The 72,089-nt window shown below is 46.7% G+C and overlaps 1 protein-coding gene across 1 annotated transcript; it reads right to left on the bottom strand.

The window, feature by feature from the left end:
* Window positions 1-25,745: 25,745 nt before the first annotated feature.
* LOC138491364 (transcription cofactor HES-6-like) lies at window positions 25,746-45,687 on the bottom strand. Its single transcript, XM_069617860.1, has 4 exons — window positions 45,557-45,687; window positions 34,202-34,297; window positions 33,786-33,864; window positions 25,746-26,481 (listed from the first exon to the last, which is right to left on the bottom strand). The coding sequence occupies exons 1-4, from the start codon at window positions 45,602-45,604 to the stop codon at window positions 26,084-26,086; spliced, it is 621 nt and encodes a 206-aa protein (XP_069473961.1). The 5' UTR covers window positions 45,605-45,687; the 3' UTR covers window positions 25,746-26,083.
* Between the last annotated feature and the right edge of the window lie 26,402 nt (window positions 45,688-72,089).

Here is a 72,089-nt window from a genome sequence, read left to right as displayed (position 1 = left end):
TGGATAGGACGCCTTTCAGTCGTAAGTGCGGGAAGACCCGAATTGGGTGCAGTTGGAGAGCTTCTTCTAGTTCTGTAATTGGTTTGAATTTGTACTCTCTCCACAATAGGCCGGCACTTTCAAGTCCGGCATCGAACCAAGCTTGGTATCTGGAGTGTTCGGGGATTTCCTCTCTGATCCCAGGGGACCAGAGATGGCTCAGGGGGGAAGGCCATGGGATGACACCGGTCATCCCCTTCCCTTCCTTCCATATGTTCCATATTGTTCCCAATATTGAGTGATTGCATAGTCTTCTCGTAAGCTTTGGTCTGGGGACCCATAGCCATTCTGCAAGAGTTGCAGGGGTTAGATTGTCGTTGTCCAATTGGACCCATTGCAGGTCCTTTCTGTCTCGTAGATGTGGAATGAGGACTCTTAGCTGGATGGCCTGGTAGCATCGCTCAATGTCGGGAAGGCTGACTCCTCCATGCTCTTTGGGTAGTACAGAGTTTCATACGGTATCCTTGGTTTCTTTCCATGCCATAGGAATTTGGTTATTGCCCTTTTCACTTGTTTGAAGAAGTGTTCTGGGAATGTCACAGAAAGTACTTGGAAGGGATACAAGAAGCGTGGGAGGCTCACCATCTTGATGGCGTTCAGGCGTCCCATCCAGGAGATCGTTAGGGGTCTCCATTTCATGATGTCTGCTTTGAGGGCGGCAAGGAGTTGGGGAAAGTTTGCCTCGTACAGATCTGCGATATCCCTCGTTAGGTTGACCCCTAGGTATCGTAGTGTTGGGCCTCCGATGATAAGTCCCAGGTGCTCGAGGTCTATTCATTGTTCCGGGGTGGGTTCGTGGAGCGGGAAGAGGATGGATTTGGTTTGGTTCATTTTGAGGCCCGACAGTGTGCCGTATTCTTCGATGAGACGGATCGCTTGGGGGATCTTTGTCATCGGATTCTGCATGTGGAGCAGGATGTCATCTGCATATAAGGCTAGCTTGCATTATCTGCCTTTCACCTGCATCCCCTCAACGCCGTTGTTTGTTCTAAATGTTTGTGCCAGCGGTTCCAGCAACAGTGTAAATAGTATTGCTGAGATGGTGCAGCCCTGTCTTGTCCCTCTACTCAGGGGGAACCAGCGTGAGTACTGGGAGTTCACTACAACAGAGGCTCGGTGCGTCGTGTAGACAGGCTTGATTCCTCGTCAGAGTGCAGTGCCCAAGCCTGTAACGTGGCTTCCAGGAAGTGCCATTCGACTCTATCGAACACCTTCTCTGCGTCGATTGAAAATAGTGCAGGTGTGTCCGGCATTTTTTTGGCTTCATGTATGAGGTGAAGGGTCTTCCGGGTGGAGTCCGCTCCTTGTCTGCCGAGGATGAATCCCACCTGGTCGCTGTGGATTATGGCGGGCATGTGTGACTCCAGCCTTGCTGTGAGGACTCTCGTGTAGATTTTGTTATCGGTATTAAGAAGGGAAATCGGGTGATATGATGCACATAATTTGGGGTCCTTGCCTTCCTTGGGGATAACCGTTATGAGCGCCTCAGAGAATGATTCTGGGGCAGAGCCCGATTGAAGGATGTTGTTGAAGAGCTCGACCAAGAATGGAAGGAGGGTGTCCTTGAAGGTCTTGTAGAACCCTACTGTATGGCTGTCGTTTCCCAGGACTTTCCCTGTTGGGAGTCTTTTAATCGCTTCTTCTATCTCCTCTCCTGTGATGGGGGCATTGATGGCTTGTGCTATGTCCGAGGGTAAGCTTGGGAGGGATACCTTGTTCATATATTCTGCAATCGCCTCTGAGTGTGGGGTGGCATCTGAGGTGTATAGTTTATCATAGAAGCTGGTGAAGGTCTCTGGGATATTGGAAGGGTGGTTTCTGAGGGACACTTCATCACTTTGTATTGTTGATACCCATCTTTCCCTACGTTGCCCTCGGAGTCTCACGGCGAGTAGAGCGTCTGCCTTATTCCCTTTTTCGTATTGTTTCTGTTTTAGGTATTGAAGCTTGCGCACAATGCAGTCAGTTTCTAATTGCCGCAGTTCCTCCCTCTTGTCGTTGGCTTCCTCAATTTTTCGAATTCTATCAGGGCCACCTGATTGGGCACTGAGATCCAGTTGAGTTATTTCGTTTCAGAGCTTGTTTTCTATGAGTTGGCGTTCTCTTTTCTTTGCTGCTCCTTCTTTGATGAGTATCACTCTCCACGTTGCTTTGCCCGCTTCCCATACTGTATTCACTGGAGTTTCGCCTGTATTGTTCTTTTCAAAGTACTGATCGATGCCCTGCCTAAGTTGGTCTCAAAATATCGGATCCTTCCAGAGTGTCTTGTTGCAATGCCATTTTGAGCTTCTGTGGGGGAGCGCCATTCGATTGATGGAGGCCATGACCATATCGTGGTCTGACCATGTCACTGAGGATATACTGGATGTGGACATCGCCTTAGTGAGGTCTGGGGTGAGATATATATAGTCTATTCTGGTGTACATGGCATGCGGTGCAGAGTAGAACGTGAAGCCTGACTGCCATGGGTTTATGTGTCGCCATGCGTCTGTGAGTATGTAGGCGGTCATCATGTCTGCAATCTGGGAGGGGTCCTGATTCCGGTTGGGTGGCCGCTACAGGGTTACCAGCTTGTCTGTCCCATTCTGGGTCTATCCACGAGTTAAGATCACTTCTTCTTCTGCTTCGGTCATGACTTTGGGGACTGTGTGTTGTAAGAACCTGGACTGTCCGGAGTTGGGGGCATATATGGATGCAAGCGTAATGGTGGTTTCCTGTATTTTACCGACCAGTACGAGTGCTCTGCCGCTTACATCAGTCCAGGTTTTCAAGATTTCGAACCGGAGCTCTTTGCTGATTAGCATGCCGACGCCGGCCTTCATGAGTGGGCCAGAGCCCCAATGTTCGGTACCTGTTTTAGCGTACAGGACCTTCCTCTCTTCTCCCCTGCTGTATCTGGTTTCCTGTAAGAAAAGTATATTGAGCTTCGCTCTCTTGAACTCTCTGGATACCAGTGACCTTTTGGTGGGGGAATTGAGTCCCTTGACGTTTAACATGCCAATTTTGATTACGGCAAGCCTGTCACTTGTCATATCATGTCTGTCGATCATTTGTATGCCTTCTTGGTTTGCGCTTCGAGTCCCGTCTTCCATCACCGGGTGCCGCCGTGGTGGAAGCGGCCTGACATGTGCTCATGGCTGCCTGGAGCTGTGCTGTTTTTGTTTACTCTCCCCCTCCCTCTCCCTAGAGGTATTCAACGTGATACCCCTTGCCCTCTGTTCACTTTCTTCGTCTTTCACCTTTTCAACGAGGGCCTGCATCTTGGTTTGGTGGCGTCCGGATTGGACTGAGTGAATGCTGCCAGTCCAATGTCAGACCACCGATGGGGACCGTTACCTCACGGTCCTTGTTAGCAGCTACTATCAATATAACATATTGAGCCCCCTTCCGCCCCCCCCAAACACTTCAATACTCAACAATAACTGTTATATGTGACAAATGTATTGATACATGCGGTTCCAGGATTCTTCATCGGCCGACTTGTCTGTCCCACCTTCAAGGAGGAGGCCCTTCTACGAGTCAGGTCCCGTATCGGAGGTGTGTGATTCGCCAGGGTCTTAACAAGTATCCATGCAGTGTCGACCGGATGACCATTTTCGACATGCGGAACCCTGGGATGGGCTGTCATTTGTCGCTGTCTTGTGTGTCGTTGGGCCGCCTGTACTTCCTTGACCCCTTGACTCTTTTCCTCCTCAGGCCCTGAAGCTCCCATCGTGTTCTATTCTGCTCAGGTTCTTCTTGGTCTCCTTCTTTACAATCTCGGATCTCTTCCTCAGATTGCAGCTGTATTCGTCTGCTTCTGTGCTCGAAAGTGAGGGAGAAGGGGTATCCCCACCTGTATCTCGTGCCTTGCTCTTTGAGCCATTTCATTAAGGGACTGCAGAGGCGCCTCAGGGCTAGGGTAAGCGAAGATAGGTCTTGGAATATGGTGATCTGCGCCCCTCCCATTGTGAGGGGGCCCCCGGACCTAGCTTTCATAAGTATCCTCGTTCTGTCCTGATATCGGTGAAATCTTGCGAGGACTGACCTCGGGCCGCCTGGTGGGCCTCTGGCTCTATGTATTCTCTCGGTTTTGGGCTCATTGATGTCCTCATCTGCTATTAAGATTTTGATGATGTTGTGTATTGTTTTTTGAGGTCTTCTTCGGTTTCCCCCTCTTGCTCCAGTATCCCAAAACATCTTAGGTTGTTCCTCCTTTCTCTATATTCTAAATTGTCCATCTTCAGGTGAATTTCTTCTTCCCTCTTCTCTATATTATGTATCCTGAGTTCCATTTGGGTTTCAAGTGTATCTATTGAGGCTTGGTTGGTCTCGACCCCTTCTAGCCTCTCTTCGATGTTGTCCATTCTCTGTGTAATCGTATCAATTTTGCCACTGAGGCTGGCACCCATGTTTTAAATTTTTCTCAGAAGGGCAGCGATGTCGCCCTTGGTGGCTGCCGCTCCCGTCTCCAAGGCTTCCGTCGACATCGTGGTTCTGGGGCCGAAGCTCGGGGGGGGGGTGAGGTGTATGCATATTTGGCTATCCTGCTTTTAGTGTTCATGGAGCGGTTGTTGTGTCGGAGGAGGCACACGCCCCTAAGGTGGGGGCCTTACCCTCTGTGCTGCCGTGTGGTCGGGTGTCTTTAGGATGATTCCAGGTCAGTGGGCCGTAACGTTTGGGCTTGCTGCGTCCACGGGACAGGAGGAGGCACTCGCCCTAGGTCCAGGGGCCCTACCCTCAGTTTGATTAGTCATCTGTTGGTGGGTCCAGTGTGATTCCGGGAGTGCACCAATGTTTGGAGTGTCTTGTGTGGGGCAACAGGTGGGTTCACGTGGGACCAATATCCTTTTTTTGGTGTACAGCATAGTGTCAATTTTGCGGGGGGCACGTGGTTGCTCTAGTGCTCTATCTTACTGCGGGCCACCGGTGCCTGTCCTGGTCTAGCCGGGGGTTAATGGACTACCTTTCTACCACGGGGGAACCCGACACTGTCGTTCATTCAGAGGAGGGCACACACCCGTGTTTGGGGGCTCAACCCTCTAAACTGCCTTCAGTGCCGCACTGGTCTCCCTGCCTGGTTCTCCGTGGGCCTCGGTAGCGTGCTTTGTGGGGGCTATATTGGTAGTCCACTGGTTGTATGTGCTGGGGTCAGGGCTGTCAGTTATAGTGTTTAGGCTGGGTGGGCGAGGACTGACATCGCTGTGGAGTGTTCCGGTGGCAAGGCGTCCTCCCCAATGGGTAGGGACGGAGTGTCTGTGAGCTTGAGTGTTCTGGTGCCCTTAAAAATTTTGAGGGTGTCGATCCACTGCTGGTGCTTTATGCCGAGGCCTGGGGGGGTCGGCGACTTTATTAGAGGTACCTGGTGTGTAAGTGGCACCAGATAACGTTTCCTTTTGTGGCTTTTGGGGGTTTGTGGCGCGTAGTGTTCCTTTGCCTTTGTGCGGTCTACGCAGGCTTGTTTACTTCCGGTGGGCCTCTCGGGTTCTAAGGCCTCCCAGGAAAGTATGGAGACCTATAGGTTTCCATTGATGCACTGAATGTTAGTCTGGGGGCCGTAGGTCGTGAGATTGCAGGCTGGGGTGGGGGGGCTCCTCAGTGGTGTTGATTCGCCTCCTTGATCTCCAAGTGTGCCGTGTGCATGTTTTGCCGGGGAGCTAAGGCAGGGCCTCGAACGCAGCTGCCCTGCTCCAGGGCCCCATGTGTCTCGCTCTGACAGTGGGTGAGGCATGCAGAGGGACCTTCTCGCGGGCCTGTGCGCACCTGTGCAATAAGGGGGCGAGGCGTTTATTGGATGGGAGAGGGGGCACTCTCCATTCACAACTCCTGAGTTGCACACCCGACTCTCGGATCGGGGCGCGTCGAGGGTTGATGGGGTCCCTTTGTGGAGCTCAGCGCCACCAAGTGCTCCCGGGAGGGGGGCCCGCAGACCCACCTTAGTTTCTATGACTATCCCGTCTGTGCGGGATGCAGGGTCTCACTTCTGCGGGGCCTCCCGCGGGCTCTGTCCTCCTCTCTCGTGGGAGCTGCGGGGAGAAGTGTGGCGGATAACCCTCTTGCGGAACTGGTGGAGAGCCAGTACCTCTTGCGAGGGCTGGTGGAAGGACAGGAACCAGGCTCCTCAGTGTTCCCTCGGTACGCAACTCATGTCCCATTCCTCCATGTGTCTCGGAGGAGGGAGGCACAGCTAGGCAGTCCCTTCACGGTGATAACTTCTCTGTTTTTGCTCGCATTTTCGCTCAGTATGGGGGGGTCCCTTCGTACAGCGGTCCATCAGTAGATATGTGTGGGGGGTCAGAAGTGGGGACTCAGCTCACTTCTTGGACCCGGGGGACGAGAGCTCAAACGGAGGTGTTCCTCATCCGTGCGCCCCCTGGTGGCCGTCTCGCTATTTGATTATTGACACTAAGGGCCTCATTACACGGATGGCGGTAGGGATTTACCGGTACCGGTAAAATACCGGTACCGGTAAATCCCTACCGCCTTACTACGAGGTCCCTTTGCGGGTTGGGGGATTTAACTCAAGCTTTTTGCAGGCGTTAAAATCCAACCCGCTAAGGGACCTCGGAGCTAATTACGGCACCGCAAAATTGCGGTGCCGTACTTAGCGCCTTCCCCATTGCCATAGAGTCCTATGGGGCAGAAATGGGAATGGGGAAGGGCAATGGCGGAAGGGGGATTTACCGCCCCTCCAACCTTGGAATGGGGCGGTAAATCCCCTTTCCGCCAAGGCGGTGCCGGTATTTTACCGGCATGAGCCATGGCGCTAATAGCGCCATGGCTCACCGCCTACCGGGTAATGAGGCCCTAAGAATCTTATTTTACTTACTATTTTTACTCCACTTTTATCCTACTCTGATTGATATCAATTGTTTGATTTTAGAGTCTGAAAACCAGCTAGATTATTACTATCATTGTATGTATCTTATTTTAAACAATTTGCACGTTTTACGCTGACATATTTATAACCCCAAACAAATGTGCACTTTAATTTTCTATATCGTCTTATCCTACTTTCTCTAGTAAAGGTACCTCATCTCAAGTTTACCAATTTTTGGAGTGTGACACGCATTATTCATCTCGCCCTTGCCTCAGGTCTCTCTAAAAAATACCCCCTCTGGGAGTTTAATGCATGTCCTTCGGTCCCCTTGGGATGAGGGATTGAGGTGTCTCTATCTTTCTCTTAACATATATCCTGTTACTATATATATTTACACTTACAATACAATCCCTCCCCTTTATTTGCCACTTTTGATGCTCTACTTGCACCTGTTGCTCAGCTCGAGTCCCTCTGTATTGACTCTTCCCCAGACGACCATTTGGCCTACAGTCCGTGGGGCACCTGCAGGGACCGGAGAGGAATTTCTTCAAAGGGGCACCTGCTGACCGTCTCGTTTTTAAACGTGTGTTTTTCTCCTTTCTCCAAAGGAAAGTCTGCGATTTTCTGGCTTATGGCAGAAGACGTAAAACATCTGAGAGTCTTGCTCTGAGCCCGGGAGACTGGACCAAAACCATCTACACAGCTATCAAAATGTGCAATATCAAGTGGAGCATTTTGGGTGTTATACTAAAAATGAAAATGCAAAGCCCGAATGATATGAATAGTATGTTTGCCAGAAGCGAATCGCATCATGTGACAAACATTGCAAACCATGAAACCTGAATGTGACCATTGGGAGTCCATTTCGTAAATTCCGGCCAGTTTCGTTTTTGTAACGCTTTGCAAATATATTCTATGCTTCAAATCCACACACGGTGCGAGGCCACAGCTTGAACTCTGAAATTCTAACGTAGACAGGAATGTAGAGCCGTACAGGAATGCATTGTTTTCCTCTCATTGAGGTCTTGAAGCTGTGCAAAGAGCCGCGGCTAATCAGTAGCCCAGGTGCCGGTTTGTCTTGCAAGCCCTGTTGTAAAAGGCAGTTAAATATGAATTATATGCAACTAACGGTGCTCCTTCCGAAGGATGGTATTTTTCTCTGCCTCAGAACTGTCTGACCCTTAGCTCATGAGTCGCAGCAACCAGATAACGTTGGTTGGAATGTCTCCTGGCTAGAACATGATATCCTCCCCTGCGCTAATGTCTGTGTTCTCCATAACATAAAACTGTCTCTGCAGCCTTTGCTAGAATGCTAATGTTTATACTGACTGAAGTTACATGTATAGCTGTCAATTACCGAACCCTAGCTTGTTCGTCATGTATAAGGGCGGGCCGAATGAAATTGTAAAGGATGATGTATTATGTATATATATGACTGCTTTGGCGCTGCTCCCTCTCTCTCATCTCACAGTGTCTGGGAACACACGTTGTGAGGCATTGAGACCCGGTCGGCCGACTGAGATACTTTATGAATAAACCAGACTTGTTTGGAATTCGAACCTCACGATTGGCGTGTCATTTAGTATATGGTTATTATGCCTGTATTCCATATATGCTCTAACACAAGTACCAGATGAAATGACCAATAAACGATCTCAGACCCAAATAAACGGACAGACTCAAAGAACATGTCAAAATACTATTTTATTATAATCTCAGTAAAGTAGGGAAACCTGATGAACAAACAGATTGCAGCTCACTCACTCTCAAATAGATTTAAATTACACAAAAGCTTTATAACTCAATGTACGTCAGCTATGACATCATCCTGCGTGGCAAACAATAAAAACCTATCAAAACCTATCATCTCCTAGTCACATCAAATGTGGGGTGCCCCAGGGTTCCTGCATAGCACCCACCCTCTACAACCTGTTCACACGTCCTCTCTTCAATCTCCTTGATTCTATGGGCATCTCATACACGAATTATGCGGATGACACCCAAGTACTCATCCCGCTTACAGGTGACTATGAGCTGGACAAAAACACCCTCAACTCCATCTACGCCACCATCCAAGCCTGGATGGCTGACAATTGGCTTTGTCTCAATAGCGAGAAGACCGAGCTTTTACTTATTGGGTCACCAACCATTCTAGGCAACCTTGACAAACAATACACCTCTTTTACCATCGACAACATACCGATTGCGGTATCCCAATCAGTCAAGACTCTTGGAGTCTACCTCGACTCTAATCTCACCATGGATAAGCATGTCAATGCCATAGCCTCCTCTTCAGCATACTACTCCAAACTCATCTACGCAGCAAGACCCTTCCTATCCTCACAAAATGGCCTCACTATTGCTAGGGCCATCATAGGATCTAGGTTGGACTACTGCAACACACTCCTTGGTGGGACCTCCGGAAAAAACATCGCCAAACTCCAGCTTGCCCAGAACAACGCCCTCAGGGCCGCTACAGGTTTTTCCAGGAAAGATCACATTTCTGACCTTAGGAGGCAGGTCCACTGGCTGCCCATTAGGCAGAGGATCATCTTTAAAATCCTCTCCCTCACCCATAAATGCCTCCATGACCTTGCTCCCCCCTACCTTGCCCAGAGAATTTCACGACCCTCCTCGGCCAGGCCCACCAGATCTGCCTACACCAACCTGATTTCTACTCCCAAAACCTGTAGAGTACGTGCGGGCGGTTCGAGCTTCTCAGCCCTAGCAGCCTCACATTGGAACGCCCTACCTTCGCTCCTCAGGGGGATTGACTCTTACCTAGCCTTCCGAAAAGCCTTAAAAACCAGGCTGTTTGTCTAAACCTTCCTGCCTTTATATCTACAGGCTCACGAACATCATTTGTAACTAAGATCCGCTCCTCTCTCTGTAACTAAGTACCTTTGTTTCCTATGTTTACACAATCTTGCTGCTTACGCCTTCATGTAATAGCGCCTCGATGTCTATGGGCTGCAGTGCGCTCTATAAATGTAAATAAATAAAAATAAATAAAAGGAGGGATTGTTAAAGGAACATATATACCAATGCTTCGTTTAGCTGTCAGTAACACAAGTGGCCGCCCATTATCTGGTAGGCATGCCTTGAACTACCTCTGACTATGTATAATACAGATTAATCCCTTAACTGCCATGGGTTTCTCCACCAGTGCCAAGGCCTTTTTTGGTGATTTCGGGATGTCGCCATTCAATGCCTTGTAACTTTTTTGTTACATGAGATATTTCCCCACATGTAGGCGGTCGTAAAGCCACCAATCCCAGTCTGCTGTAGAGGGTTGAGAGAAAATAACCAAAAAGGGAGACATGTTTGTGTTTTTTCAGAAAATGCCAATGAAATGGTGTGCAAAGAAGCCGGTGTTTTTGTTCTTGTAAGTGATAGGAATAAATGGTTTGCTGTGCTCAATTCCCCGTTTTTCAGGCTTTCAGGAACAGGTTGAGTGGAAACCAGAAAAACCTATTTTCTTGTGGTTACCAACCGTTTAGTGAGAAGTAGGCGATTTTGGCCTTTTTTTCCAATAGGACATGCATTGACGGAATGGAAGAAAAGGGTAGGAAAGGTGAATGGGAGGACACAAAGGCATACAACTCTGAAAAGTAGACAAAATTCCAAGTTTGGAAAGGGGTGATTTTCGCAGATCAGGCAACAACTATGTAGGGAAAAATTCCATAGTTTGGGGAACATTTTTTGAAAGAGCACAGGCAGACCTTTTGAAGGGTAGGTGACTTGTGCAGGTTACAAAAGTGTATAGTGTCTAAAGCAGCGACTAAATGTAGGTTACATTTGGGAAATGAAAGGGTTGTGTGACAAAGGGCAGCAGCAAATGGGTCGAAACATTATTGAAACACGCAAACACAACAAATGTCCTACATTCCCGCATTCCCACATGTGTCCCAACATAAACGGTACCTCACATGTGTGAGTGCACCTAAATGGGCACAAAGGGCAAAGGCTAAAACACGGGTAACCCCAAGTCTTTCGGCAGAGCAGATTTTCAGGAATTTTGCTCATGTGGACAACCTACAGATTTGGGCCTAGGGTGTCAAAGCCACCCAAGGAAAACAAGGAACCCCATGCATTTCTGAAAAGAGGACACCAGTGTGAATCCACAGAGGTCTGACTTGCACGAATTGGCCCAGAATGTATTATCCACAACCCCCGGCAAAGACCGAAATGTGGCTAAAAAATGCAATTTTCGCACATTTCACTCTGCTCACCCACCGAAACATGCCGCCAACAACACATGGCCTACCTTCCCGCATTCCCATAGGTGTCCCAACAAAAACGGTACCTCACATGTGTGGATGCACCTAACTGGGTGCAAAGGGAAAAGGCAAAAACACGGGTAACCCCAAGTCTTTCGGCAGAGCAGATTTTCATGAATTTTACTCATGTGGACAATCTACAGATTTGGGCCTAGGGTGTCGAAGCCACCAAGGAAAACAGGGAACCCCATGCATTTCTGAAAAGAGGACACACGTGGGAATTCACAGAGGTCTGACTTGCGCGAATCACCCCAGAATGTATTACCCACAACCCCCAGCAAAGTCTGCAATTTGGCGAAGAAAACACAATTTTCAGACATATTCCCCGCCCACCCAGCAAAACGCGTCACCAACAACACATGTCCTACCATCCCACGTTCACACAGGTGTCCCGATGAAAATGGTACCTCACATGTGTGGGTGCACCTACCTGGGCACAAAGGGAGAAGGCTAAACCACTGGTAACCCCCAAAGAGTTTGGGGTGACAACCTGCAGATTTGGGCCTAGGGTGTCGAAGCCACCAACGAAAACAGGGAACCCCATGCATTTCAGAAAAGAAGACACGAGTGGGAATCCACAGATGTCTGAAATGCACAAATCACGCTGAATTCATTACCCACAAACCCCAAAAAAAAAACACATGGGAGATGGGTGCCCAAGGCCAGGCATTACCCCCGACTTTCCTGAAGCTCTGGCTGGCCTGCGTTACAGCTTCTCCCTCCAGGAAAGGATGGGGAATGTCCTGGGCCTCCCTGGAACCAACGCGGAGCTTGGGGACGTTCAATCCACATGGGAGTCAGCTGCCCAAGGCCAGGGATATGACCCCCTACAACCCTGGAGCTCTGGCTCGGTTGCGTCACAGCTTCTCCCCTCTGGGAAAGGACGGGGACCATGCTGAGGCTCCCTCGGACTGCCGCTGCATTTGGGGATGGTCAACCTACATGGGAGACAGCCGCCCAAGGCCAGGGCCATTTTCCCTGACTTTCCTGGAGCTGTGGCTGGCCTGCGTTACAGCTTCTCTCTCCGGGAAAGGTCGGGGACCTTGCCGGAGCTCCCTGAAACCGTTGCTGGGCTTGGGGACGGTGAAACCACATGGAGACAGCCGCCCAAGGCCAGGGATATCAGCCTGACCATCCTGGAGCACGGGCTGGGCTGCAATTCAGAATTTCCCTTGGGGGGGACGAAAGGGGACCCTGTCAGGGCTCCCTGGAGCTGCCGCTGTGCTTGGGGATGGTACACCCACATGGTAAACGGATGTCCAAGGTGGGGTCATCACCTCCAACCGTCCTGGAGTTCTGGCTGGGCTGCGTTACAGCTTTTCCCTTCGGGGAGGTATTGGCACACTGCAGGGACTGCCTGGTGGGGAAAAGCTGTAACACAGGCCAGCAAGAATTCCAGGATGGTTGGAGGTGATGTCCCCAGCATTGCAAATCCATTTACCATGTGGGTGTACCGTCCCCAAGCACAGCGGCAGCTCCAGGGAGCTCCGGTAGGGTCCCCTTCCCTCCCCAAAGGGAAATTCTGTATCACAGCACAGCCCCCACTCCAGGATGGTCAGGGCTGATGTCCCTGGCCTTGGGCGGCTGTCTCCCATGTGGTTTGACCGTTCCCAAGCCCAGCAACGGTGTCAGGGAGCTCCGGCAGGATCCCCGACCTTTCCCATGGGGAGAAGCTGTAACGCAGGCCAGCCAGAGCTCCAGTAAAGTCAGGGGTAATGTGCCTGGCCTTGGACGGCTGTCTCCCATGTGCGTTGACCATCCCCAAATGCAGCAGCAGTCCCAGGGAGCCTCGGCAGGGCCCCCGCCCTTTCCCACAGGGGAGCAGCTGTAACGCAACCCAGCCCTGCACCAACTTTTCTGGTGGCCCTTTCCACCCCAAGCCAAATGGATGGGGGCATCTCATGTAGCCCTCGCTGAGCGCAGATAGGGGCAGAAATCTGTCCCCGGGGAGGGCTACGAGAGGTCCCCCCCATCCACTTAGGGTGGGGGGGGGAGGGCCACCCGCTTTAAGGGTAACAAAAAATCTTGGTGGCTAGTGGCCCCCCACCCAAATCTCCTTTTTATTTTTATTTTCATGTATCACCCATCTGCCTCCAGGGGTCTCAATATGTGTGGCCCCAAGCTTTGGGGGCAGAAGGGAGAGGGCTGCTTACTGTAAGCAGCTCCCTCTCCCCCATGTCACAAAAAGTTCCCTGGTTGTCTAGTGGCATTGCTGGGCGCGGAACGAGCGCTCTGCGCCTGATCCGCACACAGCAATGCTTCAAAGAAAGGTGTCGTTGGAAAGGGAAGAGTCTCCCCTTTCCAACGACACCTCCCTTGATCTCAATGGCAAAATAGCTGTTCAGATCGAGGGGGAGAAAGGTGGAGACTCACCTTTCATTTTCACTGTACCAATTACTTTCAGTTTAATGTCGGTGTGCATTACGCACGCCTACGTGAAACTGAAAGAAATCCAACCCCCGGGCCATGAGGAGGAACCTCCCCCTCACTTAGCCCGGGGGTTGGATTTAAGTTTTGTGCCAGAAAGGACGGGCTATCTCATCCTTGGTACTGTGAACGTCCTTGGCACTAAAGAGGTTAATAGTAAAATAACAACAGTGGATTGGCTTCTGCAACAATATATCGCCTATCACTACATAGGACCTCATGATTGGTTGGCATTCTCTCCCAACTGTGGATATTCAGCCTGTTAGCATCACGTAAACAAAACGAAACCAAGTGCGGGGAACAATGTCAGACCACTGCTCATTTGGCCAATTAGCCTTCCATCTCGCATCAGTTATGTCCTAAGCCAAGACTTATTCTTTGTAGTTGACCTTGCTGACTGTTCTCTTGCTCGGGCCTTTTAAGGGAGTGAAGGTACATTGCTATATTCGTCTGGAGCCTAATGAATAGGCCTTGTTTTCCACTCTTGCACTATGTATGAGAACACTATTTTGTCCATTATCACCTTTTCATTTTTTATTTATTTATGTATTTATTTATGTATTTATGTATTTATTTATTACATTTATATAGCGCACCTAACTCTTAGGCATCTGGGCGCTTGTGCTTAAGAATACCGTTACATTGTGAACTTAATTGTGTGGTTACATTGCTGAATACAACTTATAGTATTGATACATGAATATTTAGTTGCATTGTCATCAATAGATCCAGTTACATTTCAGGCTTAGTCCATATCATTGCATTCATACATTTACAGAATACTTTTTCCTAGTTCCCCTGAGCGTGCCTATTCTGCAGGAACTAGGAGGGTGCTTAGTGCTCAAAGGTAGACTAGGGTTGATTCTTGATGTCTTGGTTGAAGAGGCAAGTTTTGAGTTTTCTGCAGAAGGACCAAAGTGAGGGGTCTGTCCTTAGCTCCAAAGGCATGGCATTCCAGTAGTTGGCTGCGATAACAGGTAAGCTGGAGCCTCCATTTTTTTGCCTTTTGTATCTTTGTGTGGTCAGCTGCCCCAAATAGGCAGATCTAGTTGGTCTGGAGGGCTGAACTTTGGAGATTTGGTCTGAGAGGTAGCGTGGGGTGGTATTGGACAGACATTTGTGTGGGAGTGATAGTATTTTGAATTTAATACAGTCGCTAGCTGGGAGCCATTGAATATTTCTTCTGGTTGTGGTTATGTGGTCTGATTTAGGGATACTGAGTGCTGGTCTGATTTCCTTGTTTTGGACTATCTGAAGTTTCTTAATGCGTTTTGCTGAGGAGCCTGTGAAAATGGCGTTACAATAGTCGATTCTGGAGAGGATCAGTGCTCTGGCCAGTGTGACGCAGCTCTCCACAGTTAAGAAGGGTCTACATGCGTTGATAAGTTTACCAGTATATGCAGAGGCTGAGGTTATGGCATTAACTTGTCGGATGAGAGTTAGTGCTGAGTCTAGATATACCCCTAAAGTTCTGACTTCTTTGGGCTACCGTGATACTGTTACCATTGATGTCGAGGGATTCGTAGGTGGGTGGGAGGTTCTTGAGCCTTGAGGAGACTACCTACGAACAGAATCTCTGTTTTATCATCATTAAGACAGAGTTGTTGAGCCATCCAGGCCTGAATGGCAACGTAGATAGAATTCAGGGATTTGGAGAATGTGTCGTAATTGCCAGTGATTGACAGCAGTATTTGGGTGTCGTCCACATAATTTGTGTATGTGACACCCAATTGTCTAGCTCGTCAAAGAGCAGTTTTGTGAACGCATTGTACAAAGTAGGGGAGACACAAGATCCTTGTGGGACTCTGCATGTGACTGGGATAGGAGGCGCTGCCGCTGTGGGGGAGAAGACGCTCATGGATCGATTGTATAGGAATGATTCAATCCAGTTTATGGCGTTATTAGAGAAGTGGGCATCGCTACCTAGATGGCGGCACAAGATGTCAGAATCCTGATTGGCGTAGGCCAAGAAGGTTATGCGTTTTGAGATAGTTCTGGATTTGTACATAGGCCACTCTGTCTAATATGTTTAGTAGGAAGGGAACTGTTGTAATGGGTTGATAGTTGGTCTGCACATTAGGGTCAAGTGTAGCTTTCATCAGTAATGGGAGTACCCAAGCTTCCTTCAGATTTTCTGGTACTTTGTTGGAGGCAAAGGAGTTATTAATTAGTGATGTGATAAACGGGGCTAGGTGGTTTGCGCATTCTTTGATCAGCGTGGCAGGGCAGATGTCACCTTGGCATTTTGAAGCTTTTAGGCTGTTTATGATTTTGATGGTCTCATCTATAGTAATAGGTGTGAATTCAAACCTATGGTGTGTTTTTGGTGGGTTGTTTTCTGCGGTAGTAGGTTGGGCAGGTGAAGCAAGCTTCTGTTTTTTTAGATTAATCTTATGTTGTAGGAATGCAATTTTGTCCATGAGTGCCATTTGTATGCTTTCGCACCAGGTTTGGTCCTTAATACAATGGTCAGGGGTCTGAGAAGGTGATTCTATTTCCTGATGGACAGAGAAGAGCTCTTTGGTGCCAGAGTTGGCATTGTCGATACACGTATTGTACGCGCTGCTCTTAGCTTGGAAGGTGGCTTCTTTGTATTCTGTAGCTAAGGTGGTGAATTGAAGTTTGTTGTTGTGGTTCAGAGTTTTTTTCCAGTTACTTTCTGCATTTCTTTTTCTGTTGCGTAGGTCTTTAAGCTCTGAGGTAAACCAGTGATTGATGTGGGCTATGGATTTTGCTTTGCGGGTGCCAAGGGGGGCCTCTTCGTTAATAGCTGCCTCCATGGTCTGGTTATAGGTAGCTACCAGGGATGAAGGGTGTCATATATACTGGGGAACAGGCAGGGGCAAGATGGGTTAGGCCCTGGCAAACTAGACACACCTTGCAGACATCCACTGCTCCCATTCCACCCTCTCACAATAGGGCTCACTTTACAACTGGCCCCGGCCCCCTTAGATGAGCCTGATTGGTTCAGCCACACTTCCTGTACATCTAACATGGGCCCTGGCAGCCCCTTCATTGAACCTTACAGCACACTCTAGTCTCTGGGCGTGGTTGGCTTTATAAGCCACGCCCAAAGACGGATCCATGCTTCGTGTTGCATTTGTAGCTTCAAGCAACACGCTCACCGCGATCCTGCTCACTCCAATCCTTGAGTGAGAAACCTTGAAGAACTTCAGTCACCTCGATCCGCTTCCAGCTCCGGAACAACCGCACGCACCCACGCTCCTGGAACTCTGCATCTAAGAGGAAAGGAAAGACAAAAAGACAATACCTTTGAGTGCTCGCGCGTTGATCCTTCTCCTGGCTCGCCCTCGCAAGCGCACTTTCAAGCTGCAGCACAACTTACCCAAACTCCTTGGTGAACCGGGGCAGCACTGTGAGTCTTTGCGTACTTCCCTTCTCAGCGAACTCTTTTAAGAACCTGTGGGAAGAGGACAAGGGTTAGTCTTGCATCTGCAATGATTTTCTCTCACGCGTGCTTAGCATGCAAGCACTTAGCACACAGAACTCGCCATAACCCAAGGCTACACCACGGCCATTCAGCGCTGCTTCGAACACTTACCTTCAGATAGTAACGTACCTACAAACTGGGAACAGCGCCAGATCCAGTGAAGCAACTGGATATCCGAACTTACCAGCAACAGCATGCCTTAAATCCTGCTGGGTGAAGAAACTCAGTGGAATTGAACAACAGTGATACCAGACCCGGGATCAAGTGGAGTAACTGGTCCGTGGGCCCCAGAGACATTGCGCCCCTGCTTCGTTCAGGATGGAGAGTTTGCCTATTCAATCCTCAAGGTGAGCCAAACCCCTTGCCCAACACCACCACAGCACACTACAGGGGGAGAGAAAAGGGGGGATCAGGGTCCAGATCTTGACAGTCTAAGCATCTTTACCTTTCCATTGGCAGGTAGTTTGCGGTAAAACTCTTGGGGTCCCGAGGAAGCAGGGAAAGGTCTAGACGGCTTCATCGCTCCTGCAGAGATCCAGGTGAGTGTGACATAGGGTTAGTGGCATTTTCAGTGTGTGCCATGAACGTTGAGAGCAGGCGAAATATGTTAGCAGGTGTGATGTTGCAGTGATTGCGTGCCTGGGTTGCTGGTGCAAGGATGGTAGGAGTACTTGATTGTGTGGACGTGTTGATGGAGAACAGTATTGTGTTGTGGTCTGACTACGGGCAAGGGTCCTTGTTAGAAATATTAGTGATGTAATTGTGATCAGCAAGCCAGTCCAGAGTGCGGCCTTTGTCATATGTGGGGCCTGCAGTGCGAAGGGTGAAGCCTTGTGCTTCTATGGTATTGGCCAGAGCTGTTGCTTGGGTGTCAGTGCTGTCGTTGAGTCCTAGATTAAAGTGCCCTAGGATAAGAACTCTGGAGGAGGGCTTTAGGTCTGTAGTTTGTAGTGCGGCTTTGTCCTCTTCAAAGGACGAAGTGGGGCCCGGAGGCCTGTAGATGATGTGGATTTAGATAGATGCTGTAGCAGACAGAATTATTTTGGCCGTCAGCAATTCTCCTGATGGGAAGGCTTGGTTTAGTGTTTCTCTTATGCTTAGGTTCGTTTTGGAGATGAAGGCGACTCCGCCTCCCTTTGAGATGGATCTATCTTTTCTGATGATGGAATATTCATCCAGTAAGGCAAGTGCAAGGGACGGGCTGGCTGCCAGGTGTAACCAGGTTTCCGTTATGGCGATGAAGACTAGATGATTGGTGGTAATTAGATCTGAGATGTCCAGGGCATGCGCTGGGAGGGATCTGGCATTGATGAGGGCTCCCTTGATAAGGGAGGGCATATCTTTCTCTTTAGTCCTGCTAGACGGATTTCTCACTTTTGTTCTCACTTTTGGTATGATGGGTTTCCTAGCTGCTGTTGCCGATACATTTTCAGAGGTTAAGTACTGCTGAATGGTTGCACCCGATGCAGTGATGTTAGTCATGGTAGGTCTAGAGCCGGGGTGGCTGCGAAGGGGATTTGTTTCTTTAGACTGATGTGGGTTCCTGGAACACGGAAAGGCTTTTGTCCTGTCACTGAGTCTTTAATTTCTCTGCATGATAGTAGGGGTAGTGGTTGGTGAGGAGTCATGGTGCTGCACGGGGATGCAGTGGCAGGTTGAACTAGGTTATGCATTTCCAGATTGGGTAAGTTCTTAGTCACTGAACTTTTATGTTCCAAAGTGGAATCCGTGCAGTTGGCAGTGGAAGTGGGTTGGAGGGGTTGTGAAGTTGATAAGGATAGGTTTTCTCGCGTGAGGTTAGTTGAGACCAACTCCCTGTTACCGCCCACATTGTTCATCAGATGGGGGGTAGAAGAGACATGTTTTGATAGAGGGTTGGGCAGGTGCATCTGTGGAAGGAATGCAGATGGAGGGATGGTAAGTGAGTTAGGGAGTGTTTTGGCCAAATGTAAAGTACGTGGGTGATGCATGTAGGATGTGTGGAGGTTTTGGTGTGATGTGATGTTGGTGTGGATAGATTCAGCTTGCGAGTAGTCAGATTGTTCTTTGGTATAGAGGTTCTATAATTAAGTGTCACGGCTGCTTTGGACACCCGTTGGATGAGTGCCATAATGGCTGGGGAGGGGGCAGGCATGCGAGGGGTGCTTACATGTTAGTGAAGGTAAGCAATGGAGTCCTGCAGGGGTGAGCGTGCTGGTGGACAGTCGGCTGGAGATTTAGTAGCCGGGTACCGGGTTGATGGGATTTAGGGTATGTGGGCACTTCACTATGTGGAGGTGCACAGGCTGGTATGCTGCGCAGTGTTCTAGGTTAGGGCATAGTCGCGCCAGACTGGTCTAGGGGGTGTGCGTACATAGAGCTGCCCTGGGCAAAGTGACAAATCTCTCAGTCCATGCCTATAGCTATGAATTAGGAAAGTGACGCTAGCTGGGGAGAGCAGGCCAACATATGTTAAGTAACACCTAAAGAAGAAGATTTAGAAACAAGGCTAACCAATGATGCACAGGGAGCAGTTACTAACAATAGCGAGCGGGCCAACACATAATATGTAACAACTGAGGCAGTATATTTCAAACAGTGCTAATCGGCGTGCACAGGGAGCCATTGCGCACAAAGGTGAGCGGGCCAAAATAAAATATGTAACACCTACGGCAATATATTTCATACAGTGCTAATCATTGTGCGCAGGGAACTGTTGCACACAACAGTGAGTGGGCCAACATAAATATGAAAAATATGTCCTATGTACCTGGCTCTTCCTCTTAAACTCCTTTTGTACTTTGCAATTGCTTCTTGCTGCGACATCCTTGATTCTGAGCCAAATATTCTTTGTTCTTACATGAATCTGTATTTCTGTGCCTGTCAGCTCTACAGCCTTGGTCTCTCTCCTTGGGCTTTTTAGCTTACTATTATCCGAAACCGACATCCATCTTTTCATTATGGCTGCTTTACCCGTGTTATATTTTCTACTGTAGCAAGCTTCTTTATGTCTCATCTACCTTGTGTTTCCGTGTATGTACATCTACTGCATCTCTTCTCACTTATCTTCTTAGTGTATGTGATTTCTTCATATCTGCATAAATGTTTACTTCGTTACATCAGTCACATCTTTATTCTTTAAGTATTCACATATCGTTTCAGTGTCATTGTATCTTCTCCTTATGACATCGCTTTACTCTTGTCAAATTTCACGTATACCTCTCCTATGTTCAATGGCGTGTGCAGACATCCTTCTATCACATCAGTTTGAGGGTACATTCGATACGGTTGTCTGAGCGCATAACCTCTCTCATATCTTCGTTGCAGTATTGGGATAATACCTGGTGGCATGCACAGTGTTTTATTTTTGTTCTTCCAATATGGTGGAGGTGAGGGGCCGGGCACTAGAGATGACTTGTACATCTGCCTCTCTACAGAATCTAGACAGTGTTCTAGGTGCTATTTTTGTTTTGAATCTGGCCAGTTTCTAGGCGCTGTTCATGTATTGAATCTATAATCCAGGCACTATTCATGTGTTGAATCTGGACAGTTTAGACACTGGTCTAGACAGTTTCTGGGTGCTATTCATGTATTGATTATAGCCAGTTTATGGGCACTGTTCATGCTTTAATCATTCAATATCTAAAGTGAACTCTTAACTTTATCCAAGTACCTCCGCTCCATCTCCTCCCATCTCTACCCTTAGGCCACTTTTTCTCTCCATCATGCCTCACACTGCTCAGATTAGAGCAACAGAATGCCCATCCCAACCACTCTACCTCCCGTTCCTCCATCTCCCCCTCCCCTCCCTCTCTCATACTCACGCTCCCGCTCCCCCCTCACTCTACCCAATGCATCTCCCCTTCCACCTTTCACACTCCCCTTATCCCCTTATACTTCACAACCCCCTCCTGCCATGCGGACCTCACATATCCGAGAACAGAGCTGCACGCTGGCGCTCTACAAGCCAGGACACAAGAACTAACTGCCACAATCCCTCTCCTCATCTCATTTCCCATGGCCCGTACCCCACCAACACACCTACACATGCACCCCTCACCCCCTCCTCTCATCACCACCCGCCTCTCCACCCCCTTCTCCCTTGCAACCTCTCCTAGCATCCTTAAGTGTCACTTCCCTTCCCTGAGCGCAGCACGGGTCGGCCTGGCCAACCCACCGCATTCAGCAGCCGGTTCCAATGCTAGACTCACACCGCTTTGGTTCCCAGACACCTACCAAAATGCAATTGTCTCACCCACCGCACGACATGGCACCTTCAGTCCTCTCCCCAGCTCTGCCCAAGATCTCACCATACACCGCCCCTTACTCCACCCATCCCCCTCCTGGTGTCTTTGACTGATGTGTGTGCATGTAAGGTGAGCGTGGGTGAGCGTGTGGTGTGTATGTGTGTGTGCGTATGTGTATTGCTAGTTTTACATTCTAGACCAGTGAATAAATATAGTGTATGTGGTTTGCATGTCTGCCTAGTGTAAGTGTTCACGGTTTGTGATGGGTGCGTATTTGGTGTGTGTTTATAATGTGAATTCTAGTGTGTGTGTGTGTGTGTGTGTGTGTGTGTGTGTGTGTGTGTGTGGTGCAACCATCTAGTCAGAGTATGCATTGCCTGCAACTAGTGCATGTCTATAGCGTGGTGGACTGGTAGTTGTATATTGTACTTGTGTATAGTGAGTGTTCAGTGTGTAGTATGCATGTATGCAATGTTTGTGTGTGTGTGTGTGTGCTGCAATCATCTAGTCAGCTCATATATTGTTGGCAACTAGTGCATGTGTATAGTGGTGACCTGGTAGGAGCACCTTCTACCTGTGCATTGGGATTGTTCAATATGTGTAGTGTAGTTCTATGTGATTTTAACGAATGAAAAAATAGAGAATGACATTTTAACAAGACAAAAACAGTGACAAAATATCAGATTGTGTTTTTGTTTTTTGGGGTGATCCCCTAACCCCCCCCCGTTTTCCCATGTTAAAAACCCCACCCAACGCCCTTGCCAACCATTTAACCCCTTAACCCCAACCCCACATTTATTTTTAAAAACAATTCCGGTATGTATTTGTTGTTTTTTATTCATTTGAATTTAATTTTCTACTTTGTATTCGTTATAATCACTGGATCTTGTGTAGTGTGTGTGCGTTTGGTGTGGCCATCTAGTAAGTGTATGTATTGCTTGCGACACACTTTTTGTTGTGCTCATTTTTCGGTGTCACACTCCAAGTCCAGAGTAACTGCAACATTTGTATGTGCTGTGCATGCCATTCCCACCATTATTAAGACTGTCGCGAGTCGTATACAGCCATTTATTTATTTTACTTGTTTTATTGTTTGCTTGTTAGGTGCTTATACAATAGGAAAAACCTGTTTCAAAACACCCACATGGCAGGGGGGAGGCAAGGGTGGGAAATTCATTGAAAGCACACTATTAAAGAGCAAGCGGCTGGAAAAGGTAGAAGGGAGGAACCTACTATGCCCTGTGAGTATTCAGAACATGCAAGTGCAGCGAGAAGAGGGAAGAGGGGGGAAGTGCTGGGGACACCGAGCCCGTGGGTGAGCCACAGGTGAAGTGCTAGGAATGTTGAGTGCTACACGGACGGGGGCTGCGGGAGGTGTACGTGCAAACCTCCAGTGCGGAGGGTGTGCAGATGCAAGTGCTGTGGATAGACAGGAGCTAGGAAAATTGGTGTGGCAGGTCAGGGCCCTGAGGATGCACAAGGGCCCAGGACACCGATCACAGCAACTGTGGGATTAGCAGAGGAGAGAAGAAGGGAAGGAGGAGGAAAAGAGGAAAGTCTTAAAGAGCTTCTGGAATTTGAGAAGATCCTGCTCAAGGCGCAGAAGCAGGGGAGGCTATTCCATAGGTGGGAGCCCGCTGAGGAAAGTGAACAACCACCAATTAATTGATAGCGTGTCTGCATTAGCGGAGTAAGTAATGCCATTTTGGGACTGCATGATTTCTTGAAGCTGATGCTACCTGGTTCTTCTTTTTGTAACCTCTTCCCTAATCTCTGAAGCCGCAGTGAAATGTTTAGCATGTCATCGAATTACTCCAATCATAGGTAAAGGTCGACATGTTCCCCATTAAATTCGGACGAAATATGGTGATCCTGAACCATAGCATTTGTTTTACCCAAAACAGGTAGTTTATTCTGAGTCTAAACCACATTTCTATAGGAACCTAAGTTCCACTTTTGTGGATCCCAAATTAAATGGAAGCATAGGTTCCTTTGCAAGATCTTCGTTTATCGATTCTCCATAACTTAAAGAGGTATAAATAATCAAAGGTTATCTAGCACATAGATTCCAACGCAAGCTTTTGAGATTACTTTGATTGCATTATATCTTCTACTTTGTTCTTCCCCCTATGATTGTAAATCACTCATTTGATTCCCGAAGCTAAGTTTGCGCTAAATAAATACCTTAATAATAATCATAATAATAATAGTCTTTAAGTTTATCATGTATGATTGAGATATCTTGTTTTATATCTATGTTGACATCCCTTGAAAAACAAGATTGATCCTCCTGGCCTATCAAAATCTGTTTGATGCAGTTATTATTATTATTATTATCATATTTTTATTAGAGTATTTATTGAGCACAGTCCTAGCTTTGTGATGCAACAAAGTGCTTTACAATCATAGGGGGAATGGCACAGTGAGGGAAGCAGAGAAAAAGGGAGTGGGGAGCTAACAGGGGAGGTTGAGTGTGGGCACTTGGCAGCAAGGGATCTAGAAGCAACCAGCGGAGGAAACAGCGAGGATTAGATCACCAAGTGTCAGGTAGGGTGAGGAGTGGAAGTTGTGTAGACCTAGGTGTAAGAGAGGAGTCGGTTCTTGAGGAGGAGGGCCCTGAGCTTTTTCCTGAACTGTGGAAGTGATGGGGCAAGTTTAATGTTGATGGGGGGAGGTTTCAGAGTCTTTGGGCATAGACAGAAAAGCCTGTATGCTGGTTCTTTCCTTCCTGCACCAGTGGTGTTCAAATCTGCAGCTATCTTTATTTTGGGTTGATCACAGGCCTCTGGAGATACTGAGTTTCTCAGTGAGGTAGCTTGGGGACTTCAGGCTGACAGCCTTATAGAGATGATGCAACAGGATTTGAAGATGATACAGGCTTGCAGCGTGGGCTAGTGCAATTCAATGAGGGTGTGGGGGTGTGTGGTAACATTTTCAGAGTCTTTTAATGAGTCATGCTGCTGAATGCAGGACACATCTCAGGGGTTCCAGGGTAGTCGCTGGAATGGCTAAAACGGCATTGCCACCATCCAGGTGGGGGAGAACCGAGGCTTGGACAGTGAATCTGAAGTTGTTTTCTGGGATGAAGGGCTTGATTTTCCACAGGAGAGAAAGTTAATGCCAGTCCATTTGGGTCTTCCTTGCTATGTGCCGTTTGAAGGTGAGGTGTCTGTCAATGTTGAACCCAAGGGACGCAAGGGATGCAGGTGGCCAGCTGGGGTGTGAAGCCGAGAGCCATATCTGGAAGTCAGGGTGATTAGTGTTGTTGGTCAGCAATAGGAATTCATTCTTGGAGAGGTTGAGCTTCAGGTAAGCACTGGACATCAACAACTGAATTAATGTGAGGCGGTCCTTGAGCCTGTGAATGTCATTAATAGAGGATATCTTGAGGTAGGCCTGTGTGCCATCTGCGTATTGCTGGATGCGGATGTTGTGTGGAGCGAGGAGGGTTGGAACAACTCCATGTAAAGATTGAATATCACGGGGGACAGGATGGACCCTTGAGGAAATCCACAGGTGATTGATAGAGTTTATGATCTGGAGGAATCCACTTGTACAAGCTGTTGGTAATTAGTAAGGTAGGATTTGAACTAGTTGAGGACGACCTCACTGATCCCCATGCAACGATGTAGATTGTCGGTGAGTGTCTGGTGGAGTCCTGCTTCAAATGCTGCTGAGAGGTCAAGGAGAACCAGGATGCAAGGATGGCCACTATCAAGGATTTTAAGGGCATCGTCGATGCAGTGAAACAATTGTCAAAACCATATATATTTTTTCTATTCAGTGGGTGCACGCTATTTGAATGGACTTCAATTGAGTGTACGTGTAGCCGCCCCCCCCCCCCGCATTAATGGCACTGCATGTTACTGATGCCTGAAGAGACCGTAAGTAAACCTTTCAACATCTGATTCGAGGTAGTCCCTTAATTGACTAAAGGATGAAAATTGAAGATGAAGGCCATGAATTTTGAGTGTGATCCTGTAGGGCCCCGTAGATCGCTATCTTTAGTAATTACTCTGTATTTAAGATGCATTTTATGTTCAATAAGCCCAATGACTTGCTGCCAACTACGCACAACTACTGCGTGTGACCTGACAATTTGTATGTAGTTAATATTCACTCTTGCACCATAGATTCATACAGTGCATCTGTAATTCAAGCGATGATTTGTTTAGCTATCATGTAGCTGTTAAGCCCATCAATTCCTCATTGGTATTTACACATATATGCTTTAATGGCAATAAAATATATATATATTGTAAATAAATATAGACTGTTCTCAGGTTCAGTGTTGGTTTTCTCAGGCCAATTATTGAAATAAATGAATTCTGTTGCCACTCGAGAAGCCCTTTAAAGAAAATAGGCTCTTGATAAATAAATAAAATAAACCACCTAACTTGCATATCTATCCGTTTTTCCCCTTCACTTCATTAATGGCGAAAGGTGAACCCCAGAAACCAACGCTGCGTTACAAAAAAGACTCAGAAAGGCCTTTTTTTTAAATGAACACAGAAATCCAGTCACACAATCAGCACTTGACTTTTATTAATTAGATGTTAATTTATTAATTTAATAACATAAGTAGAAAAAGAGACATGTTTATATTACTGTACGCTAAAAAGCACAAGAAAAGTTATGTACAATAAATTAGAGGAATGCAATAAATAGAGCAAGAGTCAGCCTTCTACAATAGAGGCTACAAATGAGGCTTCCTTCGGCTTGAAGTACCCGGATCTTTCGTTCACCGGCAGGAGCAGGGATGCTCGGGGGTGTTTTAAAGAGGCATATCTATAAGATACATATGAGAAAGTGTCTACGTTTCAGGGGGACGTGTGGTTTGGATCCATTGACTTGGCAGGCCTCACCAGGGTCTCCACATATCTAGTGCTCCCATCCTGGCACCGCAATGGGAAGACATGGGGGGCTTGGGTGAGCCGGGGGCACAAGGGGGAGAGGGGTCTACAGCAGACTTTGAACCCTTAGGGGAGAAGGGCAGCCCCTGAGGGGGCCGTGCATCCACCGGGTCCCCTGGGGATGCGCTCCGGCAGTCTTGGGGTGCGGGTGGCACAAGGACAGGTGTGGGATCCTGGGCCGCCTCTTCGCTGGACTTGGGCAGGGACTTCAGCAGGTGGTTGAGCATGCGGGCGCCCAGGGTCTTGTCCATCCACTCGCAGGTGAGGAGAAGGTTGTGGACCTCGTGCACGCACTGAATGTAGCCCGTGCTGTACTTCTGCTGGTCTTCTGCCCCCTCCCTGGAGTCTGCAAAGAGAAATGGTATGCTAATGAGGGACAGCACATTGAACTCTTTCCTTCCTTCCAAGCACTGTCTTCCCTAAGGGATACGCAGCCATCAATACGCAAGAGCACTGAGCAAGAGGAGATTTCATTATCTTCCATTTCATTGGCATTTCCGGTCTTGCAGACATTTTGCATACAACATGGCGGCTCTCATATTCATCAGGAAGCTGGATATTGCATTCAGAGCACATATTCAGCCGAGTTCACGATTAGGTATGTTAGAAAAAATGAGAACAACTTTTGCACAATCACTATAAAAGTCAAGTTGCTACTAAGCGAGCAACTGAACACTAAAAGGTTTGAAGCGGGCTTTGAGAAAATCTGCTCTCTGTACATTTTTGCGTTCAATATTTTCCACATCAATCAGCCAAATTCTTTTTTGTGTGTCACGGCTCAACAGCACCTTACCAACAGCACGATCGTTTTTTTTTTTTTGTGTGGGTTTGTATCATAGTTCACTTTTTGTGATGTCATCTAAGTCCCAGTTGCTGCTGTTTTAAATCTAGCGCCACCGTGTGGCGCCAAGAAAGATATTTTGAGGCCATGTGGGAAATAGCACATCCCCGGCACCTTCCACTATTTTCCACTGATGGTGCGTGCGCCTGTTTCTTCCCTCCTCTCTAAGCCTCTTTCAGTCTAGTGTCCAGCGAGCAGGTGTTTTAGTTAAGCTCATAGCAACACAATGGCAGCAGCCGCAAGGACGCCAAATTGGGGAGAAATGTAGAAACGCTGTGACCAAGACCAGAGGTTTTAAAGCAGGGATATTATCATCACAAGCAATGTTATGCATTGGTGTATACCAGTGGTCTTCAAACTTTTTGGCCTGGGCCCCCCTGAGCAAAGTTTGGGCAGGCCGGACCCCCCCAAAAGTGCCAGATGGACAGTATGTAGAAATCGCTATGAACTTTTGCGTGCCGTCACCGCACCCTACTCCCAGTACAGACCCTGGGGCTCTCCCCACCCTACTCCCACCACTATCCCAGTGCTGCCACCCATCCTGCTCCCACCACAGTCCCATAACACAAGCATACACACATGCATACACATTTAAATAAAAAATAAATTGCTATAAACGTACCTCGCGTGGTTGCTAAAATTCCCCGCTCCAGGTCGCTCTGCACCTATCTGTGAGGAGGCGCAGGAGCACCCCCTCGCACATACATACATGCAGTGCCCCAGCCAGCATTTCCAATGAGCTATGCAAGGCTGGCGAAGCAAAACACCCCCAGCGTTGCATGGCTCAGTGATCATGTGCGGCTGGGGAAATGAACTGTCAAAGGCAAACAGTTTCCCTTTGACAGTTCAGCCAGCCCAGGAGCACTCCCTTAGCTGGAAAAAGCAGCTGAGAGAGTGCTCAGTGTTTCACTGGGCTGGCTCCTCGGCTCCTCCATAATGGGTGAGGTGGCCAGTGGGTGGACGCCCCCTCACCCATTATGGATGAGCTTGGACTGGCCTATAGGGCAATAGGGAGATGACCGTACCAAAAATGCTAGTGTAGGCGAGTAAAAATGGGCCACTTTTTTTGGCCAATGTGGGCCAGTTTGAGGAGTTACTTCACTATGCAGCTAGTAGTTTTGACCATTGTTGCTGAATAAATATTCTTTAAATATCACCATTCGTTTACATTTGAACAAAAAACAACCCCTTGGGTACTATTCAAACAGTCTGTGACTAAACACTGAATATACATTTGCAACTGCTGGCCATTTTTTCATTGGTGCCTAAGACTGTTTTATGGCCCAGTCTGACGATGTGAGCTGCCCCTTCCCATTTCCTCCAATCTAAAAAATAAAAATAAATTAAAATTTTTTTTTTTTTTTACATTTCATGCTGGGCTCTGGTGCCCCCCCTGGGATGCGAACGCACCCCCCCACCGGGGGCGCACCCAACAGTTTGAAGACCTCTGGTGTATACTGAGTCACATTAAGGAGCAGCATGGAATAGATACCCTTTAGTGTGCAACACGAGGGATGTCTTGCATAAAAATTAAAGTAGCAACTACACTCCATTCAATAGAGGATCCATGCAATAAATACAGTACAAAGAAACAGACATTTTGTATTCTAAATTCAGGTTTTCATGGTGAAAAATGGTTTAGATGCAAATCTCGGACATATGTATATGGACAATTTGAAATGAATGTATGGTGCCTGAAGAAGACCATGCCAAGTAAATAGCTTAGGCACAAACCGTCGAAACATGTGGGTTAATGGTGACATTATTTTGTTCTGAAATTGTATTTCAGAATCAAAGAGTGGAGTATTTATAAACCCACTGTAAACATTGATGTGGTCTTTTCTTGTTAGTTTCATTGTGTCACTGTACTATTGAATGTTTTTAAAAAAATGTTTATGTAAGATAGATGTATGATAGTGGTGTGATTGGGATTTTTTCTTGTTCATAAAAGTTTTAAACTTTCGATCTGAGATCTGATATGTCCACATATATGAATTGCTTTTATGACCTAAATTCAAAATTACCATGATTTACTCACATTCCTTGCACAAATGGTGCATGTTTCGATGTGTGTATATATATATTCACTGAAAAAACTTTAGTTGAAGTTTAGTTAAGGTGCCCATATTTATTGCAACAAAACCCTTTAAATTCAGCGCATTTGGGAAGTCATGACTGGCTTAACTCAGTTTGCTCCCATTTATGTGCCCCATAGTGCCATGTCCCCCATAATGTATATCATTGTGAATCCCTTCTCTTATTACATATATGTGTTCATGGACTTTGCAACGGGAACGCGCCAATTTAAGCCAGTCATGGCTTCCCAAATGCGCAAAATTTCAGGGGTTTTGTTGTGATAATTTTGACCACCTTAACTAAACTTTAACTAAAGTTTTTTCAATTAATTTCAAATATTTTGTTATACCATCGTTTTTCTTCATGCCACTGGCCTTCGACCCTGCCGAGATGTAATTGAATGTAATGTAAGTGGCCTTGTACATCGCCCGTCTGCCACTATCGTGGCCTCACTGCTCTGTAAGAAAGAAAAGGCGGTGGGGTTCAATAGTGGGACAGTGGGAGAAGCAGATGCAAAACCTGTCGTGTGGACGGGTGCAAGTTGAAAGTACCCAGCACCTGTGTGCCAATCTCAAGGCTACAAGTTTGGCAGAGAAGCTTGGGCGTTATCCATAGGGTATAGCCCAAGATCTGATAGATTCCAGTGCTTTGGGTCTCGTTAGCCGCTGATGTGCAAGAGTGCTATAGGGCTAAAGAGGAGAGCATATGCATGAGTCGAATAGTGATGACGTGCTAATGGCTGGATCTCTAGTCGACTTCTGTGGGGGGGGGGGGTAAAGTGTTAGGTGGTAGGAGATCTTAGAGGGAAACCGTTTAGTCGGGCATCATGAGTAGTATGCCCTACAAGGGAAACATCCTGAAACCTGCACTCCTACCCCTATGCCATTTGATAACAGGGCCCATTTGTCTAGCTAATAATGCCACCTGTCAATCTCTCTGTCTCTTGCTTTCTCTCAAAACAAGGAACTTCACGCCAGCTCTTCTCTTTAACTACATTTGGGACCTTCACCAATAAGATGGGTTCCGTCAGAGTAGGGCTCTTATGGTCATCAATGGGTTTTTGCCTCAATTACTGACCGGATACCAAGCACATTACCGGTGGCGTGGGCAGCCTTTCTGGCGGGACCAACCACGATTCTTCATGAAAGAACAGCGTCTTGATAAACGAAAATGGTCTCAGACTGCCCTCTGGCGGCCGAATGCAAGAATGTAACAAACCCTTCTCTTTCGAAACATTGGATTTGACATGCCTTTTAAAGCAATTGTCCTAATCGGATCTGAATATTGTATGCCTAAACCGCCCCCCGCACCCACCGCATTTCTCCCCTCTCGCCCGTGTCTCTTCTGCCATACTTCAATGTTATTCTACTGTGATTTGCACAAAACATTTAAATTAATTTAGGTAACATGAAGTATTCCATATTCTTTAACATACGTATTTTTATGTTATTAAGTTGTTAAATTTCACGTGTTCCTTTTCATTTAAATGCCCAATGAAAAACCTATGCATGTTATTCTATTATTCTGAAATGTTGCTAATAATATTTCTCCTAAAGGTTGAAACATTGCTCATGCTGAGAAAATGGATGCTAATTAAAAGAGCTCAAAATAGAAGCCAGAATTCTGCAACGCTCTGCAATTTTTTGTACTGCGCATTGTGATAACGTTTATCGTTTCTTAGCAATATTGGCTGTTATATTTTTAAAACCATCAAATTAATGCCTTCATTTCATCCCCAAATATATCTGAGTGGGTTTATGGTCTGATTTTGGTTACTGACCTTAACTGTAGAGCACCTGTCAGCAAATGATGGTCTTTCAAAAACAGGTAGCATGTTGAACTTTTCTATTGGTGGAATGCCTTGTCAATCAGTGTATTCTTACATACCTTGACCGAGAGAGAGTGGGAGCTGTCCTGTCCCGTCCTGACAGCAAAGGACCGAAAAAGAGGTTCAGTTGCTGCAGGGCGCCCCCCTCTGCTGAGCCTGTGCCAGTGCCGCTGCCTGCCCGTGTGCACCAGCTAGGGTGTTACTCTGCGCACCCCTGCCTGGCTGGCACACATGGACAGTCACGCACTGCCTGCACAAGCAAAAAGTACAGGTGACGCATGTTCCAAAAACTGGTGACCTGCTGACCCAGGCCTGGTACAATGCATGCGAGCTATTCAGGCGTGCGTGCGTGCCTTCCGGGAAAGCAGCGTGGAAGCACCATGCAAACTAATGACATCAGGTTAATTAAAGCATTTAAAGATGTTGCTATTTTGCATTTATTTCGTTGCGTTCTGGATAAGACACCTTTACGTTTGTTATATAGACAATGGTCAGCATCGCACTTCCCCAATACCTGTCGCATTGCCCCTGGTTAGGAGGATACTCTCTCTGCGATATGTTCTCTAGGCAAGACTCAGACGCCCACAGCTAGGCTGCATGGTTTCTCAAAATGGGGTCAAAACTCTGCAGCAGCCGCCGAACCGACTGCGCCAAGGTATGCACATTCTGATATCCCACAGGGAGCATTCTCTACCTAGGACTCTTAAAAGCAAAAGGTGAGGCCAGAAGCCAGTGATTGGGGAGGGGGCTCTGCCCGCCCTTGAATAATCAGATTGAGAGCTGGTACAAGCCCGTCTTCGCAGGTACCGTAATGCGCCTATTGAAAGCCTATTGTCATGTCTGCTAACCCAGGCAAGAGAGACAACGTTTTTTCTGCTTATTTTGATGGATGGCCCCGGCGCACTAATGATGGAGAATGGGATTAAAACGCCCAGCACAAGAGACTTCATTTCCCCAAAGACTCTGATCTCGCTATTTGTATTGTTTTGTGTTGAAGAATTCAGAGGCCACAAGGGGTTCTGTGAGGGCATTTTGGAGAGTGCTTCTCCACCCCCTCCCCAGGCCCCTTGCCACCAGGCACGCAGTTGGCTGTTGGTGACTCTGTCACACGTGTGGCAGCGTGGTTTAGCTGGTGGAGGGGTGGCAGGTTCGCAGAGAGAAGGAAGCCGCAGTGTCAGTGCTGCACAGAGACTCTGGACAGACATGGGGGGACACCACCATGGTTCTGCGGTCCGCGCAGGACGGATGGACCCGGCCCAATCACTTCTTCACACCCTCAGCAGGCTGTTGCTTTCTTTGAAGTAGGTGGGGAGCCGGGGACTGAGTCAGTCTCATCCTCAGTCGGGAGAGGTTGGGGCCTGGGGTACACGAAAAATAAGCCCGACTGACTGCAACAAGTAGGCCGCAAACATGCTGGGCTGGCTTAGGCAGCAGGCTCTCTCCTCGGCTCTCACACGACGCCACGCCCAACAGCAACTCCCGAAGTGAAGGTGGCACTGTGCTGTCTGTACAACAACACCCATGTGACCCACACTCACCCTGATATGTCATTTCATTGGCACAGAGTAACAGCCAATGAAAACTGTATATTCTGTGTTACTATACAGAATTCAGCAAATTCTGCTTAGTAACAAAAGAATATTAGTTTTCATTGGCTGTCAGTAGTCTCGCCAGGCCCAGCCAGCCATGCCTGCTGCAACTCAAGCAGAGCATGAGATAAAGATCACAAATCACAATGACAATGATTTGTGATCAATCTCTTCCCTGTGCCCAAAAAAGACTGCCGGTGTTGGCCACCGCCAAACACCGGCACACATTAAGCACTGGAACTAGCCATGGGCCAGCCAGCCTTAGACGGAGAACTGACTTCCTCTCAGCCCCCTAATTTAAAAACATGTGGGGAGGCCTTCAGGACCGCAAATGAGGTGAGAGATTGTAACACCATTTTAGCTGCACATCAGATTTTGGGGCTGCCCAAATGTATGCATATGGTTCATAGCTACAAACTCTTTAATGTAAGAGTGAATGGAGTGCAAAATTAAAAGGCCACATGCCCACTGTTCAATGTGTACGTAGTGATTCAAGCATACAACCCTTTTATCACTGACATAGATGTCGAAAATAAATATCTGCCTTTGTTCTCCTGTTCCCAAAATGCTCTTTGATTTTAGGCAAAGCAGCCTGGAACCCTTACAGGGGCAATTTGCCCCCTTTCCTTTTCTCATAGGGGCATTTTAAAAGAGTACAGAAAGGATGCGCCAGACTGTCTATCCTGGAATCAGAATCTTCTATTAAAAAAATAATGTACTTGGGTATTCTAGTTTTTAATAGTGTGCTTTGCTCAAAGGCAAGTGTAGCATTCATTTTATGCCTACTATATAAACTCCCCATGATTGCTAGAAATTAAAATTGTGAAATATTCAAAATAGCCAGGTTATATTCGCACATGAAATCATTTACTTTGTTAATTGTTTCTTTGAAGAGGAACAGTTGGATCTTGCACAGGACTTGCCCTCATCATCAGTTGGAGACTGTGACGAGGAAGAGTGCCACTCAGTGTAATGAACATTACCGGTAAGTAACAAGAGCAGTTGCTACCAACAAGACTGTCCAGTTTTGCATGCAAACCTCATACATTATTCAAGGCCTTATAAAACAGCAATTTTCATTGTCATAGCACCCCTTGCATACCATTCATGAGTTCAGGGTATGGTAGAAAGTGGCATTTTGCGTCCAGGGAAATGGCGGAACAGTGACATGTTAACTATATACCAACACATTAAGAAACAATTTACATAAAGCGCGACTCAAATTGGACTCATGAAAACTTGCCTCTCGACGAACTCTTCCCCCCTCTCTGAAGACACAAAGGCATGACACTGTACTAAGTTGCAAAAGTACTCACCCGCCATTTTGTTCCCCTGAATGTTCTGCAGGTGCTGGACCGTCATCTCCAAGATGTCTGCCTTTTCCAGTTTGGATTGCTATCAGCGAGGAGCAAAACATAACCAGTGTTAGAATGGAGGTTTTTAGGACCCATCACACAATATGGGTGTTTCCTCTGCCCACACAATATAAATACAGTATTTCTATTTTATTTGTGCATAGCTGCCAGCGACCTGAACGTTGTACTGCAGTGTACAACTGCTCTTACGAATTGCCCCGAATAAAAACATTATTTCTATGTGCTTTTGTTCAAGGAGTTGGCTCTCGGGATGATACAGATCTCCGCACAAAGCGCATGAACCCACTCAACTACCTGCCTGCGCATGAACCCACTCAACTACCTGTCTGCTCCAGAATATGGCAGCTTCAACTTACATCCAGATGAAAGGCGCCGACGACAGTCTCCTTCAGCTTGTCTAAACAGTTGTTAATGCGTTCTCTTCTTTTCCTTTCGATCAGAGGTTTCCTTAGCTGAAACAGAAGAATTCAAGAAAATAAAAGGTTAATGTTGAGGGTCTCTGCTATAACAAAGTACAGTTTGCAGCCATTTGCTCACTGAGTCTTATGAGTCACATATTGTTAGGACTGATTTTCTATACTATGGCCTGGGGGGCAGATGTATAGAAGGCCATCCTATATTGTGGCAGGGACAACTCTGGGAGCTGTAACCAAACCAGTTCAAGGTAGCAGTGATGAGTGGCTAAGTCGCAAGAGGTGGTGAGCTTGTAGAGGGTCCACAATGAGTACACACAATGGGAGTCACAAATTACACTTAGACAGCATGTATAAAAATACAGTTATTTATTTATGGCCAAACAACACTATGAAAAATGACTGCTATCAGGTAGAAGTATCACACAACAGTAAAAATAGAACACATATATACAGTAACTAGAGTGGGCCATACTGCATATCAAAACCCTGTAAAGGAAAGTACAGATCAGTTTATGCACAACAGTTCCATAGAGAATTAGCACTAGCTTCAAAGGTCCTGCACTAAGTTGTCTGGGGCGTAATGCCAAAAAGTTCAGGAAATGTTCAGACACAGTTTGTAACGCTGGAAGAAATGAGGGTAGGGTCTCTGGGGTCCAGTGAATTATTCCAAGGGTTAGAAGACACATTATACTGGTCAACTAAAGTGTCCCCAAATTTCGGAAGGATTGCGCATGCAAGTAATGGCAAAGCCAAACTGTTCTAAAAGTTTATAAAAGTTAGCAAAAGATTTGATGGGAGTTTAGTGACAAGTAAGAACCACTGCAATTCACCCCCATATTCCAATTCTTCACAGGACTAGGTAGGTCAATGGAAAAAGGTCAGAGGTCACTTTTCCCACCATCAGCCTCAGCCCTTGATTCACAGGGGTTGCAGGTTCTAGCAGATCTCTGGCCGGTGTCTTTGGCTGGTGCAAGGACTCTTGGTGGAAGAATACAGCAAAACACAATGCAGGACACCTCTCACGACTGGATTCGACTCAGGTAAGCTGTTTCGGATGGCGGTCACTGCAGCACGATGACGCAAATGGACTCACTTGTCGCAGTCAGACATTCCCTCCTATCTCGGGTCCCCTTAACACTAGAACTCCGACATTACACTGAGTTAAGTCTTGTAGGACAAGCTGAGGATCCCCCAAGTTCTAGGCCTCGACTCGGAACGGGAACGTCGGCAGCACGGTAATCCAAACTCAGAGCTGGTCAGCCACACGCAGGTCCCGGGGCACATCCGAAGGTTCTTCTTCGCATGGTACCGAGCAGATGTCAGGAATGGATGTTCCCTCCACTTCAAGGGTTGCAACTCTCTCGCAGGACTGCTAGAGATCGACAGCATGACAGGGCTTGTTCTGGACAGCAGCAGTAGTTGGTCGCTAGGCCTCCTTCAGACGGGTCACCGGTCTCCTCACGAGTCTCACAGCTGGACAGAAATCTTGGCTCCTTTAGGTCACTCCTTGATCGCTGTAGAGTGGGTGCAGGGGTCCTCTTCTTATCCCAAAAGCCAGATAAGAGCAGAAACTCCCACTAGCCAATAGTAGACCTAGCGCTCACACACGCTCCAGCATTGGTCCAATCAGGACCACTGGCGGGAACACTCATGTATATCACTCAGACACACTGGAACCAGTTTGTGGATTAGGAGCAGACAGTCCCATCCCACATTCTGCCAGCAAACACACGTTGCCCTCCAGTAGCCCGCCAACAGCCTCTGCTTTCCCGGACACTGGAAGTTCATATAAGGATTTTCCTAGCCTCACAGGCCAAGAAAAAAGCTAAAAAAAAAAGATGGCCAAAGGACAAACAAAAACCTCGTGGCATGGCCATGTTTGACCACTAGCCACAGTTAGTAGCCAAACTCAGTAAACGCGTTGTGGCTAAAACGAAAAGAACCAAAAAATGGTAAAAAGTCACTGCTGCCACCAGCTTGTCCAATTAAAGTAACCAAAAATCCTCTGAGTGTTAATCTAGGACAAAAACAAAAGTGTACCCCATTGTACTACATTGTAAGATGTCTTGTACAATGATAAAAAGTTACCACAAGTGATAACACGTTATTAAGAGCAGTAACAAAGTAACTAGACTAAAGGAGACCATGTTTCCCAGTGCAAGGACATGTCAGTTTCCCCATAACAGATGAGCAAATGACAGTATAGTGAAGCTTAAGGCATCACCGCACTGTAAAAAGTACAGGTCAGGATAAAAAATAAAAGCAATACGTTTGGGGCTCCATAAAAATGGAAGGAAAGGTGCAGTAAAGAGAAATCTTTCCTAACACTGCAAAGGGTGCCTTCGGTAAGCACTTGTGCTATGGATTAAGCTCCCCTCCGAGGTATTTTTTGCTGCAGATGCAGATGTTTCTAAGTCCAGGCTAGCTGACGCCTGAGGGCATGGAAGCAATGGAAAAACAGTAGGAAATGTCTGATCCCTGATTGCTCCGATCCTGATATTTTTGGGAGGGGAAAGTCTCCCTTTTCTGGAACAGAAATATCTACAGGGGCTCATTTAGGATTTGGCAGCATGTCCTCCAGAAATACCGACAAGACTCGTTGACAATTAGCGCATGTGCTAAGCGCGCAGTAACTTGAAGGATCGGCGTGAACCAGTCATGCGGGCCCTCCAGTTATTCCCCATTTTTTAGTCCTTTAGAAACCCATTGGGAAATGCCACATTACTGCCTCCAGAATGACAACAAGCATTAATACCGCGTGTGGTACCGCCTTTGCATTGAGGAGATTTCCTGCACACAAAAGCAAGCGGTACTTGTAAGCGCTAACCTTGTTTTCCTCGCGGCTATTGTAGCCATTGGCATGTTCGCGGTGGTGTTTTATCTGCGGCCGTTTTCGCTGCATTTTTTTAAAAATTAATAAACATGTGTATTTAGGGTACGGGATTAGGGATGGGGTGGGAGGGTGAAGTGGTGTGGGTCAGTTAGAGAGTGGTGGGGGAAACCCTCCTACGGCTTCAGTGGAAACACCATGTGAACAGATAAAATTCCAAGGTGTGGTTACAGTCTTGGGGTTAAAGGATCTGGGGGGAGGGGTAGAAATTGGCATCCGCATCCTGGGGAACTTGCTTGCAAACGTCAATGTAAGTGTGGGCGCACGATAGATAGATAGATAGATAGATAGATAGATAGATAGATAGATAGATAGATAGATAGATAGATAGATAGATCATTAGAAGACCCCAACTCATTGCCTATAGAAGATGTAGGAAAATACTGAAAAAGTATAACTGGATATGACTTGCTCCACCATACATTATTCTATGCTTTACTTGAAAGTAAAATATAAATAATAATAATTTGTTTTTTGTATAGCGCTTTAATATAAAGCACTTTACACAGGTCATATTTACATAGATTACTATTATTACCCAATCGAAATCGGTACTAATTTACCAACCTTGGAAGGATGCAAAGCTGAATTGGCTTTGCAGGGATTCGAACCTGCTGATTTGCAGATGAAACACTGATCACAACAGCGAGCGTTAAACCGCTGAGCTATCGTACATTCATTCATCTGCTGAAAGGCAAAATGCTTTAATTTTCAGTGAAAATAAGGAAGCCCTGTTTAAAACAGAATAATTACTTGTATTAAATGGTTTGACATCTCGGCAGCAACCACGTTAGCACGCTGCACTATGTTATCAGCTGTCTTTATATACAATGATGTGGAGGCTTGTTTGTTTGGCTCCTGTGACTAACGCGTATACGTGAAAACATTTTTTAAATGACTGCGTTTTTCTTTTTTTAAATGCAGGGGGGATCTCCGCCACCCTCTCCACCCACCTTAACTCTTTCCCTTACCCCACCCAACCCCGATTGTTTTTTTTAAATGTCCCCAAAATCGGCGAAATGATCGCTAAAAAAAATGCGGTCCTTTTGAAATTCGATGTTTTCTTTGCGAATTTTTCTGCGATACCCTGACTAACATATGTTTTTATGCAAGCGCAAGATTTATGTAGCTTGGAACTTGCAAGCAAGCAATAGCTTGCTGTAAAGAAAGGAGAAGTTCAGAGAGAGGACAGGGAGAGATCGGGGAGAAAAGGGGGACAATGCGGTCCCATGGGGCCAACGGTAACCAAATGTTCCTCGAAGAGCAGCGTCTTGAGTGCCTTCTTGGTGTGCAGGAGAGATGAGGCCATTCTTGTGGGAATCATTATGTCACTCCAGAGTCTGTGTGTGCAGCAGGCGAAGGCCTGTTATTCATGCATTCGCTCTAGGGTGACCAGATTTTCAAAACATAAAACCGGGACGGCCAACAACATAAAAGAGGGACTACCCCATCGCAGCCCACCAATTACCGCCCCTCCCCCAACACGCCCCCACAACCACCCCCAACCATATTTCCATCACTTCTCCTTTCTATGAACTGTATATAATCTCATTGGTGCAGTTTTGTCTGTGAGTCATGGCATGTAAATTCAAAACGAGCGTTAGCTCTAATTGATATTACATGGCTTGCTGGACAATAATTTCCAAGCCAGTCTCTGTGGCACAGTCAGTAAGTGTTATGACTTGTACCTGAAAGGTTGGGGGTTGGAAAGTGTAGCCCCCCAAACATGCAAACCCCGAATAGGGTTTCAAAAATGAAAAAAACTCCCGGGAGAGGAGGATGATGAACCTGGACGTCTGGTCACCTTAATTCACTCTGGGTTCCCCTAGATACTGGTCTGGCAATGCTGCGGCTTCTGGGGGGGGGGGGGGTTGACTGTCTAACTACCCTTTATTGCTAGGCCACAGGATAACATGCGCAGTGAACGCCTTTGTGATTTCACAGCTGATAGATTTTTTTAAAAGAAGAGAATTGGGCCTGTGTGTACAGTGTGGGCCCGATTTCCTTTGAAACAAAAAAAACAAACAAAAATTGCTGTATAGACAGTGGTCGAAGTGGGTGGGAGCGGTTGGGAGCGGTGCTCCTGTACTTCTTTTAATTGGGTTTGACTGTTCCTATACTTTTATTTTAAAAAGAAAATGTTCCAGAATCATTTAAGTTTAAAATAAAATTGTAGGAAGAGGTTTAAACTCGCACTTTCAGTGCACTGCACTGAACGTTCCATTAAACTGCAGGCACATGCTTTTGGGGGGTTGTATTGTACATGGGAGGGGGTGTAGCGATGGAGTTTGAGGGGGCAGGGCAGGCCAGTAGGGAACATAGTTCCACTACTTCTTTTCGTACACTTTGACCACTGTGTATAGCAAATAAAAAATGGAAGACGTTGTCCCTTTTCTATTGCCTTCGCCAGGTGACAAGCGGCAGGGCTTTATGTTGGTGTGTGAGAAAGAGGCAGACAAATCAGTGTGGTGACGGGGAGTGGATAGGGGAGGCGGGAGTGCGCTATTGAGTGTAAGAGGAGAGGAAATGGGCTTGAGACAAGGGAAATGGCAGAACAGGGGAGCAGCGCCGAAGGGAGGAATGGGACGCACACTTGCGTCAATGATTTGTCCCCTCGTCCACAAGCCTCCTGATTGGATGGCGCCACTCAGCCGGGAGCTAATGACAAGAGCAGCAGGAGATATCAGTGAACATTCTTATAAACAACTGATGTTCACATCTTGCCCCCAGTCCTGTGCTGTGTTTCTTAGCACCAAGATGCCCTGGGGTGGACGTGCGCTATACAAATTTGGATAACATAACATAACATCAAGTGGGCTTTGTCTGGAGCCGACTCGGACAACATTGAGCTTCATGTATCATCCAGATGAGGTAATCGAGTATAATGTACTAGGATGATGATATCATTGCGCACCATGTATATTAACATTGAGCTTCATGTATCATCCAAATGAGGTAATCGAGTGTAATATGCTAGGATGATATCATTGAGCATCAGGTGTATCATCCAGATGAGGTAATCGAGTGTAATATACTAGGATGATGATATCATTGTGCATCAGGTATATAATTCAAATGGTGGGAATAATGAAAATTTTGGTTAAAATAAAATGAGTAAAAAGTTTGTTTCAAATTATGCAAATGTAGATAGTTGGAAATACTTGGTGCACACAGCAGTGTTTTTGAAGGTCAAAATTCATGGTAATGATGTCATACTTCTGAGCAATTTTTCCTAATGAACAGGAATGACATAATTCCTGCGAATTTCCGATTTTAACCAATTGGAGGCCCCCACAGTTTTTATATATTATAGAAGATATATTTGGCGGGTACTGTTTCATGAGCCAATAATGTCATCTCAGGAACCTGATGCCTTCTACAGAGACGTGTATGAAAACAGCCCTGCAGAAAAGGAGCAGGCACTTGTACTACTTCAAAACAGGTAAATAGCCCCAACAAAAAGATATTTTATTTTTGCATTTTATTGTGCATTTGTTAGGCGCTTATACAGTAAGCCAATACTGTTTCAAAGCGCCCAAAGGGCAATGGGGAGGTCCATGGGATTGAAAAACAATGAATACAGTGGAAGATAAAGACGAGCATATTAAGGCTTGTGAGTATTCAGAACGTGCAAGTGCAGCGAGAAGAGGGTCATTTGGGTTTGGGGTAAGTGCTGGAATGTCCATGCTCGTGGGTGAGCAGCCAGCAGATGAAGTGCATAGTATGGTAAGTGCTATGTGGCCTGCGGCCGCATTGGTAGAAAATGCAGGCCTCCAGGATTGAGGCCGGTGGGTGCCAAGGCAAGTGCTGCGAGGTTGGCAGAGGCTGGAGCGATTGGGTATGGGAGACCCAGTCCCCGAGGGATACATAAGGACCCTGGCCACCAATCACAGCGACTGTGAGATTAGCAGAGGAGGGACGAAGGCAAAAGTCTTGAGGAGCTTCTGGAATTTCAGGAAGTCCTGCTCAAGACAAGATGAAGGGGTAGGCTGTTCCATAAGAAGGAGCCAGCGGAAAGAAAGTGATCGGCCTCCAGAGGTCTAGAGGGAGACTATTTAGTAAGAGAAAGTTGCAGATAGTGTGGTCCGAGGCCCCAGACAGCCTTGTGGATGATGCAGAGGGATTTGAATTTAATCTGTGCCACAACCGGGAGCCAGTGAAGAGTGTTTAGGGCAGGAGAGATGCAGTGCCTGGGCTTAAGGCCAAGAATAAGTCTTGCTGTCCTATTCTGGATTAGCTGGATGGGTCGTAAAATGGAAGAAGGTAGATTCAGGAGAAGGCTATTGCAGTAGTCCAGCCTAGAGAGAACTAGGGCTTGGGTAACGTTAAGCTTCTGGGGGAAAGTGAGAAAAGGGAGAATTCCTTTGAAAAGGAGGAGTTGAAAGTGGGACTTCTTGGCAATGTCCTGAGTGTGAGGGAGGAAGGAGAGAGAGGAGTCGAAGATGGCTCCAAAGTTTCTGGCTTCAGAAGAAGGAGAAGGGGGAGAGAGCACAGAGTATGGACAGAGTGAGGAGAAAAAAGAGGGAGCCGGGGTCCCAATGGGAACGATCTCAGTCTTGCTGGCATTGAGGCAGAGATCGTTGGAAGTACACGAGGACTGGATGGCAGATAGGCAGTCAGAGATGATGGAAGATGCAAGAGGGTCAGCAGAAAGTTTGAAGAAGAGTTGTGTGTCCTCTGTGTAGCAGTGGAAGTTGGCAGAGAAGGAGGAAATGAGGAGTGCTAGCTGAGCAAGGTAAGTGTTGAAGAGCTGGAGGTGAGGTTTGAGCCCTGGGGGACACCACAGGAGGAGAAGGAAGTAGGTGAGGAGAAGGTGCCCAAAATGACTTGGGATGAACGGTCAGTTAGGAAGGAGGTCAGCCAGTCCGGTGCCTGCTCCGAGATACCAAGGGTATTATGGAACCGTTTTATGAGGATGGAGTGGTTAATCGTACTGAAGGCAGAGGAGAGATCCAGTAGGATGAGGACAGCTGGAGAGTTGGAGTCCTGAGATGCAAGCAGTTCTTCACAGGTGTTCAGAAGAGCAGTTTCTGTGCTTCTGGATGCTCGGAATCCATATTGATGATCGTGGAGACCACCAACAAGTTCAGTGTGTGAGGTAAGTTGTGGAAAGGCCAACTTCTCCAGAAGTTTCCCAAGGAAGGGGGCGATAGAAATAGGGTGGTAGTTGGCTGGACAGGTAGGGTCTGCTGAAGGTTTTTTCAGGTGGGGGCGCACAAGGGAGTGCTTGAGGGAGGAGGGGAAGGAACCAGTGGCAAAAGAGTGGTTGCAGAGTGAGTGAGTAAGGGGGAAAGAGAGCCAATGTTGTCCTTTATGTTCCTGGATGAGCAAGGGGAAACCTGTTTGGAAGAGACCTTAATAGAGGGGGCAACTCTGGTGACTTCTTCAGGTGTGACGGGGAGAAAGAGGAAGAAGGAAGGCGAGAAGCCATAGGAGGAAAGGGAGTGAGGGAGGGATTGGGTGGGAGGGTAGCAAGGTTGCTCTGTATGTCCAAAGTTTTAGTGGTGAGGTGTGTGGCCAGTGCATTGCAGAGGGCCTGGGACAGAAGAGGGGAGGAGGAGACTGCAGAAGGGTTGGCTAGTTCCCTGCAGATTTTAAAGAGTTCAGCCGTGTTGTTGGATGCACCCGATACCTGTGTCTGGATGTGGGTCCTTCTCTTGGCACAGATGGAGAGTCTGTATTGCCTTTGGAGAAGGCCAGTTTATCAGAGGGTGAACCTGAGGTTTGCCACTTCCATTCCACAGCTCTGCACTTGCGTGTCAGGGCTGCAAGTTCAGAGTAGTAAAAATATGCCCAACACAATGTAGGAAACAGCTGACAAATAGGAGCCCCTGTTTCCACTTACACAGCTCCTTGGGTATATTTGGATCAGTGGCTCCAGCAGAGCCGGGCACAGAAAGGAGGGCGTAAGCTATTCCTGCTTGATTTTAAGAGCAACTTCAAGGCAATAATGTGTATTTTAATGTTTATAGATGATTAGCCCCAAAGAAGTGTGGATTGTCAAACAATATCTATTTAGAGTTCAAATCTATTTTTAATCACCTAACAAAATCTCCCATTTTGGAGAGTAAGAATTCTTTAAGTCCCAACTTCAAAAAATAGTGACAATATGCTACCGCTGGAAACTATTATTTTGAGTCGTTCAGGGCAACCTGGTTTGATTTGTTCAAAAACGCCGAGTGAGCGCCATTAGTTTTTCAGGCAAGTTAATAGCTGGCTTAGCTACATAGATAACTAGGGCCTAATTCACAGACCGCTTTGCACTGCCAACAAACACTTTGAACAGGGCCTAATTCACAGGGCTGTGCAAAGTGTATTTTTGCACAGCAAAGTCACTTTGCACTGCAAAGGTACTCATGGCACCACGCTAAATGGACCTAAATTAAAAAAAAAAGCACTATGTATATAGTGTTTTGGTGGGAATTAGACCCTTAAAGCACAGTGCAAAGAGTACTTGTGCAGTGCAAAGTGACTTGATATGATATGATAGGTTATTTATAACGCGCTTAACACCCAGAGGTTTCTAAGCGCGGAGCCGGGGATCGAACCTGTAGTGCTCCGTGTCGCGAGCACGTTGCCCCTGAGCTATCACTCCACAAAAATACACTCTGCACCGCTCTGTGAATTAGGCCCCGTTCAACGGGTTTGTTGGCAGTGCAAAGTCACTTTGCATCGTGCTAAACGCTCCATGAATAAGGCCCTTAATGTGAATGTGCCTACTCCGGCAAGGCATATTTTACCACTTATATTTTGGATACCCAATCTATTTACCGCATATTTTTCACAGCAATAAAATGTGAATGAGAAGGATCTCATCTTGCAGTGCGGACTCGCCATCACAGACTTCATGAGGCATCCCTGTGTGTAAGATTTACAGCAGTCGCTCATTAACCAGATGTCGGCAACCTGCGGCTCTTCGGATGTTCTGGACTATGACTCCCATGATCCCTCATCATTGAATATGCTGGCTAGGGCTGGTGGGAGCTGTAGTGTAAAACATGTGACGAGCCAAAGGTTGCAGAACCCTGCTCGACTAAACCAGACATGTCTAAGACAGTGATTACATTAGCTGTGATGCATTTAATCAGTATTCATGTGCACAAGCCTTATTATATAGAAACATCTTCTTTTCGAGTTGTGTCATTTGCTCCTGTGTTGGTATCAAGTACATAGTATGCATGTTTGGCAACTTCGTCATGGTTCTGTTGCAGCTAAAGCACTGCGCCTGTAGGGGGCAGTCATGCCTAAGTATTACCCCCAATCCATGCGAAGACTTTTGCGGTAATGCAAGCGCTGCGCGACACACATTGTTATTTATTTATGTATTTCTTGTTTTCATTTGTATACAGTATAGCTCCAAACAGCCCGTGGGGACTGTGGCGCGTGCAGGTGAATGAGTGTATTATGGCGTTTACTCTCTCTCCTGTCTATGGAGTGGCTCCCTAACTGGGGGGTTGACGTTACAGGGAGGACGAGACAATCCTACACATGCGTGCTCGCAGGAGTGACACTGCATGAACACATATTTCCCAGCCGTATCCTCGATCCGAAGTCTCCCTGACTGCGCAGAAGTCTCCTTTAGTCCCCGGATTGCCCTGCCGTCTTCCTGGACTCTCCTCCGCCAGGATCGCCCAACCAACTCCACAATTCTCTTCAAGCACCACTCACTCCCCAATAGTCTCCCTGAACCCCCAGCAGTCTCCCCATTTCTCCAAGGCTCCCGGATTCCCAGGCAAGACCCCGGACTCCCAGCGGTCTTCCTGAACCCCAGGGAACCACCGTCTGTCAAGGCGGAATATCTCACTGTGAAGCAGCTTCACAACTATACCAGAGCTTTGCCATAGAGATGATTTGTTTCATGCAGATAACTTTAATTGGTTTTATTTTCTTTAGAAGTACAGGCTGCTGTAAACATAGTATTGTTGCCAAAATCAATATAAATCATTTCATTGACCTCCGGGTGAGGACGGTCTATGCCGGCATTGTTTGCTTGCTCTACACATATCTTTGCTCAGCAACAAGTGCATTTACCCACTCGGCTAGTTAACTGTCATTGGAACCTGCAGGTGACACACACGTAGTTATGGGACTGCCCAGCCCCCTTGATTGTGCCTCTGTATGGGTAGCTCTTGCGCAGCAAGTGCACGAACCCTCTGAGCTATATTACTGCAATGTGCAGCTTCATTGTGGCTGACAGGACTTAGGGCTGTCTGGTCTGGACACGGGTGACGTAGAAGCAGGTACGGGGCGTGGCGTGGGGAGTGGCATTGCCTGGCATGGTTAGGACCTCATGGCTTTCGGGCCAGTGGGATCGTCTGGGTGCGAATGTGGGTCGGCTCTGCCTGGCTCTCCCTGGTCTGGGCGAAGCTGGTTAGAAGGGCGGGGTGGCCTGGCCGGACACCTACCTTCCGATCCTGCTGGCTGCCGGGGAGTCTCTGTACAAAGCTGGCCATGGCCCTTGCTACAGGGGGGTCGGGGTGGTCGGGGCTGCGCGGCCCCTGCAGACTGCTCTCTTTTCTCTGCTGTCTGTGTCTTTCCCGGCTCTGCCGCTTGCACTTATAAGCCCACATTAGCATGTGAATGCGCCTGCCACCCCCTCCAGCACCCCCTCTCTCCCCATTCCAACGGAGGCCCATGTATCACGGACTGACGTTTATCCATGAATGGGGCAGAGCAAGGCAGATGTCCACCGGCGCCCCCGCTTCCCCACACACAGGAAGGAAGGGGGTGCTGCCGTGCACTTGCTGGACGAGCAAACGAGGACAAATTACCTTAAATATGGGGCTCGTCCCCCCAAACAGCACGGTGGGGCGGGCAGACATCTCACCAAACGCGGTCCGAGCATCTGGCCTGCCTGGACCAAATAGCTTGGTTTTTTTTCTTCTTCATGGAGTCTAGCATCGCCCAGCGAAAGACTGCTGAAAGCACCTATTCCCGCCAAAGTCATGCAGACTACACCTTTTACCAGTTGCTTCAATGCTGAGGGAGGCTCTCGCCTCTTCTATTCATTATAATCTCTCTTCTGTTCAAAACCACCAAAACCCACACAACCCAACTATCACTCGCCCTTATGAGTTAATATGCCTACATGTTGTGAGTTAAGTCTGTGAGTTGTCTCCCTGGCTTCTCCCACTCTTCCCCTTCCCTTTGCTCCTTCACCCCGTTTCCCTTCCAACCCCGAGAACATGGCACGGCTGGCACTGTGAGCAGCGGGGTGGTCTCAATTCAGCCACTATATGGTGGTGAGGTGCGCAGTATAAAAGACTAACCTCATTACATATGTTACTATATAACAGGTCCATGTAGTCTGTGGGCACACGGGTTAAGGTTAGCCACGTGTGAATGTTTGAACCGTGTGCTCAGAGCTGGCCTTCAAGGGGGGTGGGGGGTTGAGCCGGGCGACTGCCCGGGTGCCATGCCCCCCAGGGCGCCATTAGCCCCCTGCCACACCAGCTCGGGGGAGTCTTTCAAGGGCTCCCCTTAGCTGGCGTAGTGGGAGAAGGAGCGGCAGGCAGGCTTTTGCTGTTAAATGCGTCTGCGGCGGTGGGCGCATTGAATGACAATAGGGTGCTGTTGTCAGCACCCTATTGTTATTAAATGCACCCCTCTGCCGCAGGCGCATTTAATGACAAACGGCGCCATTAGCCCCCCACCACGCCAGCTCGGGGGAGTCTTTCAATGGCTCCCACGAGTTGGCGTAGTGGCAGAAGGCGCGACAGGCAGGCTCATTTAATGACAATACGGTGCTGACGCAACCTATTCATATCATTACCTCCTCGACGGAGCGAGGAGGTAAAAAAAAAAGTGACCCATCCTGGCCCCGCCCCCCTTCCACCCCGCCCCCTGTTAACCAGGGGGTAGATGGGGCGCCAATTCGCCCAGGGCGCTGCTGCCCTTAAGGCCGGAGATTGCGTGTGGTGGCGGGCATACTGTTGAACTAGCTGCCAGTGCTAGGGTGACCAGACGTCCCGGTTTTGCCAGGACTGTCCCGGTATTTGCTGCTCTGTCCCCCTTTCTCAAGATTATTTCTCCTTTGGAAACTGCAGTGGCCCCGGTTTCTGTAGTAGGTCTTCATAGCTGGCAGGCAGGAATGCACAATCTCGCACAGAAGAAATGCTACATTTTACAAATTAAGGTAGTGTTAGTTTGTGATGCATTAATTATAATAAGGGTTTCTTTGAACAGTAACACTTAAACCCCCTTCTCCTTCAAACGCTACTGAAGTGTAGGGCCTTAACAGCCACTTTCAAGAGTTAGTCCTACTTTTATGTTAGTTGCACTGTCCCGGTGTTTTAATTTTTAAATCTGGTCACCCTAGCCAATGCCAACGAAGCAAAGGCAGGTAACGTACAGTACAGGGGCACCACTAAGCCTGGGCAAACTATTTAGAGCAACCGAAACACCTGAAGATTGCCCATTGTTGAGAAATCAAGTTGTTCCGAATACTAGTAGTGGTTCAGTCAAAGGGTTGCTGTGCTTTACGCTAAAATAGTATAAATAAGGCTAATGTTAATCCATTTCGGGATCAGTCTTGTTGGGCATCAGCAGAGGCAGGAGACTGTGCCCACCTCCTAACAATAGACACCCCCCACTAAGTTGGTGCACATCCAACAGGCAGTGCCCAATGGAGTGGGGGAGCTTTCCACTAGTTAATAGTTGCAGAGCAAACGGTGATCATTTCGACAGGCACTGATGTGTGAAGAAAAGAGGAATTTACAAATATCCGTACAAATTGAGAAACCTTTTATTCCCCCAGCATGATTTTGGTAGGTAAGAGGTCAACTGGGCAGGAAGTTGGGTGCATGTTTTTTAGCGTTGTTTCCATTTTTTAAAATAGAGACTGTTTTAAAATCAAACAGAGGGTGTTCCATTACCTGTTCCTTGATTTTTCCAGCATCCTTTTCAAAGGGGGGGTTCCTCATTTTTCAATCAATTTTTGATTTTATTACGTGCTGACCAGGTTTTATCAGAAAAAGCTACTTGTACCCTAATACAATCTTCCACGTCTGGTAAAAAATGTCTCTGCAGAGCCTTGGGTTTTTCTAGCTGCCTAAATATTTCTAACAGTTTCCTCGTGTCATTGTCTGCATTTTCTATTTGATTGTCTTAGAAGCTTTTTTTGTCTCGTACATTTCCTTTTCATATTCTTTCTCAAGTCATTTCCACGTCTGTTTTCGGTAGACTTGTTTTTGCCATGCTCTTTCAGCTTGCCTCTTTATACTTGTAAAGGTAGTCAGGGCTGTTGTAAACCAATTTTTATGTTCTGCTTTACCACATACAGACTTGAGTTTTTATAGGGGCAACTCTGTCCTAAAAGGATTTTATGCAAGAGCCATACACTTCCACCCATCTCCTTGGGGTGCCCTGTTCTTGTGAGGACATGATTATATCAAGACGAGTTGTTAGATCTTCTGGTTTTGTATTCTTCAGATTTCTATTGGTCACATTCTTAGGCATGCTATGGATTCGCTGTAAGTTTCCTGGTAATTGTAGACTGCATTCTATCACAAAATGATCTGACCAGATACAGGGTGTTGTTTTGATCCTTCCTAGATAAATATTCCTGGATGAGATCCAATTCAGCATATGACGTTTCTCATGAGGGGGGGGGTCATGATTTTGTATTTGTATTCCATACAACAGATCATACAAAGCAGACCAAGCAACTACAACATGCAACCCATCCAGCCACCTCAGGAACACCAGAACAACTCCAAAGATTCCCCCAAATATCAGTGGAGACATTCATCAAGCTGGTAAGCAATAGCAACAAATCAGGCTCCCCCAGGGATCCATGCCCCCCGGACATACACAAGTCAATCCTGACACAAGGAACGTCAATGGAATACTACAGAAACCTCTTCAACCAATCACTTCCAACAGGGAAAGTATCACGATCATTCAAATCGGCATAGATCAAACCGCTCCTGAAGGACACAGCCGGAAATGTGGAGGACCTTGCCACCTATAGACCCATCTCCAACATCCCCTACCCAGCGAAAATACTCAAAACGTACGTCTATAGAATAACACAAGAATTCATAGAAGAGCACCAACTGCTGGACCAAGCACAAGTAGTCTTCAGATCAATGAGAGGAACGGAAACAGCGCTGCTTTCAATCTGGGAGGATCTTAAGACAACTGCAGACGTTGACAAAAACACAGCTCTAATACTCCTGGATCTCTCAGTAGCATTTGACACAGTCAACCATGAAATCGTCATCGTGGTACAAATACCTTTAACATTAACATTAACAACATTACATCCTTTAGTTGTTTCTCCAAACTTTTGGCTTCCTTGTCCTGCATGTCTCCTCTCCATTTCTGCAAATCCCTGAGCATAATAGTGGCACAGTGTAATGTATTCAGGGGGTTTAGAAGTGTGCCTCATTTCTCTTTAAATGTAAACAATTGCTTAATATAAAACACCGTCAGCCGCGGGCCTTCAATGACAAGAAGATGCCAACTGTACAGAACCAATCAAGTCGTTTCTTCAAAATGTCGCCTGTGTAACTAGTCAGTTTTGTGAAATCAACTGATATCACCTTCAAAGTCTTACATTTTGTCTTCTATTTTATTATGTCCAGCTAATATTGACATGGAATTCAGTGGCAGATAGATGTATTGCTCGTGACTCCACCACATCAAATACAGCTTGTTCTTTGTTCCATCCATCGGCTCCTCCCTAACACCTTGGTCCACACACCCTGCGCTCCCCACCCTACCCGAGACTGAGCAATATGATCCCCACTGTTTCCTCCCCCAGATGCTTGTTGACCCCATTGCTAACAAATTGCCCACCTCCCCCCCTCTTGTTAGCTCCCTGATCTCTTGTTCCTCTGCTCCCCTCACCCTGTTCTTCCCCCTGAGATTGTAAAGCGCTGCGTTGCTTCTCTGAGCTAGGTCCACGCTCAATAAATGCCCTAAGAATAATGTCAAATTCATTGGACTTCTGCCATCTGAATATTTGATGTCAGTGTCCAAGCAACTTAAGTTCACAGATGGCAACCATGCGGGTGAACGTTTCGTCCGGTAATTGAATTCGAGTCTGGAATAGCTCCTTTGACACCAATTAACTCCTCAACTCCTATCTCAACTTTTCTCTCCTTTTTCAACTCTGCCGAAAATAATGCGGCTAAGAAGCACCTGCAACCCACTCTGTCTCTTTTGCACACTTGAAGAGCCCCTCCTGCAATATGTGGGGTTTCTGTCTTCCAGCTTGGAGGGCAGTCACTCCCCCTTGCCCTATTCTCTCCTCTTGCCCAATGCCCATTCTAACTCCTAAAAGAAGGTAAAGTGGAGCAGAACTTGTGTTGTTCTCCTTCTCAGCACACACCACTGCCCTGGTAATTGAGCCCACCCTCCACTGATGTTCATCTGGCAATACAGACAGTATCTGCAAGCATGATGCATTATTGGTTCCTTACATGCCTGCCCCAACAGCAGCACACCCAAAGGGCCACCAACAACACCAGCGCGCTCCATTGGTGGTGGTAGAATTGGGAACAAGGCCCTGCCAGTGGAAAATGTCACTGGCACAGTATGCTTGTAGGGCAGAGGTACTTTGGCAGCCTGAGTGAGGCTGCTGAAGGCTGCTTGTGCCAGTGTCCAAGAGTGGCGGCGGGCAAGTGTTTCCTCCTTTGAGGACACATCTTCATTGCTTTCCTCAGCGCTAGAGGGTGCAGTGGAAGAGGGGGGTCACTGGAAGGTGCCCTGTGTGCACAAGGACTACTCTGGCAATCCTTCAGTTCCATGTGCTTGTGCATTGCTATGGTCGCCAAGGAGCAATCCTTCTTTGGTGGACACTGTTTCACTGGTGTATTACATAGGTTGTCTAACCGCACCCACAATATCTTCCGCTCTGGAAACCTATAGTGCTCCCAGGCCGATGAAGTGGTGATGTCCCCTGTGCTGCCAAGCACTTCACAAGTAATGCCTCTACCTGCTTCGTCTCCTCGGTAAGAGCAGGCAGTGGTGCAGGGACGTCAATCTCTTCCCCACTTATGTCCCATCCGCTTCTTACTCCGCCTGCATCACCACCCGTATCCTCTCTTCATCCACAGCTGGGCAGCCTAACATCTCTGCTGCTCCCTTCCCCTGTGTTACCAGCCCCATCTCCTCTGCAACTTCAAAGTTGGTTAAGGCATCGTCCACCCATGACTACAGTGGATCTGCGACAACAATTACCTCCGGCATTAAGTCAAGTATTGCCAGCCAGTCTTCCCCAGCCACATGCCAGCATCACTGGCATAAGGAATCGCTGCAGCAGCCCTGCTACCGGCCCCTTTGCCATTTCCAACTCCTCCTGTAGTAGTAAATCCCTTAGTTGTTGTCAGCCCCACCTCTTTCTCTGCCGCCCACCCCATTGGCTCTGGCAAACCCTCTGTGCACCCTGCATCCTCTCATCTTCCTGAGCCATCCCCTGAGATTCTCCAACCTCTGGCATCACCTGCTCTGGCTCTGGGCATCTGCCACCTGCAGGGTCCAGAGCCCCAAGAGAATCACCCTCATCCCCGAGACCGCCAGCTGGCAATAAACATCCTTCTCCCATGAGAAGTGAAGTTCCTCCTCCAACTCTGTGCCATTTTATCATGTCAGTTACCTCCTTCTAAGAGAGCACTAGCTGACCAGACCAATAAGAACACAGATACGTGACTGGTCTTAACTTTCTGGCGAAGTGACTAGGACAAGCACATGGAATCAGACGGTTGCCCCAAACACACCAAGGAAGGAGACTGAAAAAGGAAGGATTCGCTGGTTCACACACAAATGACCAACACGAAAAAATACTAAATGAAACAGGACTTTTTAACAGGGGGTGAAGGCAAGGTAAGGTGTACGCCTTCATAAACTCTGCGGTCACTAAATGGTTAAAAGCGATGTTTATTAAATGTATTTTATGTCAGCATTTACTTTGTTGCTTGCATGACCATTTGAAAAAGGACACAAAAAAGTATTTTATCTACGCTGATGTGCTTTTGAAATTCTTTTAATGTGTAATTTGTGTGTCATGCTGGTAAATGTGAGAACGTTGCCTGTTTTCCATGTACACTGTTATACCTTACCTGTATTCATAAATCACATGTAAACACAGACACCATTTTAGAAACTCACTTCACTTACCTGATTGGCCGTTATTCACATGACTGGCCTCGGTATGGTCCAGCAGGGGCAGGCATTGCCCTTACTGGGTGAGATTTGTTAGTACAGCTCTCACCTGTCGAAGGAAAGTGCTTGTGGTGCAGCCCATGGGCTGCCTTTATATTGAAAAGGCCCCAATTGGGAGTGGAAACAGAGGGGACCTGGACAAGAGATGACACTGCAGCTTGGTGGCCTAGCCAAGCTCTTTGACTATGGTACATATCTTTCCTGGAGTAGAAAAAGGGGCTTCTCACTTGTCAGTGATCCACGCCCAGAGTTTGTGAGGGAGGAGGAAGATAACGGCGGTGGGTCCTCCCGCTCGGAACTGCTCAGTTGCCTGGTGTTTATCTCACAGGGGACGATGAACGGGTGAGCGGAAGTACTACATCAGACCTGCCCACTCTCCGGGGTAAGCCCGGAGACTCTGGGTTTTTACACTCTTCTCCGGGTCTGTGGAGTCTGCAGGATTTTCGCCCGTCCCAGCAACTTCACCTGCACCTCCATGAGATTGGCTGCAAGCAAACAGCGAGTTGCCAAGTACATGGAGGGGTGGGCAGAGTTTTGCCAGAAAGGCCCAAATCCTACCCACACCTGACTCCACGGATAGTGTTTGGAGTTTCTTTTAAAGCACGTGGGCAGGAAAAGTGGGCAGAGTCTTTGGTGAAAGTGGGAGGAGTCTTGCATGGGTGTGGGAGAAGCCACGGTGACGGAATGTCACCGGGTTTCTGTTTTTGAAATGTAGGCAGGTCTGAATTACATTGATCCTTTGCAGCAATCGGAAAAAAGAGGTGAGATGTGCTCCCTTATGGCCAGGCCCCGTGTTTGTGTATCTGCCCGGGCATTGGCATGTGAGGGGCTCCACAGCCCCCGCAGTGCGGGTCCTCTGTCGCCACATTGTGAATGTATCATCACGTACAAGCGATTTTCATTAATTGGGCCAAATATGAGTGTTCGTCGGTTGTGCTTTTATTTTCGACTACGCAAGTCTCATTAAGACGGGCCATTTTTTCGTGAAAAAAAATATCTCTTAATTGTGAAATGAAGGGCTATTGGGCACCCAATTATATACGTTCCGCCAATATTTGGGCAAAATTCGGGGTTTGTCAACCATTTGTGGATTTACTAAAATAGTGCTTGTTGCGTGTGACAGTGCAAAACAGTTGTCACAGTGCTCTGTCTTACAATTTATTCATCAATCTTTATAAATTGTATGGTTTTATGTAGCTCATGTCCGGTTTTGAAGGAGGCAAAGTGCTGAAACACGTGTAAATAAGTGTACCAAACTACCAATAAATGATATGTTGCGCAAACTGAGAAGTGTTGACCATATGTTCCTCACACATAAAGAGGGGCTAGGAATACTCATGTGACCCCTCAGGTCTTCGAGACAAAGACAATCTCCGTTTTGTGAAATGGAGGAGGGTGTCAATAAAGGAGGCCACCAGGTGCCGTGGATTCCATACGTGGAGCCCTATCTCAGAGGTGAAAGTACTATCTCCACACCAGCCACATGACTAACAGAGAGGGGGTACCCACTCTCAGACACTGTGGGGTACCTTTGTAGTACCTCTGCCTTAGGAGTAATAATGACTCAATGTGCAGCACAAACAAACACAGACACACTCTCAGGCATCTTTGGAATAAGTTTAAAACCCAGAAAAGCTTGCAAAAAGTTCTGGGGATTACCTTGTCAAGTAAAACGTGGGCTTTCTACCAAAAAGCAGGGAAAGTTGGAATGTTGTCCCTTTAAAAACTGCATGGCTTGAGGTGCGAAGCTGTGTTCTTAGTCTGAAATTTTCCCCAGACGTTTAATCTTTAATATTAAATTTGAGTATAAAACAGAACAGAGACAATATAATTTGAAGAGTAGCGAGGACCAGAGACAGTTTATTACATTTTAATGTAATCAGTAACAAAGCAATAGCATATCCCATTCTTACCTTCGAGCCGCAATATGGCTGCACCCCTAAAACAAAACAAATGTGATAATTAGAAGGAAGAAACCCACTTTATATAAGGCAGAACACCCCTTTTAAAACACACTCGCACGGTCAGGGGATGACCCAAAATATAGATATATCAAGGAGCTCGTTGTACCATTAATAACATTTTTTTCTGATCTTATGCACATGTCTTAAAGCACACCCCAAATTCCTGGTACCTTCAGTCTTGAAAAAATAGACCTGGTACGTATAGCTACTGTTGTCAACAGTTGTTTAGTTTTAATCAATAGTTCATAATATTAAAAACACTCATAAAAGTGTTTGGTTTGAGTATGACCCAACCTCACACAGCATGGTATAAAAGACAATACAAATCACAAGTAGAACATACATATAACCACATTCAAAGATAAAAAGCAGTACAAAAACACACACAATGAATGGATTTAACAATTTTCCAAACACACTGAGTTCACTGACTCAGATACACAAAAATCCTGACATGTTTCAGTTCTTGTTTGCACAGATGCATGAACTTTCTTCAGGGGAATACTTCCATTATCTAGTTTTCACCATGCAATCCAAAGTCACACCCGGGAGTTCCCAAAGGGTTCCTAAGCCAGGAAACAAATACAGGGGGCGGTCATCAGACATGCACATCAGTCAAAAAATCTAAGACACAAATTCCATACTACAGTGCAACTAGCTTATGAATCACAGTGCACTAGGAAGGAAGGACATGATTGCTCTCAACCTGTCCTCATTGTAAAGCTCCATACCTCTTAAATTGGTATCAGTAGCGCTGGTGTCAAAACACCACAGTTTTGCTGTAGACTCCACAGATCGAGTCTCTATTATTCAATTGCTCCCACGTAGCTGTAGGTCCACTACAGTGCTCCAAACCAACCAAGACATACAATCCATCAATACACAACCACAAGAGGTGTGTCACATCACCACCATACACCACTGTGTCCACAGCAACTCCTCGTGACTTCACCGAAGTGTGACACCCCCCATTCAGGAAGAGTTGAAAGAGCTGAGTTATATAACTTCTACCCCAACACCTCATGGTGAGACAACCACAACACAATACCTCCTTATTCAAAGTATGCCGCTGCACCATGCATCAAGTTTTTCTTGGAAAGGACCAAGCTCTCTGTATTCAATGATTCAATGCCTACGGAAAACATGTAGAGAACCAACATGATCACATGGTACCACATTTTGATTCAAAGCAGGGAAATAACAAGGATTTTCAGGTTAGAAATACTAATCATGTGTATGTTGCCACTCAATTTCTTCGTTTAAACCCACAACATGACTTTGACACTTGAAAATCATTTTCTGTTCAAACAGTAATAATTTCCTATCTGTTTCCAACTTATTTTTGCCAACCACCTTTTTCAAAATCACCCATCTCAAATCCTCATGAGAATGCTTCATTAGAGTGAAATGTTTGACCAAAGGTGCTGTGAGAATCTGTTTCTTTATGCAGCTGCAATGTTCCACCATACGTGTGCGGCATTTTCTATTTGTTTTACCGATATATTGCAGTCCACATGGGCATGTGATTAAATAAATCACATTCTCCGTGTTACAATTTGTCATGTCATCAAGCGACCATGTCATACTAGGATTCAGCAAGACTTGTTTCGTTTCTTTAGTGTAGGCACACATAATGCATTGACCACAAGGAAAATGTCCCTTGACAGGGGGGAGACCCCACAGTGTAGTTTGTCTGAATGCTGTTATCTGTTTAGCCGATATATCATTCCTAATCAGCATGCCTCTGATGTTTTGGCTTTTTTTAAACGCCACTAACGGCGGAGGCATCGATTTATCATTGTAAACCTTTTTCCAGGTTCTGTTAATGATACCTTTAATTTTATAAGAAAGATTTGGACATAACGTTGTGTTTATACACAAGCTTTTCCGGTGAAGTCTGAGCGCGGTACGCATTTGAAGCAGTAGTTGCTAGAAGTGGGGATTATTGTAAAGTCGCCTTTCCACAGGATACAGGTATGCAGCCTTACATTTGTCATGCTGGGTTGGTCGTATGAACAGCCCGTTTTTCAAGAAATAAGCCTGTTTCTAAGATATAAGTACATTACTGCAGCGGTAGGGTCACGCTTTCACTTACTGATGCATGTTGGTTCTCTACATGTTTTCCGTAGGCATTGAATCATTGAATACAGAGAGCTTGGTCCTTTCCAAGAAAAACTTGATGCATGGTGCAGCGGCATACTTTGAATAAGGAGGTATTGTGTTGTGGTTGTCTCACCATGAGGTGTTGGGGTAGAAGTTATATAACTCAGCTCTTTCAACTCTTCCTGAATGGGGGGTGTCACACTTCGGTGAAGTCACGAGGAGTTGCTGTGGACACAGTGGTGTATGGTGGTGATGTGACACACCTCTTGTGGTTGTGTATTGATGGATTGTATGTCTTGGTTGGTTTGCAGCACTGTAGTAGACCTACAGCTAGGTGGGAGCAATTGAATAATAGAGACTTGATCTGTGGAGTCTACAGCAAAACTGTGGTGTTTTGACACCAGTGCTACTGATACCAATTTAAGAGGTATGTAGCTTTACAATGAGGACAGGTTGAGAGCAATCATGTCCTTCCTTCCTAGTGCACTGTGATTCATAAACTAGTTGCACTGGAGTATGGAATTTGTGTCTTAGTTTTTTCGACTGATGTGCATGTCTGATGACCGCCCCCTGTATTTGTTTCCTGGCTTAGGAACCCTTTGGGAACTCCCGGGTGTGACTTTGGATTGCATGGTGAAAACTAGGAAATGAAATAGTATTCCACTAAAGAAAGTTCATGCATCTGCGCAAACAAGAACTGAAACATGTCGGGATTTTTGTGTATCTGAGTCAGTGAACTCAGTGTGTTTGGAAAATTGTTAAATCCATTCATTGTGTGTGTTTTTGTACTGCTTTTTATCTTTGAATGTGGTTATATGTATGTTCTACTTGTGATTTGTATTGTCTTTTATACCATGCTGTGTGAGGTTGGGTCATACTCAAACCAAACACTTTTATGAGTGTTTTTATTATTATGAACTATTGATTAAAACTAAACAACTGTTGACAACAGTAGCTATACGTGCCAGGTCTATTTTTTCAAGACTGAAGGTACCAGGAATTTGGGGTGTGCTTTAAGACATGTGCATAAGATCAGAAAAAAATGTTATCAATGGTACAACGATCTCCTTGATATATCTATATAATTAGAAGGAAACCATATCTAAAACAGTGATGTAAGATGGCTTCAACTTGTCCTGGGAGGGTGCCTTGCTCCACTCCTGCGAGCGAGTACCACTAAATCCTTCTTCCATTTCTCCATTAGTCCTTCATCATTCTTCATTGCACCTGTCATGCCAATCACATGACTAGGAACTTTCTCAGTGTGTCTAGCTTCAGCTGTAACTTTTGACTACTGACTACCTTCCTCACATTCTAGTATCTTTCCATCTGCCCACATTTCTACTATAGTGTTCCATGATTTAAGTGTCCAGGCCTTATTATGCTTCCCAGATTAGAAGCGCGTATGTGCAAAGTCAGCAATCTCCTGTGCCAGTTGCCTCATGCAACGCTGACACCAGAACAATGTCAAATCATATCTAATAACCGAGGTTTCATATAATTCTCTGACAACCCTAATGGAAGCATTATTTATTAACCTGAATGCATTTCTATGTGAAATGTCCATTCTGTAAAATGTAAGGTTGCTTCTCATGGAGAACAATGGAAATTTAAAATGATGGTGTGAAATGATATCGCCCTACTGTAGGGCTTGCTCCTTGTGGGGGGGCATCTGAAGGAGATTGTGCTGCAACCTGACCCCCCCCTCTTCCCCAGTTGCATTTCTGATTTAGAGCCATTGCGGCAGATGATACCCTCCCCCGTCCTGTAGAAGATACAACCCAACCAATCAGTTAGGTCAATCGCAGTCTCTCCATCGTTTTTGGTATATTTGGTTATCGTCCACATATATTCGAAACTCCAGCTGACGGAGATCTATTAAGTGACCCAGTGGATGCATATTTAGAATAATGGTGAAATTATGGATTGGATGGATGTGAGCCACTTTCCCCAATCAAGTGAGAGATGGTCTAAAAGAATTAGATGGCCTAACTAACCCACAGTGGGAGAGAATAGAAATGAGACTACAACATCGGGGTGCTCTGTTATAAACTGGTGTAACCATGCTACACGAAAGTTTAGAGGTCATGCCCACCTGAGGGTTAGCTGCCAACCCTGGTTAACCCCTGTCACATAAATGAAACAAAGAGGGCGTTTTGGTTCAGACCAATTCAGGTGGATCTTTAATTAAACAGTGCTGCAGGTGGCAGACTACAAAGAGAGAGACTCCAGTACAGAAAAGTGTAAGCCCACCCTCAGGGTCCAACAAGCTTTAATAAATGCAGGTGAGTGGAAGTGTCTATGATCCCATCTAAGTGCAACTAACTTCTTAATTCATGCTGTTGCATTGTATTGAAAGCCGGATAGCCAAGGTCGAGAACACAGTTATGGGATAGAAAAAACTTGCAGATGAACAAGGGAAGTAGAGTAATTGGTTTTGAAATCCATCTTTGCAAACTCGCTGAAGCTAGAGACATTATCAGCAAATCTCCTCTGTGGGCCAATGGCGCCTAAGAGGTTTACCATTATAATTCTGCAAGCACAGCAGAATATAACATGTGCAGTGCATGCCACCGTCTTCTTAGGTTCTCGGCTTAACGTGTCTCCACTCGAAAGCGATTCCAATGCATTACGGCCGCATGCTTTTCACGACAAGTCTCTAAAATTCCCATTGCATTATATTTATACTAGACACCACTGCGTACCCACCTACTGCAGCTTTCATTTTAGGACGTCTTCAAAGCACTACAGTGCTTGCACTTGGCCCATAGAGCGCATAAGATGCCAACAGCTGGCCCTAAATTAGTAAATCAACTGACACGTAGAATTAAATCAATAATGGGCAACACTAGACATTTACCTTTATTGTAATGTTATTGACTTTTATTATTATCAGACCTTATTTTAAAATACAAAGCTCCAAGTGGCAACAGGTGCACTGCTTTATCAGGTTATGTTTATTACATATCTGCATCGTTTGGTAATGGGATTTCATTCTATCATGTTATTATTCATAAATCATGTTACTTTGCATTTCATTGGGATTTCTATTGTGCGCGAAGGGCACAGGCACAACCACTGTACAGACATGTCCTATGCACGAAGGGCACAGGCACAACCACTGTACAGACATGTCCTATGCACGAAGGGCACAGGCACAACCACTGTACAGACATGTCCTATGCATGAAGGGCACAGGCCCACCTACTGTACAGACACGTCCTATGCATGAAGGACACAGGCCCAATCACTATACAGACACGTCCTATGCATGAAGGACACAGGCCCAACCACTGTACAGACATGTTCTATACATGAAGGGCACAGGCCCAACCACAGGCCGAACCACTGTACAGACATGTCCATTGCATGAAGGACAGAGGCCCGACCACTGTACAGACATGTCCTATGCATGAAGGACACAGGCCCAACCACTGTACAGACATGTTCTATACATGAAGGGCACAGGCCCAACCACAGGCCGAACCACTGTACAGACATGTCCATTGCATGAAGGACAGAGGCCCGACCACTGTACAGACATGTCCTATGCATGAAGGACACAGGCCCAACCACTGTACAGAGAGGGACACATGTACAATCACTGTGCAGACATGTCTTATGCATGAAGGACACAGGTCCAACCACTGTACTGACATGTCCTTTGCATGAAGGGCACAGGTCCAACCACTGTACGGAGAGGGACACAGGCACAATCACTGTACAGGCATGTCCTATGCATGAAGGACACATGCCCAACCACTGTACTGACATGTCCTTTGCATGGGGGACACAGGCACAATCACTGTGCAGACATGTCCTATGCATGAAGGGCACAGGCCCAACCACTGTACAGACATGTCCTATGCATGAAGGACAGAGGCCCGACCACTGTACAGAGAGGTTCACAGGCACAATCACTGTGCACACATGTCTTATGCATGAAGGACACAGGTCCAACCACTGTACAGACATGTCCTTTGCATGAAGGGAACAGGTCCAACCACTGTACTGACATGTCCTTTGCATGAAGGGCACAGGCCCAACCACTGTACAGACATGTCCTATGCATGAAGGGCACAGGCCCACCTACTGTACAGACACGTCCTATGCATGAAGGACACAGGCCCAATCACTATACAGACACGTCCTATGCATGAAGGACACGGGTCCAACCACTGTACAGACATGTCCTATGCATGAAGGACACAGGCCCAATCACTGTACAGACATGTCCTGTGCATGAAGGACACGGGTCCAACCACTGTGCCTACGCGTCCTATGCATGAAGGACACAGGCCCAACCACTGTACAGACATGTCCTATGCATGAAGGACACAGGCCCGACCATTGTACAGACATGTCCTATGCATGAAGAACACGGGTCCAACCACTGTGCCTACGCGTCCTATGCATGAAGGACACAGGCCCAACCACTGTACAGACATGTCCTATGCATGGGGGATACAGGCACAATCACTGTGCAGACATGTCCAATGCCTGAAGGACACAGGTCCAACCACTGTACAGACATGTCTTATGCATGAAGGGCACAGGCTCGACCACTGTACAGACATGTCCTATGCATGGACGACACTGGCCCGACCACTGTACAGACATGTCCTATGCATGGACGACACAGGCCTGACCACTGTACAGACATGTCCTATGCATGGACGACACAGGCCTGACCACTGTACAGACATGTCCTATGCATGGGAGACACAGGTCCAATCACTGTACAGACCCGTGGGATGGCATTGCGGACTTCCAAAGGAACATTAGGAGGGCGTCAGAGAGATCGCGCCATTTGGAGACCTGAGATCAGAGCTGCTTTGGGAAGTGTGTTTAGGTGCAGGGACCAGCTTCTCCCCCCCCCTCCCGTTCCTCTTGGTCTAACTATTCTCATAGCGAGCGACCAAGGCCAATGGCAGAGACATTTCCTGGAGCAGGACACCTGCCAGATGCTCAGACAGTGACACTTGCCAGAAGCTCAGACAGTGACACCCGCCAGATGTTCACACAGCTCTAACAGTCACAGTGTCTCTCTTCGGCATGTTCACAGGTTAAGCAAGGCAACGCATTGTGGCATCAGCATGGATGCACCCCCACCCCCTGTCCTAGAAAGGAGGGGTCCCAGCCCCCCTTAATTAGGGGAACCTCTGTCACAGGCTCCCTGGTATTGCCCTAACCTGAACACATTTGGATCTGATTAAACAAGATAAGCACACCGTCTCCTGTCGGTTGCCTTGAGCAGGGGTGAACTGGGCACTAAAAGTGGTCCTGGAAATGTTTTTCACACTGGCCATGCTATACTGTCAAGCAAATGTAATGAGCAAGACCAACGCAAGTAGGGTTTGGGTGTGTTGTGTTATCCCTCCAAGAAAATTTACAAAATATTGGTCCAAATACTTGAAAGCACATTGCCCCGTATATATAGATCTATATAGATCAAAAAGTAGTTAAACTAACACATTCCAAACTTCAAATGAATGTGCATGAGGAGGAGAGATGGAAGGAAGCAGGCAGTGTGGATGGCAGAGAGGGTAAGAGGAGAATAAAACCACACAACAGATGTCCACACCAAAATGTACACACCTAAAAGAGGCACATTGTCCAGAGGCCTACTGGGAAATGTCCAGAGTTCTCTGTAGGCCAGTCCACCACTGGCCTTACATATCGTTTCTGACGCCACTTCTTGGGACATTCGGGACATCTAACTTCTTCAAGAGACTAGACCGCCCTGCTGACTATCTGCCCTGCAGTATCAATGCCGTCTGGGGCTATTGCTAAGCGAATGATGTCATCCATCAGGATTGAGGCAGCGAGCACACGAGAATAACATCCTGGCCCTGCCAGATATAAGGCTGGAGAAAGCCAGTTAGAAAAATGCATCACAGAGAAGAAATATTGGGCACAAGGAGCACCCTTAGAGCCAATTACTAGAAAAGACACTAAATCCTTGTTGGTACTGGTGGCGACAAGGAGGTTTGAATAAGGCAAATAGTAATCAACCTATTTTTTTATTTTTATTAAAGTGTTTGGGTTACATTAAACCTTTTAACACTGTTAACATGAATGAGTTACGGTACAAAACAATGAAGAGAAAACTAGTTAAAAAAACAATAAATTAATATATTGTAAACATTATTACAAAACGCTAGTACATAAAATAATGCATAACCTATAAAGCACATTATGCAATCCACACAATAGTTCACAAGCTTTCGTTCAACAATTTAGTAATCTCTTGCCATATATAATACAAAGTAAAATTTAAAACCATGCTACTCCCTGAAAATAGAGCCCAAGATTGATGGGTAGGGTAATTATCGTAGGCATGGCAGATGTTGAGATAGCCTTTGGTGTGTATGGCCCTAAGTGCCGCACAACATATCAATAGATGCCTAGTGGTCTCTATCTGCACTTTACGTAGGCAGCAGCATCTTTCTGAATACGGTACATTACTCCATCTGGACATTGTGGGTAACAGGCCAAATCGCAGATGTAATATAAATCGTCTTAACTTTCCATTACTCATTTTCGTAATGAAAGTGAATGGCATATTTATCGGAAAGGCCAGACGCATGTACAGAGTAAAGGTAGATTTACTAGCAAGCCAGGTTATGATATGATATGATAGTTTATTTATATAGCGCCTATACACAATGTGTTTCAAAGCGCTTCAAGGCAAGGGAGGGAACATGGGAAAATACAATGGCCCTCATTAGGACCCTGGCGGAGTGGGTTTCCGCCAGCGTTATTCGCGGCGGACCCGTCCGCCCTACTACGAGTTCCCGTAGCGCCATGGAGCCTTTCTCCGCCTGGTTTTACCGGGCGGAGAAATCCATGGCGCTAAGGGACCTCGTTGTTAATTACGCCACCGTACTTTACGGTGGCGTAATTAACGCCTTCCCCACTCCCATTATACCCTATGGGGCAAGAATGGGAATGGGGAAGGGCAAAATGGGGATTGGGGATTTACCGCTCCGCCAAGGTCGGCATGGGGTGGTAAATCCGCCAACCCCCATGGCGCTATCGGCGGCTTTCCGCCGTGCTCCGCGGTGCATTTAGCACCGCGAATTCCGCCAGGGTCGTAATGAGGGCCAATGACATTCTTACAGGCCATGCATAGTAAGGATGTGAAATTAACTATCATACTCAGCCTGACGACATTTCAGATAGTGCAAGAGCTAAGACATAGATAAGGAAGGGAAGAGGAGAGGGGGAAGGAAGTGGAAACACCGTACTAGGCCTGATGACATTTCTGTTAGAGCCGGAACAAAACAAAAGGTGAGGGAGAGGGGTGCAGAAAGGGAGGGAAGGAACAAAACAAGTGACTATGGTACTAGGCTTGATGACATTTCAGATAGTGCTGGGCGGAGATACAAGTAAGGGTAGGGGGGAGGCCACAGACGAGGTTGCTATCATACTAGGTCCAGGGACAATTCTGATAGAGTAAGTGCATAGAAGAAAGTAAGGGGAGGAGGGGAGGGGATAGGAAAAGGGAGAAAGGGAGAGGAGGAGAGAACAGAGAGTAAGCAGTCAAAAAGAGTGGAGAAGCAAGAGGTTACATTAATACTCCTATCGCAGATGCAGCCTTGTCCTTTAATTTATTCAATAGCCACTGTAATGTTTATGGGAGGGTCTAATACATAACGAATATCTTTGAGGAAGGTTAGTACATCTTTCACCCACACTTTTAAGGTTCGCTAAGGGGAATCAAGATTAAGGAGATCCAAGAAATTGCAATACTGCATCAAATCAGAATTGCCTTCTTCTCCCAACGTTTTAAGATAAAAGATGGTGCTGTCAATGCTTTTTTTTAAAGTGCACAATGAGGTCAAACCTAATTCACTAATAATGGCTTAAACCATAGAATTATGAAGGCCGAGGGCCCTTACGCCATAGTTTCCCTTCAATAAGCTTGAGCCATGCTGTTTCTTTGTTGGTATAAAGCTTCAAGCGAACACAATCGGGATAATACTGCAGTATAGATCTTCAGCAAACCTTCAATAGAATAACCGCCTTTGTGTTTAGCAAGCGTTAAACATTTTCTGGGATTTATTCATTATTATTCTCCCCAGCTTCGCCCAATGCATAGTGTTCACGAAAGGAATACCCAAATATGTGTATGTCTCGACGACAACTTCAATTGTTTCATCCTCAATTTTCTAAACAAAGTTCTTCCTCTTGCCTTTCTTTACTTGAAACGCCATTATTATAATGTTTTTTTAAATTGACTACACTGCCATTCTCTTCCAAGTATTTATATAAAGAATTCATACTGTGCTGCAAACCCACAGTTGTTTGATCGAGCAATGTCAGCATACGATAACCACGCCAAGTGCTGTTTACCAACACACGGCGGGAAATTATGCCACTTTAACAAAGCCTCCTGTAGGACTGCAATGTAGAGGTGGTATCGCAACGGTGCCAGAGAGCAACCCTGTTTCAATCCGTGGCTGGTTGGTTATTAGTCAATAGGCCTTCTTGATTGATACACAGTTTTACAGATGTGTGTGTTAAATCATGTTACAAACTTTGGTCTTTTCGGCATCGCGGAAGGTTTTGCCGTTCTGTGTTCATTAGACCTTCCAAGATGGCCGTAGGCCCTTCTTGTTATTCCTTGAGCAACAGTTCAGTTTCTACACGTTCATTCCCAACGTTGCCGGCTGGTCATGTGACCGCATATATGAGCCCGAGAGTATTGGCTCAGTGCGTTGCTACTCCTAGTCCAGACGCTCCGTAAGTTATTGCCACCTAGGGATATCTATCGTTTTCCTGCCTCTTATCATCTGTTTGACCTCTCTTTCTTTATGGGCTTTAGGTTTGAATGTTCCCGGCTTCGAAACTTCTCTGACTCCGGCCACCGAGATTCTCCCACTTTGTTCTTCGGAACTCTGTTTCCGGCTCGTACTACTGTTCCGATTGTGACCTACTCACAAAGACCATTCCTCGATACCTACATGATTCCATCCTTACGGTACCAAGTATTCTTTCTCTTACGAGACCCTGTGATAATTTTGACTCTATTAGACTAACCATCTCACCCCTTGTTTAGGAACCATTTCTTCTTCCCACATCCATCAGTACCACAGGAGGTAGAAAGTCTAATAGATCTATGTTAAGTCCCCAGGAGCTGATTCTAGGTGGGTGGTTTTTTCTATCTGTGGTATCGTCCTGCTTGCTCTCCGAAACATCCCTTCTTACCTGTCCTTTCTCGTCCGCAGAGCACCTTCCCAGTGGAAATCAGAACTCTGCTACTGAAGGCAAACTCCAGCTGTACTCCCGCTCCTGAAGACACAGATACATCAGACTTTCCACGTCGCTGCACAGGGTTTTGTCCCCCTAGAGGGTTTCCCTGGGAGTGCTGTCCTCTCTTCTCCTGGTGATTCTACCCAGGCAGAGGGTGACAGGGCTTGTGGGGGAATTCTTACATTCATCCTTAAAACAACTACCATCCAGGTCACTGCTGTCTATCCAGGTTAGTGAAATTCAGAGTTGATTTACACAAATTGGTGTTTATTTAAAATTCTACCACTAAATTCGTAACAGTTAGCGATGCCATAAAGGAAAGATAAATATTTTTCTCTACTCCCGGACATTCGGCAGTGACTATGGAACAACAAATGCAGCAATTTATGGCTGCCATGCAGTCCATGTCCCTGGACCTACAAAACCTCAAACAAGAAAACGCGCAGCTCCGACAACAGGTAGCTCGTGTAGCTCCTGAAATCCCCCCTTCGACTTTGCCTTCTGGAAAATTCGACGGGGATCCTCATAAATTGAAAGAGTTTCTCGATAGTTGTACCGTGCAATTTGCATTGAAGCCACGATATTTTCCTACAGATAAGGACAAGGTAGGGTTCTTGAACTCACACCTTTCTGGCCCCGCATTAGCCTGGGCTACCCCATTAGTTACGTTGGGGAACGCAATTCTGGAGTCTTATCCAGCATTTGTGAACAGTCTAAAGTCTATGTTCAACAGACAAGAAATATCTGTAGCCTCTCAGGAGCGACTCCTTGATCTAATACAAGGAAACAAGGACCTCCTGACTTATATTACCCAGTTCAAACAGCTGTCTTTTGAAACCAATTGGGCAGATGACGCCCTTCTCACTTTGTTCCGAAGGGGTCTCACGGAAGAACTGAAGGATGAGGTGTCCAGAGTCCCTCATCCAGCCAATTTAGCGGACATGATCACAATAACCATGCAGATGGAGTACCGCCTCCAGGAGAGATTGGTAGAATGGAAAAAGGGGAAGGTTTTCCGTCCCTGCTCCAAAAATTACCCAACAATTAGCAAACCACTGCTGGCAGATGAACTCATGCAGATTGGGGCTACCCGAGGACCACTACCTGCAAATGAAAAAGAACGACGCAAATCGTTAGGGTTATGTATGAACTGCGGTTCCTCAGCTCATGTCTTACGAGATTGCCCAACTGTTCCTCCTCGAAGATCAGGTTCACAAGTTTCAGGAAACTCCAGAACCCAGTCGTAAGAGGAACCACGGCTAGGGTAAACAAACACAGTTCCTCACATCTGGTAGACGTGTCTCATACTTCTCTCCCAACATATCTTTCCATGGTTGTGTTGTCGCTTACTTTGGTGTTCCAAGACCGGGTGATTCAAAAGGTCCCGGCTTTAGTTGACGGTGGAGCAGCCAGGGATTTAATTGACGATAAATGGGCTGAAGGCAATAATATTGCTCGTATCTCCAAGTCTTGCATAACGCCTATTCAAGGGGTCGATGGCAGTCCTCTAAGTTCAGGGCTGATACGCGAACAAACCAAACCCATTACATGCATGATTGCCTCACATAAGGAAACCCTCACATTTGACTTGATTAAGGCTGCCCATTTTCCCTTTATTTTGGGTTTACTCTGGTTACGACTACACAACCCATTTATAAACTGGTCTCCGGGCACTCTTTTTCTAGGATCTGGCTACTGTGTGGCTCACTGCTAATCTCACGAATCGGTAGGAATTCAGGTTCCCTCACAAGTTCCTAGCCATACTCCCATAACAACGGTTGCACAGATAGGGAATATCCCTGAGTGTTACAAGCAATATCTTTTGGTCTTCTTCACGCCTCAGTTTCCTACCTTACCTTCTCATCGGAGGGATGACTGTCATATTGAATTACTCCCTGACAAGCCAGTCCCATTTGGACCCATGTACATGCTATCCCAGCGAGAGAAGACCGTTCTCAAGGAGTACCTACACACCAACTTACAAAATGGCCTTATTACCGAGTCAACCTCCCCAGCGGGAGCCTCCCTGTGTCATGATGCCTACCCCCAGGCATCCGGACCAAGCCCATCAGCAGGCATCTAGACATTTAGTAAAACCTCAGCAGCCCCGGCTAGGGGCTATCTGGGTTCAGTCCTGGCGCCTTAGGCGCCAGGCTCATAGTAGGAATCAGTCCTGGCGCCTAAGGCGCCAGGCTCATAGTCATTACTTACCTCAGGCGGACCATGCTGCAAATGACTCCAATCCAACATGAAGCCTGAAAGGGACTATTTTTCTACAGGAACTAATTTTTACTCGGGTGTGGTTCTAGGGACTTCTTACCTGGGACTACTTTTGAGGCTATTTAAACCACGCCCGACCAGCAACACACGCTTCGCGTTATTCTGCATCCAGCAGCGGAACACTCACCGTGCCTGCAGCCTGCATCCAGTCTTCTGCCATGCCTGCCTCGAATCTGGAGCTCCTAAAACAAAGAGGAAAGAAAGGGACAAGGTTATAAAACAAACTTATTTCTATTCCACACCTGATTCTGGATCCATCTTGTCTCCGGACCTGTAAAGAACATCATTTCAGTACGCGTCGCATCTCCGGCTGCAGCGCCGCGCCAAACTCACCAGTCCTCGCAGCATCTTTCGATTCGGCACTGCCTCCATCATTTCTTCGCCGAACTCCGGCACCTGGGGGACAAAAGAAAACAACAAGGTGAGCTGAGAAAACCAACAAATATAACTCTTATCACCATACACTTACCTGATTTACCACCGGAGGCATTATTCTATAACTCTCCACATCTTCATGTGCCGCACCTGCAAAGAGAGAGAAAAACAACACGTTAAACAAGTACAACATTTACCGGACAGCGTCGGATAATACAGACTCTTACCTGAGCGCCACCAGCTACCACGAGAGCATCTTCTCATGAACTCAGCTGCAAGACAAGGAAGGAAGGGGGGAACAAGAGTGAACATTGGACATATTGAACTCTATGAACTTAATACTTACTGGTCCTCACCAGGAACCTCAGAGTCAATACTCTCGGGAACTCTCCGGAGCCTTCAAACCAGTAAAGTAACTGGAAACGACGCGCCCCTGCAAATCCACGCAGGATGGTGAGCTCATTCTTCAAGAATATAAGGTGAGATTGCTGTGAGGGTATTTCGGAGGTGATTAGTTGGGGAGGACTGTGGGGGTGTCATCTCTTGAATCCACAAGTGGCTTAATCCATCTCTCCACTTGCAGGAGAATATTTCTACGGATTAAGCAGACAAGATTAGGAGGGCAGATCCAGTCAGTCATCGCTGCACTATGCATCACGTGGGTGGAGACCGCAGCTGTCCGGGTCCGACCGATGCCCCTGTGGGAGCCAGGTGAGCGTAACAGAACGCGAAGCCTATCTACAAATCCCCACCCGGGCTTTATGGAAACCTCAGAAACTGACCAACTAGCCCTATTGTTAGGGGAATTTAGGGCAGAAGTGCACTCCGCGCGCCAAGAGACTGATGCCCTCAGGAGAGAACTGATTGTGTCAAAGGAGCGCACTGATGATCTTGCTAGACAATTACTGCAAAACCAAGCTGGGCAAACACCATTACCTGGAGTCGGGGGGAATCCAACTCCTGTTTCATCGAGCAATCCTGTGCAAGTGGTTCTACCAGGGAGCATTCCTTTAGCTCCACCCGAACGTTTTGCTGGGGACCCAAAAAAGTTTGCCGTGTTTATGAACCAATGCCGCTTGCACTTTTTATGCAGACCTGGAGCTTTTCCGAACGACCAAACCAAAGTAGCCTTTGTACTATCATATCTTAGTGGCAGCGCAGCGGATTGGTCAATTCCATTAGTTAACCAGGATGACCCTCTTCTTTGGGATTTTCAAGGTTTTCAATTGAGCATGGAAAGACTATTTGCCAGACATTCACAGGGACAGGCCCTGGATAACAAACTTTTATCATTACGACAAGGTAACCAGGATCTACTAACCTATATCGCCACTTTCAATAGGTTAGTGGTGGAAACCGGATGGCCAGAGGTAAAACGAATTACATTATTTCATCGTGGACTTCGGGGTGAACTCAAAGACGTTTTGGCCCAAGTTGCGAACCCACCTCAGGATTGTGCAGAATATATAGACTTAGTGGTCCAGTTAGACCACTGACTTCAGAATAGAAAGGCTGATCGAACTAAGTTCGAGAATCGGGTATTGGTTAAACCCAATGTTACCCTCAAAGGAACAGATGTATCAGAACCGATGCAGATCGGGGGGGGTCAAGGGACCCTTAACTCAAAAGGAAAGAGAAAGAAGACGGCAGATGCAATTGTGTCTGTACTGTGGGGCCTCAGGACATTTTCTAAGGGATTGCCCTATAAAAACATCTAAAAAAGTAGTCAGAGTTGCTGATAAAAATCAAACAGAGCCTGATTCGGGAAACGACCACGCCCGACAAGCGTAGAGGTCCGCTTGCCGAGCTTGAAGAAGGATACTCAGATCTCGCACTTCATCATAGAAGTCCAAGGCAGCTTATAGATCCAATGCAGCCATCACGTATGCACGCAGTGAGGGCATACATTGATAGCGGGGCCATAGGAAACTATGTGGACCACAAGTTGGCTTCTAGGATGAATCTATCTCTCTGCAAAAAGACCACTTCGGATGTCATCACCACAGTCGATGGAACTGAAATTGCCTCTGGGCCTGTAACTCATTCCACCGCAGAGACGACACTATTGGGTCAGGATGGGCATCGAGAGACTATTGTGTTTGATTTAATCAAAGCCCCGCAGTTCCAAATAATACTGGGGATACCTTGGTTGGAAACACATAATCCTTGTATTGATTGGCGAGAGAAGAGAATAACCTTCCCGGATTGTGCACATACTTGTTACCCAAAAAAAACCTTGAACCAAGGCCTGGCCACAGTCGCTACTCCAGTCGTGCAGTAACCTCAGGAATATCAAGACTTCCAGGATGTTTTCCAAAAGGAACAGGCAAACACCCTACCACCTCACAGATCATACGATTGTCAAATCGATCTTATACCCGGTGCACAACCTCCATGTAGTAGGGTCTACGCCATTACGGAACCCGAAAACCTTCACCTACGACAATACTTGGACCAATACCTTGCTAATGGCTTCATTCGTCCATCCAAGTCCCCTGCATCTTCAGCTTTGTTCTTCGTGCCTAAAAAGGAAGGTGACCTCAGAACGTGCATAGACTACCGCGCATTAAATCAGATCACGGTTAAGAACCGATACCCATTGCCTCTGATCCCGAATTACTAGACCAAGTAAAGGACGCTTGCATCTACACTAAATTAGAGCTCCGAAGGGCATATCATCTGGTACGTGTAAAGAAACGCGACGAATGGAAGACTGCTTTTCGCACTAAGTACGGGTTATTCAAATACCAGGTGATGCCCTTCGGGTTGTGCAATGCACCAGCAGCCTTCCAGTATTTTATGTACAATGTCCTTTCGTGAACTCATTGACGTCTGTGTTGTTGTATACATAGACGATATTCTAGTGTACTCCTCTTCAGAATCAGACCATGTGAAGCACGTTTGTGCAGTCCTTGAGAAATTACGCCAGCACAAGTTATATGCAAAATTGGAAAAATGTGTTTTTCATGCTACGAAGTTGAATTCCTTGGATTTATCCTGACTCCAAAAGGAGTCCGAATGGACTCTCGAAAGGTGGACGCAATCCTCAAGTGGCCATCACCCAGTTCAGTTAAAGGGGTACAAAGCATGCTCGGATTTGCTAATTTCTACCGCAGATTCATTCCGGATTTCTCACATGTTGTACACCCTATCACAGCACTTTTGCGAAAAAAAAATGCTTCTTGTGGACCGAAGAAGCTGAAAAGGCCTTCCAAGAGCTGAAAGCGAAATTCACGTCCGCACCTGTCTTAAAGCATCCACGCCCCGAACTTCCATACATAGTTGAAACTGATGCATCCAGTTTAGCCATGGGAGCTGTCCTGTCCCAGAAGGATCCTGAAACCGGTCACCTTCACCCAGTAGCATTTTGGTCCAGAAAGTTCTCGGCACCCAATAAAGAATTATTAGCCATCAAATCCGCCTTCAAGGCTTGGCGGCATTATCTTCTCGGTGCCAGGCATACCATTATGGTAATCACCGATCACCGGAACTTGCAGTATTTAAAAACAGCCAAGGCCCAATCGTCGCGTCAACGTCGATGGGCATTGTTCTTTGCTGAGTTCGATTTCGTGATCACTTATCGACCAGGTTGTAAAAATGGCAAGGCAGATGCCTTATCCCGAATAGGGATGGGAGAAGCATATGCGAACCCGGAACCGGTGCCTATAATTTCAGAACAAAGAATTCTTGGCATAACCACTCTACAGACACTAGAGGATATTCAAGTAAAGATCCAACAACTCTTCGATCCAACAGCCCTGCAGGACTGGGTGAAGAAAGGCCCGGACTA

This window comes from Ambystoma mexicanum, chromosome 10 (assembly GCF_040938575.1).
Source record: "Ambystoma mexicanum isolate Mex_15411 chromosome 10, UKY_AmexF1_1, whole genome shotgun sequence".
NCBI classification, from domain to species: Eukaryota; Metazoa; Chordata; class Amphibia; order Caudata; family Ambystomatidae; genus Ambystoma; species Ambystoma mexicanum.
Note: the sequence above shows the minus strand (reverse complement) of the source record. Positions and strands in the feature narration are given on the sequence as shown.

Coding starts and splice junctions, on each gene's coding strand:
- LOC138491364 (XM_069617860.1), bottom strand. CDS start 45,604: ATGGCCAGCTTTGTACAGAGACTCCCCGGCAGCCAGCAGGATCGGAAG. Junction 34,298..45,556: donor GCAGCCAGCAGGATCGGAAG/GTAGGTGTCCGG, acceptor CTTCTGTTTCAG/CTAAGGAAACCTCTGATCGA. Junction 33,865..34,201: donor TCGGCGCCTTTCATCTGGAT/GTAAGTTGAAGC, acceptor CCTCGCTGATAG/CAATCCAAACTGGAAAAGGC.